The sequence below is a fragment of the Populus nigra genome, chromosome 6 (genome assembly GCF_951802175.1).
Source record: "Populus nigra chromosome 6, ddPopNigr1.1, whole genome shotgun sequence".
Lineage (NCBI taxonomy): Eukaryota > Viridiplantae > Streptophyta > Magnoliopsida > Malpighiales > Salicaceae > Populus > Populus nigra.
In genome coordinates this window covers 15,464,234-15,536,322 of record NC_084857.1, presented here as the reverse complement: position 1 = coordinate 15,536,322, position 72,089 = coordinate 15,464,234, and the positions used below count along the sequence as shown (strand labels likewise).

The window sequence follows — 72,089 nt, the reverse complement described above, 5'->3', positions numbered from 1 at the left end:
AAGTGAGAAATCAATAAATTCATAAAATTCTATTCAAGAAAATAAGTAGATTTAACAAATATATATATATATATATATATATATATATATATATATATAAACTATAACCTACCCTGGTTAATTAGTTTCTTCAATTTTCATTTGAAGGGATTTGATAAAATAATAAATAAAATTTTGTAATACAATTATATATGTAAAAAATATCTTAAAATAAAAAAAATAATAAAAAACAAAGATAAGGACTTAGGCCTGGATCAAGCCCAGTCGGGGATGGGCTCGGAATCAAACATCCCGTCCTCTGATAAAAGACGTCCTTGAACTCTAATAGCTAATCAAGTGTCAGCGCAGAGCTCTAACTTCATAATTGAAAAGCCCAAAATCCTTCTTGCCCAAGCTGATCCCAATGTTGTGTTGAATATATGGGACAGTCTGCCTCGTAAAAATCACCATTGTTTGGTTAAGGAGTTTTTTACGGTTTAAAAGTCTAGTTGCAGTTGTTTTAAAATGTTTTTTTATGTAGTAACATATTAAAATTATTTTTAATATAATGATCTAAAAATGCTAAAAAAAGTATTAATTTGAAGCAAATAAAAATAATTAATTTTTTTTTTAAAATACTTTTAAAATACAAAACCAAACCAAATATAACCTCCGGTTAAATCAGCCCTTTGCTTGTGCTTGTGGACGCCTTAAGTCTTACATTGACTGAATAAGCTTGCTGTGTTGAATATACGAGATAGCATGCCTTGGCAAGATTACTAAGGTTTTGGTAAGAGATGTCTTGTCTCTTCTTCTTCTTCTTCTTCTTCTTCTTGTGAGAATACTGCATTCCAAACTTCATTTCTAGTTCAAGGTTCAGAATATTTGCTAGGCATTTTCAATTATTTTCGGGGCAAATAAATCCACTCCTAGATTGACCTCGACAGCAAACTATCCATCGTAAGGAAATGCTCTCTCAAATTTACTACAACTAAAGCGGAGGGCTTGATCGAGTGTCCAATCTTGTATTTCACATTAGTAGGGGTAAAGATAGGAGTTGGCAACAGAGCTTAAAAAGACCAAGCATGCAAGAACCGAACATACTTCGATCATTTTTATATCTATCATGACATGGTAGTGCAAGATCAACAACTGTTCACGAATAAATAGGGAGTAAGAGCAACTGGAGCAGTATTAGCTTGCAGATATCCTCTTTCCTAAATGAACTTTCACAAGCATTTTTGATTTAATATGTCCTCTAACAGTGATTTGCTTTTTCTGGAGTTGTTTTTTATTCTCCTGTCATAGCTGAGTAGCAAACACCATTCACAAGTCATTCTTCAACGACGTTTACAAGTTCATGTTCAATCAGCGATAGGTTGTTATCTTCCTTCACAGTGAAATCAGCAGGTTCAGTGACTTCAACACGGCCCCACCTGTCCACAGCAAGCCTCATTGATCCTTTAAACATGTCGATTTTCGCATTGCGAAGGATCACAGTAGTACCCTTACCCTCTTGCATCAAGTCCACTAAACAAAAATAAGAAGAGTTAAATATAACCAGCAAGACTGGGAAAATCCAAAAACTAGATAGTCACATAATCTGAATTTTTATCAGTTCCTTGTTTTGACAGATGAAGAAACCAAGATAACACATGCCGCCTCAACCAAATTGTCAAAAGACAAAACTCAAGAAAATTTCGCTCTCATTTAATTGGAATGGCAGTGAAAATGGTTAAAACATCCACAATGGTCTGGTGAGGATTTATCACTTTTGATTGAACATCTAACCCAAACATCTTTCCCAAAGTAATCCACGCTCTCACTTATCAGATCATGTGTACAAGGTTCAGAGTTTCACACAAAGAAAAGTAAAAAAAAAAATGACTGTAAGCTTTCCCAGAACAATATTGAATGTCACTAAAAAAAGAAAGAGCCCATTTGAACAAAATTCATGATATGACACACTACTAGATAATCAATCCAGTCTCATCCCCGACCAAACATTCAACAATTTTCATTTGGCGTACTTGAGGACCATCAGCTCGACCCTTCTGTAATACCATCTTTGCACTAACAATCTTGACAGTGAGAGTATGGCCACCAGTGCCTGGGCGGAGCTGCTCAACCTTGGTGAATACAGGCTTCCTCAATCCTGTTTTGATTCTGCCATTTTCACCTGCAGAAACAAATACCACATCCAAAATTTTAACCAACAGAATTACAGATTGGTACAATTCCATTATAAATAAATCATCATCATCATCATCTTCAATCGAAACACAAATTCCATCGCCAAGAACAGATCGATACGTAGGCATTTGACATAATTTCATAATAATGAAACTGGGAAACATTTTACTCCCTACGTGATCTCAGGTTTGAGCCATGTTGTTGCTCATATGATAACCACTAGAGGCTTACATGGTCGTTAACTTTAGGGCCCGTAGGATTAGTCGAGGTACGCGCAAGCTGGCCCAGACACCCACGTTAAACTAAAAAAAAATAAAAATTGGGAAACATGCATTATTTTAGGGAAGCTAGCGTTAGGGATTTCACCTGCGAATTGGAGAGCGAGAGATGAGATCAGATCTAATCTGAGTGAGTGAGTGAACAGCGCAGCTGTCAGAGTCGGCTGAACAAAGAGCGTGAAGGTGATTTCATACAATTCACTATTTACTATAACAGGTGATTTCATACAATTCACTATTTACTATAACAGTAAAAGTGATGTTTATGTCCTTTCAAAAAAAAAAAAACAAAATTAATGTATTTAAACTGGGATTAGTCTTTTTTTTTTCAATCAGTCATTATAGATTTATTTGAGGTATTTTTATTTCTACAATATTTTAATAAATAATAAATAAGTTTTAAGTTTTTTTAATATATAGTTAAACTACAAATATACCCTTGAAGTCAAGAAATTAAACTCATGGAATCAGTGGTATAAGGGTCTTTAATCTCATTTTTTTTTTATTAATTGTTGGTTTGGTCAAGGCTAACAACATCATTTAGCATTTAATTAATATTTTTAAAATAAAAAAAATTATTGATGCGTAGGAGCTATTGTGTACGTTGGATGATGCGCGTAGCAGCTCCTAGTAGTGAAAATATATTTATGTCGACTTATTTTATTCTTTGCTATCTTTTTTTTTTGGGTGATGCATGTAAGCTTACAATGACTAGTTTATTGTTGATGGCTTTTTTTTCTCTCTCCTACACCGAGAAATGCACTCTAGTCATCATTATTCTTGGTGTTTCAAATTCAGTCTTTTAAGTTTTGTTTGTTTATTTTTGTTCTTTTTTCTTTTATTAAAGTTTTATTTATTTTCAATTTAATCATTTAATTCTGATTTGTATATATAATGTTTTTCGATTTGGTTCTTCTATTTTGATTTTTTTTGTCAAATTTTTTATGGCTTTTAATTTTATCCTTCAAATCAAGTTTATGATTTTTTTCTTTCAATAATAATAATTTTAATTTGATCCTTCTGCTTTTGATTTTTTATTTTGTTTCCTTAGCCTTTTTGTGATGATGATAATGATGATAGTAATAATAAGAGCATCTCCGACGAGAGAGCTAAATGAAGAGCCAAATGTAAAAAAAATTATACTTTTAGCTTTTGCTTCTGCATTTCTTCATTCCAACACCTCAAGTAAACGAATAGCTATTTTAGTTATTTGTCATATGAAGAGCCATTTCTACATTTCTCTGTAGAAATGGCAAAAGCAAATGACTATTGGCCAATAGCTATTTTTATAGCCGTTGGTCAATGGTTTATTTTTTTCCTTTAAAAGCAGGAGGAAAGAACTTGTAAATTTTAAAATTTTGTATTGTGCCTCACCCTTCTCTTAAATTTAGAAAAACAGAAATCAATTATTCTCCGGTTAATTAATAACATCGGTTGTGTCAATTAGTTGAAATTAAAAGGTATGCTTGCTTAAAAGCTTTTTCTATTTTCTCTTTTATATCTCTTGATTTTTTAGACTTTTTGTTGTTAATTTGATATTTGTGATGATTTTTATGTCTTTGTTATTTTATGTTTTTTATATGGGTTAAGGAAGATAATTTTTATTTATGTTGTTATCTTTGATAAAATTGAGAGGAATTAATAATGGTAGTTGATATTGATAAAAATATAGAGTGACATATTTAAAATTTATTTTTGATTGTTTGTTTTAATTTGAGGTCTATTAAATTTTGTTTTGTTGAAAATACAATTAAACCAGTATATCAATCCTCTTTTAGTTCCAAAAATGGTCAAATTGTTATGTTAGAACAAGTAGGAGGCAATGCTTATTATTAATTCACATGTATGGAAACTACAAAATTGCTAGATATTGAATGTGAGCTTCTTTTACACTCTCTTATAACGTTTTAACTTGAGTTTTTTTTTTTTATGTAAATGGATTCAAATTTTCCAAGCTCTTTTACCAACTTTCTTATGAGTGAGTCAAAAGATATTTTCTCTCAACCAAGTGATTCAAATCAATTAATTGATGACTTAACATACTCGAATTTAAATGTCCATTCGGCAAAAAAATCACAAAGAAGTAAAAATTTCTCATCAGAGAAAGATTGTTTACTTGTCTCTACATGACTAAATACAAGCAAGGATCCAATTACATGAGTTGAACAACAAACAAAACAGTTCTGGACTCATGTACATGCTTACTTTGTAGAGAATGGAGGAAACTTGAATAATCGTTCCCAAATAAGCATCTCAAGTAGATGGTAAGAAATAAATAGTCGGTAAATTTATTGGATTTGTTACTCAAATTGAAAATCATCAGTAAAGTGGAATGACCGTAGAATCAAGGGTAATTTTAATATTTATTTTCATATTAAATTGTTTAACACATATTTTAACATTATTTAATTTCTCTAATTTTTTACCAGATTAATGATGCTCAACAAACGTATGCTTCTTGCGTTGGCAAACAATTTCAACTAATTATTGGGTTATCTTAAGAAAAGAAACTAAATGACAATTTGAGCGTGCAAGTCACATCAAAGGTCAAACAAGAAACAAAAACGTCATGTCAATGCAAATCCGGCTTCATCAGCTCCATCTACCCCTGATTCTATTAGTTTAGGAGAAGACAGTGAATTGTTGATTTATCAAGATAAACCAATTGGTCAGAAGGCTGCAAAGGAACGACTTAAACATAAACAAGGAAAAGATAAAGTTGGGGAGGTAACTGTAACAAATCTCTTACAACAAAGTGATACTCTAATTGAAATTGAGGATTAGAAGAAACAAGACATAAAAATTATGTTAGAGCAACAAGCTATGATAATTCAACAAAGTCAAGAGAAACAAGAATTGGACAAGATTGAGAAAGAAGAACAAATTATGAAAATTGATATTTCTAATTTGGATCCAATTTCTGCAGCGTATTTTCAAAATAGAAAGTTAGAAATTATGCAAAAGAGGGGTTTTAATTTTTAATTAACTAGATTGATTTATTGTTTAATGTAATGTATTTTTAATTAAATATGTAGAAATTTCTTGGTTATTTTAAATATATTGTTATAAAAGTGGTATCAATTCATAATACTTTTTTGAAGTTTTTCTAACATTTAACAACAATAAATAGGATTAATTAACTTAAAAGATAACAACCATAATGAAAAAAAAACATAAAAAACTTGAAACTTATGATGACATAAGAAGTTCAAATCTAATGATTCTACTCGTTGCCATATTGTTCCCACAAATGTTCAACCAAATCTTCTTATAGTTGAGAGCTAGTTGCTCTAACCCTGATTCGATTATGAGTTTGAAGAAAATCATGTAGTTCTGGTATTTCACCATGTGACACTGATATAAAGGAATTGACTTCATGTTCATGGTTAAATCCAAGGTTCATTGCTCTTTCATCCTCAATAATCATATTATGCATTATTATGCAAGCTTTCATAATATTTACATGCGTTTCTTCATCCCAGTATCGAACAGGTCCACATACAATTGCAAAACGAGAATGGAGCACCCCAAATGCCCGCCCTACATCCTTTCTTGCAGACTCTTGCTTACTTGCAAAATATTTTCTCTTTGCTCCTAATAGCCTTGGGATTGTCTTAACAAAGGTTGAGCAATTAGGATAAATCATATCTGCTAAATAGTATCCTATTGTATATTTATGCCCGTTAATTGTATAATTGACAGGAGCAGTTCGACCTTCAGCAAGTGTGATTAGTACTTAAAAGTGCATTTTTATTAAGGTTTTATATCATCATTTTGCACTTGAAGTATCAATAACTCCTTAACTAAAGCATGTATTATAATAACATATCTAATTATATAAGATACCTTTAATTTATGGTAAATATTCATCTTAAATGCAGGCCTATCACATAAATGAAAGAATTGATTGATGAGTTGAAGTACTGAAATTGAAAGGACAAAGAGATGGCCAAACTTAGAAAAGAGATGCTGGTGCAGTCCAAACTAGAACACTGTTCGGTAATTGGATCATATCTGGAGCTGTAGATCTTAGATTTAGGTCCATTTTATATGGATGGAAAGATAAGACATAGGCCTACAACTTTCATGTGGAGCCCAAGATTTAAAAAGGCCGTTTTCAAGTCCAAATTGTAGCAACAACGAAGAAGTCCGAATCTGTCCTGCAGCCCAGATACTGTTCAGTGTTCAGCCCATATCTCGAGTTCTAGAAGTTCAAATGATCTCAAATTTTTACCCTGGAAAGATGAGACAATTTCATAGAACTTTCATGATTTAAGTTTGTTCAAATTATGACGTCATCAATGACGTTTTTAGCAGACAAGAAGATAAGAATTGTCACCAAGTCAAGATGTGACCACCCACTCATCAATTAGTCAACAAATCAATAGTTCCGAATTTTGGCCTATAAAAGGAGGCATTTGCCATGTATTTAGGCATCTTGGTGTTCAGATCAAGATCATGCTCTTGCTTTCTCTCTTTGTATTGCTTATGCTTTGCTTTCATTAATATCAAGTTTATGCCTTTCATTTCCTTTCCTTTACTTAGTTAACTTTTATCTTACTTATGTTCTTATCTTGTTTATTTATGTTTCTTTTTTTCATTATGTCTAGCTAAGTTAATGATGTCAAGGTGAAAAGGTTACACTAATGGTGTAAGGATGAGTATAATATAAACTCAACATGGACTTTAATGTTGGATACTAACATGCTTTATATTTGTTATCTTATTCACTTTTAATACTTTGCTTGTTAAATGATTAATCTAGATTTATGTTGTATAACACTTGGTACAACAAATACTTGGCACTTTCATAGCCCATACTGTATGGTATAACCGACACCTGAGCTATGAAAGGAACTTGATTTGTTGTTAACATAAGTTATAATCATGAATGCCTGACAACATTTACAAGTATTAACATTATTCGAATAAGATAACTAATGTAATCATGTTAACAATTTATAATCTGATTGGAACCTCCTTTATGTGTGGTTTCCAATTGAATAATAAGAGTTTATACTATACTTGTTTGAAGTATCATTAGTGGATCCTCTAACCTTGACATTTGTTGTTATCATTGTTTAATCTTTACGTTAATCTTCCATCTCAAAGTTCTCATCAACTTCTTCTTCTTCATCTTTATTATTATCATTATTAATAGTATTATTGGTATTATTATTACTATTACTATTACTATTACTAGTATTACTACTACTATTATTATTGTTGTTGTTGTTACTATTGTTGTTATATTATTGTTGCTTATAATTTATACAAGTAACCTCCCTGTGGTTCGACCCCGGTCTTGCCAGGTTATTTATTACTTCGACACTCCTGCATTTGGGAAAAGACATCAATCTTTTGGTCGTGTCAAGTTTTTGACGCCGTTGCCGGGGAGGTAAATTCTTGTACAAATTATAGTATTTATTTTATTTTCTCCTTTTACTTTTCTTGTATTTAACTTTGTTTCTTTGGTGTTGTTTCTTTTTCTTTTGTTTTCTTCTTCCTTTTATTCTCTTCTTACACGTGCATGAGAGTGTGGTTACGTACATTAAGTGGTAGACTTTGTAGGGTATCCTCATCATTTTCAGAAAATATGGCCGAAGAAGACAATTAATCGCTTCATAATGAGAATAATGAGAATATTCAGGTTAGAACACTTAGAGACCACATGAATCCCACAAGAACAAGTGCACCCTCATGCGTAGTTTTTCCTCATGATGCATCTCATTTTAATTTTAAGACAGGTATTATTCAACTTTTACCATCTTTTCATGGCTTAGATTTAGAAAATCCATACTTGCATTTAAGGGAATTTGAGGAGGTTTGCAACACGTATAATGACTCAAATTGTAGCATGAACACTATTAGATTGAAGCTTTTTCCTTTTTCATTAAAAGATAAAGCTAAAACATGGCTACAAAATTTGAGACCTGGATCCATTCGTGCTTGGGATGAAATGCAACAACAATTTTTAAAGAAGTTTTTTTCCATCTCACAGAACAAACTCTTTCAAAAGACAAATCATTACTTTCTCTCAAAAACCAGGAGAAACATTTTATCAATGTTGGGATAGGTATCGAGACTTACTTAATACTTGCCCCCATCATGGTTTTGAAACATGGAGATTAGTTTCATATTTTTATGAAGGGTTAACTCCTAGAGATAGGCAAATGGTTGAATGATGTGCAATGGAACTTTTGAGGATAAAGACCCTAATGAAGCAATGGAATACCTAGACTTGCTAGCTGAAAATACACAAAATTGGGACACTACAGGAACTTATGAGGCACCAAGTAAAACCCAACCTCATATATCTAGTGGGGGTATGTACAACCTTAGGGAAGATCATGACCTCCAAGCCAAGTTTGCATCTTTAGCTAGGAAAGTTGAGGCACTAGAATTAAAAAAGAGTGGTCAACTAAAATTTGTTCAAGATAATGCGTGTCAAATTTATGAAACCAACGAACATTCAACCAATGACTGTCCAACCTTGCCTTCTTTTAAAGAATGTCTCCATGAACAAGCCCATGCATTAAACAGTTTTCAAAGGCCCAACCATAACCTGTATTCGCAAACATATAACCCTGGTTGGAGAAATCATCCAAATTTCAGTTGGAAGAGTGAGAACAATAATGCTCAAACTTCACAGCCACCGTTTCAAGCACATCATAATTTCCAAAATTCTCATGGATATGCACCTCCTTATGCTCCACCTCCTAGAAGAAATCTTGAGGAAATATTGCATGCATTTATGGAAAAGCAAGAGGAAATTAACACTCAACTTGCTCAAAGCATGACAGATTTTAAAGATACTCTTGCAAAATTGACATCTGCTCTTAGTTTCCAAGAGAAAGGTAAGTTTCCATCTCAACCACAACAAAATCCCAAGGGACAATACAATGCGAATGCAAGAAGTTTTGGAAGCCAACACATGGATCACGTAAAATCAGTCATCACTCTTCGTAGTGGTAAGGTTATTGAAAAACCCATTCTTGAACCTTGTGAGAATGATGATGAGTCAATCTCTGAGGGTAAGGAAGAGGTTGAATCTGATCATTACAAAGAGAAGACTGATTCTCCGCCAGCACTTCCATTTCCTCATGCCATGACCAAACAAAGGAAAGTCAATCACAACTCTGAAATCTTTGAAACTTTCAAACAGGTAAGGATCAATATACCTTTGTTGGATGCTATTAAACAGGTTCCTTCTTATGCTAAATTTTTGAAAGATCTATGCACTGTGAAGAGAAAATTGAATGTGAAAAAGAAAGCCTTTTTAGCCGAACAGGTAAGTGCCATTCTTCAGAACAATAATGCATTGAAATATAAAGACCCTGGTTGTCCTACAATTTCTTGCTTTATTGGAGAACATAAAATTAAAAGAGCCTTACTTGATCTTGGAGCTAGTGTGAATTTACTTCCATATTCAGTTTTTCAAAGTCTCAATCTAGGTGAGTTAAAACCAACTTCTGTAACTCTTTTACTTGCCGATAGATCTGTAAAAGTGCCTAGAGGAATAGTTGAAGATGTGTTAGTACAAGTCAATAAGTTCATTTATCCTATGGATTTTATTGTCTTGGACACACAACCTGTTGAAGCATGCAATTCATTTCCTGTTATTTTAGGGCGTCCATTTCTTGCAACTTCTAATGCATTGATTAATTGTAGGAATGGACTGATGAAGCTATCATTTGGGAACATGACATTGGAGATGAATATTTTCAACATTTGCAAGCAACCTAGAGATGATAATGATTTACAAGAAGTAGATCTTATTAAAGAATTAGTTTGTGATCAACTTGAATCTACTTTGAGTAATACTGAGTTTGATGAATTTGAAGATTTGCAAATGACTTATTCTCAGGAAGAAATCACGGATGAAAAAGGCATTGAAAATGTTGATGCGAATCTTTTGTCAAGAGTGACAACAGATTCGATATCTGACATCACACCAACCGATGATTACTTTCCTGACAAATCCTTACTTTCTCTTAGTCCAATGCCTTGGTTTGCTAAAAATATCAATTTCCTTGCCTCAGGAGACTTGCCAACTCATTGGAGTACCGAAGACAAAGGTAAGTTTTTGAACGAAGTGAAGAAATTTTATTGGGATGACCCTAACTTATTCAAACATTGTCCTGATCAAATATTTCAAAGATGCATTGCGGACAATGAGGTAAGTAGTGTCATTAAATTTTGTCATTCTGAAGCATATGGGAGTCATTTCTCGTCAAAAAAGACCATAGCGAAAATCTTTCAAAATGGATTTTATTGGCCCACCATGTTCAAGGACACATGCATTCTGCAAAACTTGTGAAAATTGTCAAAAAGTTGATACTGGTCAAAAAGTTTTGCTTTATAATTCTCGACTCCATTTATTTCCTGGAAAGTTAAGATCAAGATGGAGCGGTCCATTTATTGAGAAACATGTGTATCCTTATGGGGCCTTTGATATTGAGAATCCAAAGAATGACAATGTTTATAAGAGAAATGGACATCGTTTGAAAACTTACTTTGATAATTTTCCTAGTGAAAATGAATTTGAATGATCCTGTAGATAAAGGTTGATTATTTTGTTTTTCTCACATTATTTTTGTGTTTCCTTTTGGTGTGACTCTTGTTTTGCTAGTCTCTCATCCCGGTCAAATGGCGGATAACGGTACTCCGTGACTTAAATCGGTTCTTTCAGTTTCCTATAATAACCGATATCTGTATATATTTGTGCAATTCTTTGCTCTTTCTCTCTTCTTTGAATCTCTTCTCCAATTCTCATTTCAAAATGGACATCATTCTTGAAAAATTGAAAAAGTACTTTCCCGCTCTGCCTCAGAATGCGATTACAAAAATTTACCGTGCTAGGTGTGCAAGATTGAACTTGTTAATGAATCATGGAATTCCTGAAGATATTCGCTGGCTGATTGAAGCAAAGGTCCGATTATCAGGTGAGTCCTCCAATTCTTTCATTTTACACATACCTGGAACAGGTAAAAGCACTTTTGCAAAGAAACATCATGCAAAACGACGGAAAGTCTGTCACCGATGTGCTAGATGGACTTGTAATACCATATGTCGTTCTTTAGGAATGGTATCTATAAACCGTGAAGATAAAATACAATTAATTAAGGATGGCCTGAGTAAGGGGTCTTTAGATAATCTTTTGTTGACCCTTGAGACGCATCCTAGTGGAGATGTGCATCGTGCAATTCATGATTTATGACCCCAATTTCATAAAGAACATGATAGACTTAGTCTTGGGAATCTGACTAAAAAAGACCATGTTTGCCAGTTTTTAAGAAAACTGGATGGGAAGCCTATCCCCGACCCATAGAGGGCGTTTAAGCCGTTCTTGGACGTAAAACCAAGGGAAGATGTGAGCCACAATCACAACTACCTGTACATACACATGCTTTTTCAAATAAATAAATAAATAAATAAAGAGAGAGAGAGTGTGTGTGACTCTAGCTGGCCTACATATAGGTGATATGATTGCATTTTCAATTCCGCATCTATAAAATCTTCTCTTCCTTCCCCTCATTTCTACTTAACCCTTACATTAGACAGATATAGAAGCGTGTAGAAATGGCAGGTTCCTCAAGTTATCACATAAAAATATTTGTGTTTTCGGTGGATCCAGTCCTGGGAAGGAAATAGCTCTTTTAGAAGCAGCAAATCATCTTGGTCAGGTACTAGCTGAGAAAAAGATTCATTTACTGTATGGGAGAGGCAGCCTTGGGTTAATGGGGGGGTGTGGCAATAGCTGCATTTTTAGGAGGTAGTCAAGTTTTGGGGGTCGTCCCCGAAGCTTTAACAAAAGGGGACATCATTGGAAGAACAATTGGAGAGGAACTACAGGTCTCCACAATGTTTGATCGAATGAATACAATGTTTAACCATGTTGATGCCTTCATTGCCTTACCAGGTGGTCTGGGAATATTGGAAGAGATCTTTCATATTTCCTCTTGGGCCCAACTTCACTTCACCATAAACCTATCGGTTTGCTCAATGTTAATGGTTTTTATGATAAATCATAATCTCTGCTGTGGAACAGGAATTTCTAACATCTTCAGCATGACAAATCATAATCTCTGCTGCTACTGTTGAACAGTTGATCGACAAACTACAATCTTTCACCCCTGTAATTGATCCTTCCATGAGTCGCATAAATTGGTCAACTACAGAAAGCCGTAAAAAGCTTAGATTGGATTTGAGCCTTCGTTTGTGAATCCTTGTGTCTTTTGGTTTTATTTCAAGCATAATATTTTGTTATGTTATTTCTTATATTTGTTTAAATGTGTTTCAGGTTTGTCAGTGTTCGTTGTTTCAGGTGATGTCTTCTATACTCTATCTTTCTACCTTAGGACATTGAGGACAATGTCTCGTTTTGATTGGGGGGAGAGGGTAGTAGTAATTAAAAAAAAAAACTAACCAACTAACTGTTTTTGTTTTTAAAAACCATTTGGCAAAACTGTTATTACTAGGATGGCAAAGTAAGGGGGAATGACTCTTGAGACGCATCTTAGTAAACATTTTCTAATGGTTATTTGCAATATTCATAACAAGGCCTATTAGAATACTTCTTGAAATATTCAGGTTTACAAACTCTCACATTGTTATCACTTAATTATGCTCATATACTCATTTAACAAGTATTCTTAAACCTTCATTTTCACACACACACTTTAACATATGATTGTGGGTTGCACATTGGATTATTACATTATTTATGTTCTTTTGTTAAAGGTAACAACTAAGGGATAGGGATAGTCTATAATTTGCAAAAAAAAAAAAACAAAAAACAAAAAAACAAAAACAAAAAAAAAACAAAAAAAAAGAAGAAAAAGAAAATGATGATAATAAAAACGTAGATAAGTTTGATTTCGTAGCCTCCCTAACCTAAGCAATTAAGCCCAAAGGGGTGTTTTAACACCTAATACCCTAAAGTCAACTGACTTGGGAGCTATTGGCCCAAAGCTTGTTACATGGGTTAAGGAGAAAAGCTTAAGGGAATCAAACATTGCACTATCTACGTATCAGTATCTACAACCCGAGTTACTAAGCTCGTAGGGGTGTCTCAACACCTAATGCCCTAAGACCAACTGGTCTGGGAGTCATTAGCCGAAAGCTCGTTACATGGGTTAAAGATGCATTAAGTTATATGTATAGATATTAAAAAAAAAAGAGTAAAATAAAATAAAATAATCCCAACCCAAGGAAGTTAACCTTAAACATTAGAACAAAATATTGTTTTCTTCCAATAAAAGCCTCATCATCTATGTTTCATACATTGAGCACATAACAAGGAAGGTTTATTAATATTTTGTTTAAGAGATATTGAGCAGATATATAAATTTAATGAGAGTTTGTTTATCTGGATAGATTAATGGAAGTTGAATGATGAATGCCTTGCTTTGTGGAATTTGCAAATTGTTTTTCTATTTTAACGCTTTAATTACTAGGGACTAGTAATAAGCTGGTTGGGGGGGTGTGATCAGTACTTAAAAATGCATTTTAATCAAGGTTTTATATCATCATTTTGCACTTGAAGTATCAATAACTCCTTAACTAAAGCATGTTTTATAATAACATATCTAATTATATAAGATACCTTTAATTTATGGTAAATGTTGATCTTAAATACAGGCCTATCACATAAATGAAAGAATTGATTGATGAGTTGAAGTACTGAAATTGAAAGGACAAAGAGATGGCCAAACTTAGAAAAGAGATGCTGGTGCAGTCCAAACTGGAACACTGTTCGGTAATTGGATCATATCTGGAGTTGTAGATCTTGGATTTAGGTCCATTTTATATGGATAGAAAGATAAGACATAGGCCTACAACTTTCATGTGGAGCCCAAGATTTAAAAAGGCCGTTTTCAAGTCCAAATTGTAGCAACAACGAAGAAGTCTGAATGTGTCCTGCAGCCCAGATACTGTTCAGTGTTCAGCCCATATCTCGAGTTCTAGAAGTTCAAATGATCTCAAATTTTTACCCTGGAAAGATGAGACAATTTCCTAGAACTTTCATGATTTACGTTTGTTCAAATTATGACGTCATTAATGACGTTTTTGGCTGACAAGAAGATAAGAATTGTCACCAAGTCAAGATGTGGCCACCCACTCATCAATTAGTCAACAAATCAATAGTTCTGAATTTTGGCCTATAAAAGGAGGAATTTTGCCATGTATTTAGGCATCTTGGTGTTCAGATCAAGATCATGCTCTTGCTTTCTCTTTTTGTATTGCTTATGCTTTGCTTTCATTAATATCAAGTTTATGCCTTTCATTTCCTTTCCTTTACTTAGTTAACTTTTATCTTACTTATGTTCTTATCTTGTTTATTTATGTTTCTTTCTTTCATTATGTCTAGCTAAGTTAATTATGTCAAGGTGAAAAGGTTACACTAATGGTGTAAGGATAAGTATAATATAAACTCAACATGGATTTTAATGTTGGATACTAACATGCTTTATATTTGTTATCTTATTCACTTTTAATACTTTGCTTGTTAAATGGTTAATCTAGATTTATGTTGTATAACACTTGGTACAACAAATACTTGGCACTTTCATAGCCCATACTGTATGGTATAACCGACACCTGAGCTATGAAAGGAACTTGATTTGTTGTTAACATAAGTTATAATCATGAATGCCTGACAACATTTACAAGTATTAGCATTATTCCAATAAGATAACTAATGTAATCATGTTAACAATTTATAATCTGATTGGAACCTCCTTTATGTGTGGTTTCTAATTGAATAATAAGAGTTTATACTATACTTGTTTGAAGTACCATTAGTGGATCCTCTAACCTTGACATTTGTTGTCATCATTGTTTAATCTTTACGTTAATCTTCCATCTCAAAGTTCTCATCAACTTCTTCTTCTTCATCTTTATTATTATCATTATTAATAGTATTATTGGTATTATTATTATTATTATTACTATTACTATTACTAGTGTTACTACTACTATTAATATTGTTGTTGTTGTTACTATTGTTATTATATTATTGTTGCTTATAATTTATACAAGTAACCTCCCTGTGGTTCGACCCCGGTCTTGCCAGGTTATTTATTACTTCGACACTCCTGCACTTGGGAAAAGACATCAATCTTTTGGTCGTGTCAAGTTTTTGGCGTCGTTGCCGGGGAGGTAAATTCTTGTACAAATTATAGTATTTATTTTATTTTCTCCTTTTACTTTTCTTGTATTTAACTTTGTTTCTTTGGTGTTGTTTCTTTTTCTTTTGTTTTGTTCTTCCTTTTATTCTGGAGCTGTAGATCTTGGATTTAGGTCCATTTTATATGGATGGAAAGATAAGACGTAGGCCTACAACTTTCATGTGGAGCCCAAGATTTAAAAAGGTCGTTTTCAAGTCCAAATTGTAGCAACAACGAAGAAGTCCGAATCTGTCCTACAGCCCAGATACTGTTCAGTGTTCAGCCCATATCTCAAGTTCTAGAAGTTCAAATGATCTCAAATTTTTACCCTGGAAAGATGAGACAATTTCCTAGAACTTTCATGATTTAAGTTTATTATTATTATTACTAGTACTAGTATTACTACTACTATTATTATTGTTGTTGTTGTTGTTGTTGTTGTTACTATTGTTGTTATATTATTGTTGCTTATAATTTATACAAGTAACCTCCCTGTGGTTCGACCCCGGTCTTGCCGGGTTATTTATTACTTCGACACCCCTGCACTTGGGAAAAGACATCAATCTTTTGGTCGTGTCAAAGTGCAGCGAAGATAGGTGACCGATCAAGAACATTAATATCATTTAATGATCCAAGCATTCTAAAAAATGCATACTATATCCAAAGATCTTGTGAAGCCACGACCTTCAGAATTATAGTTGGTTCACGACAATGACCAGTATACATCCCATGCCATGCAATTGGACATTTCTTCAATTTCCAATGCATACAGTCAATGCTCCCTAACATCCCTGGAAATCCATGTTGCTCTCCAATTGATAATAATCGACAAATATCGGCCTCGTTTGGTGCCCTTAGATACCAATCACCAAAAACTTTTACGATTACTTTGACGAAAGCTCTAAGACTCTCTATCGCAGTAGTTTCTCCAATTTGAAGATATTCATCAATAAAATTTGCAGCAATAACATATGCAAGTATTCTGTGAGCTGCAGTTACCTTTTGAAGGCAAGATAAACCAAGAACACTAAGAGTAGTTATCCTTTGTTTGAAATATGGATTATGAGCTTCCACTGCATTTGTAATCCGAAGAAAACGACAACGACTCATCTTAAATCTTCTTCGAAATTGACTTTCAGTGAATTTAGGATTTTCAGCAAAATAATCATTATATAACCTTAACTCACCTTCCTATTACGATTGACAATATTGTGATCAAGAATAGAGCCACGATACTCTATTTTCCGCCTTTAATTATTCGATTCTTCTTCAGCAACCATAGCGGTAGCAACTTGAAAAGCGAACACAAGAATGTCATCATCAAAATCACAAGTATCATAAAAATTAAAATTAGAATGATTTATGATGAATTTTAATGAAATATAATAAAGATTGGAGAGAAGAAAATGATGAGAAAAAATGTAAAGGTATATGAGAATATTTATAGATGGATTATTTTTTCAAATTTTGAAATCTTAGAATGTTGGCTGTTAATTTTTTCCCATTTGAAATTTGAAATTTTAAAATGTTGATGGTCATTTTTTCAAAGCTTTATTTTTTTTAAAAAAAAATTGAAAATCAAAATTTAAAATCTTGGTGGTTTTTTTCGAAGTTTGAATTTGAATATACTTTTAAAAAATTGATTTTTTAACATTAATATATAAAACTGAAAGTTAAAAATATTCATATAAATAAATTTTAAATTTAATTTTAAATTATATCTTTTAACTTTCATATTACTTCATTAATTTTATATTACTTTTATAAATTACTCATATTAATTATATAATTAATAACATCATAATTATATTATATAAAAAATATCTAAATTAGTTATATAATTATATTAATAACATCATGATTTAACATGAAATACATTAAAATATAATTGGCTTTTCTAAATAGCTTTTTACCATTGGAATGCACATAATTAAAAAAGCTATATTTACACTATTCAAAAAGCTATTTTATCCATTTGGCTCTTTAATCATTTTTCATTGGAGATGCTCTACTAGTAATGGTAATAATGATAGTAATAATACTAATAGTAATGTTGGAAAAAATTATGATGAAAATTGTGATGGTGGTGGTGATAATAATAATACAAATAATAATGGTAATTGTTGTAGTAGTAGTAGTAGTAGTAATACTAATATAACTACTATTATTGTTACTAAATCATAAAGCCTGAAGTCTAGGCACCTCCCTGAAGTCTGGACACCTACCTGAAATCTAAGCATAATATACAAGATCCTGTCTCGATGCTCCCTCGATAGTCTCTCCTGTATCAACAACCCACCATGAATTTCTCATACAATAACTTATCTTTCAAGCACATTTATTCCATTAAATTAACCACCTCAATTAATCTTCTTAATTTAAAGAAATTACATATTTTCTTTAAATTTTAGTTAATCATCTCATGGTCGCAGGTTAATAATCAATCAAGCATGATTTCTACCCACAACAGTCCACAATTAAATTCTACCAAGCAAAATCCACAATTTTCATCCTATTTTGTTGAAACATCCAAAACATAAGGGTGGACATTTTCTTTGAAAATTCTTTCAACTAACATATATATCACCATTTAAACATCTCAACAACAATACCACATTGATAAATTAATATCAATTTTATCAACTAATCGTTCCTCCAAAAATTCCCATTTTGGCCAAATAGATTAATATAGGTAGGGGTATATTTTCTTTCATTTCTTTCACAATTAACCCAATCATTAATGATTGGTTACATGAACACATTACAACCAAGATTCCACAACAACAATTCCTTACTTTATATTCTTTTTCACACTACTGAAATCTTACAAAAAAAAAAAAAATATCCCTTTTTTAATTAACTCAACTAACTCATTACTTAATTCATTCACATGACATTAATCATCATTAAGCCATCCAATTTCAAATTCAAGCCTTAATTCTAAAAAACCTCAACTTACTTCACATTAAATAAAACCTTAATATAGCATAAATGAAATTCTCATATAATTCATCAAATTGAGATTTGATTCATTGTTTATTCATGAACCATAACAACATTCAATCACGATTTCAACAATCTAAACAGCTTATCATGAAAAAATCACATTTTTATCCTTATTAAAAATCTCAAAACATAACAATACATTCAAACACAACAAATTGAATTGTTACTCACTACTTTTTCCAACATTCAAACACTAAACCATCATTAATTCATCTATCAACACTTTCACCAAGCGTAACTCAACATTTACAACATACTAGCAATTTTAAAAATGCATAACAAGTAAAAATTTGCACAATTAATTATTATGAAGGGGTTTACCACTTGTAATCCAAATAAAAATGGTGGATTTAAATGTTCGTAACCAACTGGTAATATGTCTAACCATCATCAGAGCTCATACCCAATTGATAATATGTTTTAAAAGGTTTACCATAGCCTCGATACCAATAAACCCAAGAAACTTGTCAAAATCCAACAAGACCACTTATCCATTGAGGTGCAGTTGGCCCAAGCCCAATACATAACACTTGAAGATGTCATTCACAAACCCATGAAGAGGGAATGAGTAGCCTAATATATACATGCACAGGGGGAATGTAATCTCGTAATGTCCCCGTGTGAAGTTCAAGGTCTTTTGACTGATCCTTTCATCCCCTATGGGAAATTAAGCCACATACTCCTAGATTGTTGACCATTGGTAAAATCTACCTCCTCAATACCTAGGATATTAAGAGCATCATCTTTAGGGTTTTGGGGTGCCCTTTCTATTCCTCGGGTCTCCCTTAAAGCATCAGGGAAAAGCTTCTTTAGTGATAAAAACTATCTTTCACTCTACTAGAGGTGGACCCTGAAGTTCCACCTCTTTTAGTTTTGGGATCTAATCTAGTGGACCCATATTCTCTACCGCTTCCTCTAGTTCGTGGTCGAAACCTAAACTCGTTACCAGAGGAAATAATGCTTTAACTCTTAAGGTTAGGTCTAACTCTATGAGGGTCCATTTAATTTTGTTTAAAAGAAGAGAAAATCTTTGAGTGAAAGTACCAAGAATAACAGTTTTTTCTCAGAAAAGGGTAGAGCTTGCTCTAGAAATCTTCAAATATATTTTTACAAAGATCATAAAAAGAGAAAGTAAAGGAAAAAAAAAGAAAAGATGAACAATTAGTGGTATAAAGAAAATACCTTTTCACTCATTGTTAAATGAATGACCTATCATGTTATCTCAGATCTTTAGAAATATTTTTTATTACTGTATTAATTGCAAGCCGTCATTTTATGTCTCAAGAGGCCTCTTTCCTTTTCCAATAAGGACACGCTATATGGCCATAATGATTCGAATAATTCTACATGGGACAAACAAATGTTATGAGAAAGGTAAAAGTCTTTCATTAAAGATGATATTTCAAAATCTTTGCATATTTAATATGAAAAGACTTGAGGGGACTATTGTTGGATCAACATATACACAACTTATTAGCTTAAAAGCCCACAAATAAAAGAGCCAAATACAGGGTGATGACCTAACATGCACAAGTTTGATATAATAATAAGCCCAGACAACATGAGTCTAATTTTATTTCCAGATCCAACACCCTTGGGGTCAATTACGTACTGAGCCCAAACATTTATGAGCGACAACACCCTCAGGCTCAACTACATGTAGAGCTTAAAACCTTGTGGATTTGGCAAGATGCTAGACCTAACCCTTTTAAGCTTTGACTATATGGTAAGCCAAAACACATGTGGGTTTGAGAAGATGCCAGACCTTAGGATAATCATTCCTCCATACTTTTAGGTGTATAAAAGTCCTTTAAGAGCTAGCTATATCTTAATCGAAATTAATTATGTGTTGTTACTCATTTTTGGACCCTACGTGCTGGAGACAGTGTATACCTCTTTTGAACCAAGTGTAGGAGTTTAACTCATGTTTGCTGGAGGATTGACAAAAGTAGAGAAAGAAATTTTTTTTTTCAAAACCCTGTTTGAGCTGTTTTCTACTCTCTTTATCCTTCCACTTTGCTGCCAAAATCATCAGGTTTTTTTAGACTGACTAGGGGTCTTCATAATGTTAAATTCGTTCTTTCATTATCTTGTTTTTTAAGGTTGGATAAATCCTTTAAATTTTGCATTAAAAAAACTGATTCTGCTGTTATCGTAATTTTTTGTTCCAAATTAGGCTCTGATTTTGACTTGGTTTCGTACGATATGTGACCATCCTAGTTATATTTTGTCACTCATGACATGTTGAAAAATTGACCTGCACCTTTATTGGGTCCTATGGATCACTGATCTTAGGGCAGACTCTTAGTCAGATTTGGATGCTCGACATTGTCAAATCAAGAACCTTTTTGACCAACGAGATTACTGCCAGATTCTGTTCTTTAAAATGATTTTATCTCAATTCGAATCCTTCATCAAAGTTGTAGTCCTAGACGTATTGATAAATTTGGGCTTTTGAATCTCTTGATTTTGATATCAGAAGTTCAAGATATTCCCATTTGAATATCTAGTGTGAAAGCAGGGATTCCTACCGCGAGAAGGATCCCGACCCGATTTTTACACTAAAAACTCTATTTCCGTCACAAATTGTGATGATTTGTTCTTAGGTCATACTCTCAGTTATATCGGGATTCTCGGCATTGTCAGTTTCTAAATCAGATTAGGAGACCCTTTTTTATCAACCAGATTAATGCCAGATTCTGTTCTTTAAAGCGATTTTATCTCCCTTCAACTCCTTCATCAAAGTTGTAGTCCTAGATGCGTAGATAAATTTGGGCTTATGAATCTCTTGATTTTGATATCAGAAGCTTAAAATATTTCCATTTGAATATCTAGTGTGAAAGCAGGGATTCCTGCCACAAGAAGGATTTTTTACCCAAGTTTGCGGGACTGATTCGAAGGATTTTTTTTGGACCAATGACTGAATCGAAAAGTGCTAAAATGAGGGATTGAATTGAAGAAGGATATTGAAAGCTGGAGAGGGGGGCTGGATCATCATAAATGACAGGATTTTTACCACATCAAATAAGGAAAATAAGACTATGCCGCTGCACCCTCCATCTGATTTCTTTTCTTTTTTTTCTCTGCAAATTCCTGCTGTTTTTCGTTTATCATCACGCCTAATTTTTGGAGCTGCAACCACGTTTTTATTGCCTCATTTTAAAAGGAGCAGCTGACTTTATAGAAGGAAAGAAAAGAGTCGCACCATCCTTTAATTAGGAAAGAAATCAATGCTGATCACATAATCAGAATCAAATATTCTAGTTTCCTATTTCTGCTCACCCAATATTACACCCTAGAGTTAATGTAATATTTGTTTCCTAAACAAAGCCATGTATAGGCTATATAGAAGCCTCGGCTGCTGACATAAAGGGGGGAGAAGACAGAAGGAAAAAAAAGGGAGACTGAGGCAAAACAAGGGGAAAGAAAGGAGGCTTTTCTTTGATACTAAAAAGCTTGCACTGGAACGTGAAAGAGAGAAAAAAGAAGAAGAAAAAGAGCATATAAAAAACAGAAAAAGAAAAACAAGAAAAAAACGCAGGAGAGGATAGTGCAGATAACAGAAGAAACAGAGGGAAAAAAGGGAGACGAAGGCAAAACAAGGAGAAAGAAAGGAGGCTTTTCTTTGATACTTAAAGCCTTCACTGGAACGTGAAAGAGAGAAAAAAAAGAGGGAGCAGAAGCACAAAAGAAAATAGAGAGTAAGATCTGCAGGTATAGTTTCCAGCTCCTTTTTTTTTTGTTATATTCAAACTTGGCATCGTTAGGCTGTTCTATCCCAAAAACTATCTTTTCTTTTGCTCTAGATATTTGGTTTCTGTTTAAACAAAAGGTACCATACTTGTTCGCTGTTTTTTTCCCTGATTTTAAGTCGAATTATTGTTGACGTTAAAGTTGTGTGCTCCTTTTCTTGTTCTATTGCTGCGAGGGACTGTGAGTTTTAGAGGTCTTCATTGTCCCTTTCCTCTGTCTGCTTGAGTGTCACCTGGCCACAGAATGTTGCATAGGAAATGTTGTGGCTTATAGGCGTGTTTTTACTCAGAGGAGAAAGTAAAAGAAAAACACAGGGAGGGTACTTTTCAGTTAAAGGACTTTGTGTTTTTTTTGTTTCGACAGGTTCCGGGTCACACTTTTCCTCTCTGTTTATTGTTAAAAAAAAATGAGATAGCAAACATTTTTTTTTTAGTCTTAGCATTAATTTCCTATATGTTCTCTTCTTTTGTGTGAAATGCGCATGACAGTTTTTTTTTAAGATCAGGAAAAGGATGAGTGGTGAGTCACAATTCCTGTTATAGGTTTTAGTTTCAGAACTTTGCTTTTATGTTTTGTGCACACTGACTTGTGTTTTATTTTAGAGAATGAGGGGTCAGATTTGTTCCAGTTTCAAGTTTAAATCGGTGTGCGAAATCTTGTTTATTGGAGATGAATTGTTTTAAGCTTCTTGCGGATTTTGGAATAGGTGAATATATTTTTGTTTGTGATGTTTGTGTAATCGTGTTATTCATGTTTCTGAAGAAAAAAATGTTTTCTTGGGTGTTGCATATGACCAATACCCTAACATGTTTTGAACGCTCTTTTTTATTCAAAAAATATTGGAAGTTTCAAAAATTTGTTTTCGCATAGATTTCTTAAACACAACAAAAATTATTTTCTTGCATTTCTGGATTTTACAACATGTTTGTAAAACTCCAAAGGGTATTGGCCAATATTCCAAAAAAATAAAAAAAAAATCTTATTTTGGGGGGAATTCATCTATTATTCACCGTTAATGTTTGGATAAAGAAATCCCAAAGGGATGAATATCCAAAATATTAAGGGGAATAACTTGTTATTATTCAATGTTAATATTTGGATAAAGAAACTCTAAGTAGTAAATATACAAAATAATTTTATAGGGATAATAAGTCATCACACATCCTTGAAAGAAACCTTGATTAAAATAGAGGATATTTCAATTTTTTTTTACTCCATGGTTTACGAGCCATGAGAATATAAAACACTAAGGCAAAAATAGGCTTTTAAAGCGTCCTAGATTTCTAAATTTTTGTCCCTCCTCCTTGCAATTTACGAGTCACAAACTCTTGAAATACCAAGGGAAAAATGAGCTTTTAAAGCATATGGAATCTCCTTAGATTTCTATCTTAATAAATTTAGTTAGAATCAAACTTAGAAAAACTGATGGAATTAGAAAACACCAACACCATAGCAATTATAAGACAAACCAAACACCAAGCAGCTTACCTTAGGTAGGGCGTACTAGGGGTGCTAATACTTTCCCTTTACGCAACCAGTCCCTTGCCTTAGAATCTCTTAAAGACCAGTTAGGTTTCCTAGTGACCATAATACTAGGTATGAACTCCCTTATTCACAAACAAAACAAATGACCCTGAAATCTACCGATGGTCGCCGCTCTGCCGCGCTCTACCGCGAAGGTGCGACAATATGATAAGGTTATTCCCATCAACATTTAATGTTGTGTACGAAATAAGTATAAAAGCTTTCTATAGCTCTATTATTTGTTTATCATTACTAATGATGTATAAAGGTAATTCTTATCAACATTAATGTTGTGTAAAAAGACATCTTCATCATCATTAATGTTGATGTAAGGGACTTCTTCCTTACTAAGTAATTCAAGAGGAAAAGATAGGTGTGGACTCCCTTATTCACAAACAAAACAAAAGACCCTGAAATCTACCGATGGTCGCTGCTCTGCCGCGAAGGTGCGACAATATGATAAGGTTATTCTCATCAACATTTAATGTCGTGTACGAAATAAGTATAAAAACTTTCTATAGCTCTATTATTTGTTTATCATTACTAATGATGTATAAAGGTAATTCTTATCAACATTAATGTTGTGTAAAAAGACATCTTCATCATCCTTAATGTTGATGTAAGGGACTTCTTCCTTACTAAGTAATTCAAGAGGAAAAGACTATCGACCCCTTAAGTAAGATAATAAGGTTCAAAGTATAAGGACTGTAAATACCCTCCTAACCATCCAGGTAAAATGATTCATAATCTTTATTATCTTATCATATATTCTCAAAGTATTTATTACGCAAAAACTAAGAGCAAGTGCTTTTGTTCTTAGAGTTTAATGCTCTTCTTCTCATTTATTACAATTTCTTACTATAAGGTCATTGACTTAATCATTGGAGGATCCCTAAATCCTACAAAGAATTGTTTTGCAGGAACTAAAACTTCTATCAATAATCCTGTATTCTTCATATCCCTAGAAATGAAATATTGACGTGAATTAGTGATCATCCTTTTAAAATACTCAAACACTATTCTTAAGCATATTGAATCCTGGAAGATCACAACATCAAATCATTTAAAAACTTTTTTAAAAAAAACTCTCCACTGTAACACAATAATCCCACATAAAAGCATAGAACAAACAAAATAAAGCCCTCAAAACTTGGTAAAAACACTAGATGAATTAGAAGTCATGCAGAAAACATCTGATGTGGTACATTAGCTGCTAGATCTAGCAAGGATCTTTTCAAGGAAAAACATGGTAAGAAATGGTGTTGTACAGTTAAAAAAAAAGACATTGATGAAAAGATAAAGAGATGGTTCAGGTTAGCTTTATTTTTTGGAGAAGAATTTTATATATTTTTTACAACGTTAATGCTTTTTTACATCACTCTACATTTTTTTTTGTGTGCGTATTTAAAAGGTTACTGTATTTTTTTTTTTTTTGAAATATCATCTTTACGTCATGGTTTTGATGTCATCACACCCTTCCATCAATTAGTACCATTAAAAATTGACATGTGTCTTGTTATTACAGGATAAAATCTTCATTAACATATATTTTAGTCCCTGAAAACTTTTAAAATTTTTATTTTTGGTCTCCATGTTTTAATTTTCTTACAAAAAAGTCCTTTACCTTAAATTTTTTTTGGTCATCATATTTTATAATAAATACAATTTAGTCATTGAATTTTTTTTTATTAAGCTCTTGAATGTTAAATAGTAAACTGTAAAAAAATTTAAAATAAATATATGATATTATAGGAAACAAGAATTCAACAAAATCACAATAATATCAATTACAATCATAAAAAATAATCACATCCATTAAAAATCAATCCAATTAAAAAAACAATCAATAAGTTAAGGGATTGAGCTATTACTTACTTTGAGGTAGACTTCATTTCTATAATATCATACATCTATTATGAAAAACAAATTTCCTTCTTTTCTTTTTTTTTCTTTTTTTGTCTTAATTTTTTTAGGTTAAAATGAGGGAGATAATTAAAAAAACGAAAGGAAAATTATCATAATAGATATCAATATTATATAAAATAATTTTTTTAAATTGTTAGACTAATTTTGACCAAGTATATAATTTGATATGTTAGGGACTCAATTATATTTACTATAAAATAAAATGATCATATACTTTTAATTAAGGACTTTTTTGTAAGAGAAAAATAAAATATAAGAACTAGAGTAATTTTTAAGGATAAAAATGTATATCAATAAAAATCTTATACCTAGAAAAACGACACGTGTATTTTTCATTTCATATTAATCAATTAAAAACATTAGCAAGTGAAATAATATTGCATATGATTATTAACTTAAAAAAAAAAAAAAAAATTGATAAATGAGTGACAACGAGTCAATATTATTGAAACAATATTTATAGAGAAACAAAGCTAGGGAATGAGCAGATACTAAAGTTGAAACTTCAGCCGGCTACAGTTTCACATTGCCAAATATTTATTGGAAGACATGTACAGCTCAGACAGAAATGGACTGGGAAATTGTGAAATCCAGATCCCACAGCTCGAAAGTTCCCTTGACAAAGTCGTAGTGCGCCCCCTTCAGCGACACGGCGTCGTTCACCACGGCGTCTCTCACAAATGGATATGTCAGCAGGTTCCCCAGCGACACATTAACAGCCTCCTGCACTAGGCCACAGAGAACTATATATTAGAACAATCGTAAATTCAAGGGGACCAATTACTTGTTCTTAAGAATTAATATGGTTTCTCCCAAAAAAACAACAGTGGTATTTAATTTCTTTTTGGAGAATAAATATATTTAAATCTAAGATGAACTTCTAGAAATAAAATACTGTAGATGCTCTGACTTGCCTTCTCGCAGTTGTGGCATTGCTCTTCGAAACTTAAACTGCCGGCTTTTTTCGCCACCGTGGACTTGGCTGCTGAGCAGATCTTCACCCAATTTTCTATGAAGTCACTACATACACAAACCAGAGCAAAAGAGAAAAAAAAATCAGAATAATATGTCCAATATACATGTGTGTGTGTCCAATATTAATATAAATATATAGTTAAGAAAACAGACAAGGTAGACTATTACAATCTCGGAATACTAAATTAATTCCACAGTTTTGTCTATAATTCAGCAGCACCCATATTTTCTTCCTCGAAAATGTCGGAACATAAGAGAGAAAAAAACTACAATATAGTGGGTCTTTTTAAATAAAGCGAAAACCGAGGGTACTTTTTAATAAAGCGAAAATTAAAGGTCCTCTGTAGTAAAGCGAAACTCACAGGTGATGGGCAAAAGAAAAAGAAAAGCACTCGCGGGTGTTAAAAAGAAGTTCAAAGGATCTTTAGGCTGGATTGGACCCACTAGCAAACCAACAGACAAGCTCTGCGCAGGAACATGCCAAATAACCATTTGTTTTGGTCCCTGATAGCTTCTTTGTTAAGAATACACTGATTTTCAATTTTCCAATCATTAAAAACTTAACATTATTGCAATAGTATCATATGGGATCGCCTAATTAACTATCCCAAGATGTTGGAAATGCTTAAATTATGCTCTACATGTTAATTTTCTTTGACTGGGGCTATATTTAAACAATTCAACTTGTATATATGGACCGAAGTACTTGTATATATTAATGCAGATGGAAATTAAATATACATAATGATCAAATGGATACCAGGCAGAGACCCAACATGTAAGGAATCAGACGAGGAACTTATATATTAATGCCGATGGAAATTAAATATACATAATCAACAAGTGGTTACCTAGCAGTGGACCCATCATCTGTGATGGACATGAGCCCCTTTATACCACCACAACAGCTGTGACCAATGACTAGAATGTTCTCCACCTAAGCTCCCGAAAGAAAACACAGTGAGAAAAGGTAAAATAATGTAAACAAGTGTAACTCTCCCCGTCCCAGAGGTTCATGTTTCATGTGCAGGCAACCCATCGGTAATAAGTTCGTCAAAAGGGGTAAGCGTTGTTTATCAAAAAAACCTTTGCAAGTTCTTTTTTTCTTTCAAATCCTCGATCAAAACTCTTTGGACGGTCCGTGTAATGTCGCAAATTCGACCAGTCCCATATTAACCCGCCGACAGTATAACGATAATGTAATATAATAATGGCAGTGATGGAAAGCAAGGAGAGTAGTATCGACCTTCAAATGCAACACTGCGTATTCAATGGCTGCCCCCACACCTGAATATTTTGTCTGCAGAAGAAAACAAGTCAAACAAAAGTGTAAAACGGATAATCCACAAATAATTGACGGAAACAACTGTACTTTTTTTTTTTATCATCATCGAAAGACAACAATTATACTTTCGAAACGTTAGATTCGAATCGCTGATCCACCGCCTTATCGTGGCCAAAATACCACTCAATTATATAGATAGAAGCTTATTTTAGAATTTCCAATTTACTACCCCATCTACCCATGTTCCTCTCTATTTTTATTTTTTAAAAAAATTGAGATCTCTTCTCATTTTAGTACCCATTGGGGGGTCTATAAATAAATAGACCCACCATGAAAAGTCTTCCTTCTATCCAAAATTAAATGACGAAAGGAGTTGTAATCAGGAAAGATGCATTTAACGCTAACCTTATCATAAGGTGGGACCATGTTGGCGATGTTTCGGATCATGAAGGCCTCCCCTGGTTGGAAATTGAGGATATGGGAAGGGCAGACCCGAGAATCAGAGCAAGCAAACACCATAAACTGCATTTAATTTAACAGGAGTAGTTGAGTTAACTCAGCCCATGTCTCGCAATGATTAATCAGTTGAGAAAAATAATAAAATAAATTAAAACAAAAGAGCCATCATCATGCGAACAGTGCAAGGTTTTAATCCTACCCTACTCATTGATCTGGAATTTGAATAAGGTATTTTTGTAGGAGGATAATAAACGAAAACAAAGTAGAAATCATGATGCTAACAGTGCAAGGTTTTAATCCTAGTCATTGATCAGGAATTTGATGAAGTTATTTTGTTGAAGGATGATAACGGTTGTTTTTTAAAATGTATTTTTTAAAAAATATATTAAAATAATATTTTTTTATTTTTAAAAAATTATTTTTAATATTAGCACATCAAAATATTTAAAAATATTTAATTTTAAAAAAAAAATTAAAATTTTAAAAAACCACTTTTAAAGTAAAGAAACAAACAGAACAACAAATATATTAAAAACATCAGCGGACAGGCCTTTTTAATATCACATCACAAACAGGACTAGGTAAAATTCATTTTTTTTAATTTAAAATTATTTTTTAAATATTTTAATATTATTTTGATATGTTATATTAAAAAAATATACGAGTACACTTCTAACAACCCTATTATCACCATAATCCCTGCACAAGTCAAATTTGGCCTCCTGGGTTTCGAAGGCCTCGCCCTCCATTTATCTCTGGTTAGGTATGGCCAGTGGGATTCCCAAATTGCACGCAATATTATTAACATTTTCCATTGATAGGACCATAGAAATTTATTTATTTCAAGAAATAAGCACTAACCTTCGGGCTTTGGCCTTTAGCAAGGGCACCGTACAGGTCTGGATTCTTCCTGGAAAAGAAAAGAAAAGGAAACATATTCATGTGATGATTATTAGCCCAGCTGTGCCCTTACTGATTGCAAATTGCAATCACCTTTAGAAAGGTGATCAGTAATGTGTACGAAAACATTAATTTTTCAGGCCTGATTTCAGCCACGAGTGCTTCAACAACGGCTGCTTATAAGCTTATCACCTGATAAGAGCACCGTAAATTTTGTTCTTGAAAGAAGATAAGGGGAGGGCAGTAATCATCAATGATACAAGCACATGGAGAGGGCAGAAAGGTACTTTAGCAGCAGAATGGAAATGGAGTGGTAATAAACAAAAAAAAAAAAAAGAGTAATATTCGGAAAGGAAAAAGCTTAGAAGACGTACTCATATTTCTCTGTCCTGAATTGGACAAACCCGGTTTTTATACGCTCGACCGGGTCGAATCCTTTCGAACTGGCCGCCTCTAACTCGGCCGTTATCTGCTTGATCTTTGCGGCGGCGACGCTCCCGAGGTCAGCTTTCTCACTGTTGCGGAGGTCAGATCAAAAAGAAGAGAACAGTCAGTTAAGCCCAATCGTGGCCTCTCCTTTCTGGGCCCCACGCACATAGGATTTTTAATATAGTACTACTCTAATTAAGATTAAAATACGCGTCTAAGAAAGTCAAATATGGAGGATTATTAAGTGAGGAATGAAAATGACTGAAGATTTCATGAAAATAATTAGCGGTACTCTTCTGTGAGTAAATCTCAAGTTGCTTGTTTGGGGATTAATGGAGGAAATTCATGATCAGTAGGGTACCTGAGAAGCTTGCTCAGTCCTGCAATGGCATCCTCGTATGATTCGTTTGCCATGTCTTCTTCCTTCTGTTAATTCCAGTCAAACGAAACAGATGTTAGAGAAAGAGACCAGAAGATTTACTATGAGCACACACAACTCGATCAGATCCATAATGAAACACTGATCAGCTTGTGATTGTAAATATTCTAACAGGGTGAATTAATTATACCTAGTATGACATAGCTACCAGTAACAGATCAATCCATATATATACGGTAATATTTCTGGGGACTCATGACATGCAGAAAGAAAGAGATCAAAAGCATCTATGATCAAAACACCATCACAGTCAAAACAACACATGGAGATTGAAGAGATGTTGCTAATCGTATGCCAAGCTGAACCAGCTTGTCAAAGAATGAATAGAGTGGAAAATTGAAACAGAAAAAAGAAGAAAAGAAGGAGAAGGAAGAAAATCTGCAACAGTTTCTAATTTCACAAAATTATGAATCGGGATCGGTGCATATACTCAAAGAAGCATCTGCTACAGACCTTTTCTTTCTCCCTCTCTCTCTCTCTCAAGGATTCTTCCGCTGCTTTGTGTGTGAGAATGAGCCACCTAATCACTGCAGGTACTGTTATCGTTCTACCTTCGCTAGTTGCTCCCCACACACATATATACACACACACGGAGACTTCTCTTTTAAATTTTTCTCCACGAATATATATATATATATATATATAAACAAAACAAAACAAAGATAAATATTAAAAATAAATTCTTAATTTGTATTTTCTATTTTAAAATATTAAAATTCATTTCAAACCTCTATCAAGAATATATTTATTTTTGTTTTTTTTAATTAAATATGTTTTTAATTTTTATGTTTATTCCTTATATGATGTGAAATTAACCAGGTATAATTTTAATTTTTTTAATTAATAAAAATATTCTAGTATATTGTTTTACAATCACATTATATTTTTATTAATAATAAATATATTCATGAAAAATAAAAAAAGTTAAATTAACCAATGGAATAATGGAAAGATGAGAGAATGGAAAGGTGCTACAAATGGAAGATGCAGAGTTACAAGGATGACGTCATCACACCACACACAACATGGAACGCGTTATCTTAAGGGAACAAATCCAACCAGTTCTGTCTTCTCATATTCTTCCAACAATTTTTTGTTCTCTCTCATGGAATGTGAAGAGATAAGGAGGCGAGGGATCTCTGCGGCCGATAATTATCATGATGAGAAGTGAATTGATCAGACGGTTATTGACCTCGTGGATTAAGGAGGCCGGCCGGAAATAGGTAGCCCAACGGTTTTGAATGACCGGCGGATGTTACGGGAGGCAAGTCAACTAAATCTATGTATGGTTGTTGACACGTGGTTCCAGCCACAAATGTGCATGCTGTCCCGCGTTGATTACTTTTAGAAGAGAAGGTAATTAACTCTTTTCGGGGACGGTTAAAGCAATCTCGATAAATCTATCTCAAAAAAATATTATAATTATTATTTTTATTAAAATAATATTATTATTTTTTTATATTGACCAGGTTGAATTTGATTAAGTCAGCTGGTTCACGTATAAATAATTATGCTAATAACAGTGTTTTAAAAAAAGAAGAAATCAGAAAATTTAAAAATAAAAGAGAAAAAACAAAGAGGAAAATGAATTCATTTTGAGTAATATATTGTCTTGCAAAATTCAAAATTTAGTTTATAATGGATGTCTGTGTTAAATATAATGTGTGCATTGATGTTTAGATTTTAGTTTATTTTTTTAATAAACAAAAATTATGCAATCAGATTAATTTCCATTAATTGGTTTCTTTAAGAGAATGGAAAGTAAATAAATAAATAAAGTGAGAGGTTAAAGTGTGATTGCGGTTGTTTTTCAAAATGTTTCTAACTTAGAAATATATTAAAATAATATTTTTTTATTTTTTAAAATTATTTTTAAAATTAGAGCATTAAAATGATTTAAAAACACAAAAAAATATTAATTTGAAATAAAAAAAATATAAAAAGTTCAAATTTTTTTCAAAATATTTTTGAAATTAAAAAACAATCAGAGCTTAAGTATATAAGCAAGGAACAGTAAAAATAGAAAAAGAATTAATACTAGCAAACTAGTCAAGCATTTTTTCTTGAAAAAAAGAAGTTATTTTCATCAATCATGTATATATATATATATATATAATGAAGGCATTAATTCTTTTTATCTAATATATTTTAAAACGACAATGAACATTGAAGTCATGAAAGAAAACATTCAAAGGTGCCCTCAAGCAACCGATAGATTTCATTTCTCGACGACCGGTCAACCAAGTCCTGCCTTGGAAATCCATCTTCTTTCATCATGTTTTGTGAGAGGTCTTCAGTTCAATCACCCTAATTGACCAGGATTTTTGTTTGACCAAAAATTCCTTCCCAGCGTGGGCAACTACGTATCCCACTATTAAAAAAGAATTATGCTTATTGTCTTCTTCTTCTTCTTCTTTTTCGACAGTGACAAGTCTATTATATAATGATTCATCTCATAGGTTAAAAAAAATCTAGTTTCTTCCTTTTTCATTTAATATTCCAATTAGTACATAGTTTTTGGTTTCAATTTTATTATTTTGTTGTTTATTTGTTGCAAAGTCCAGCTGATTTTAAATTGTACAAGGGTGTATAATTAAACCACTATAATTTTTTTACATTTTAACTTTAAATTAGAATCAAATAAAAATATTATTCAATTGATATTATTAATTTATTGAGTATTAGTTTATTGAGGTTATAATTAATGTATAGTTTTCTCCCATTTCTAAACTAAATAATTCTTGTCAAGTGAGACGACTTGGGAATTAATTATCATAAAAGTCAACAAGAAAAAAAAAGGAAAAATACTTTGCCCAATTAAAAAAAAAGAAGTCAAAATGCAGAAATTTAATATTTTACCGACACCTGGCTTCGACAACAGAGGATGCACTTTCCAAATTTTCCAACCATGGTTTTTCTTCAGGTCCTCCTCTATTCCACCTGTGAAATTGAACAAAGGGAAAATAAAATAAAATAAAATAATGATCAGCCCTGTAGAAGTGGTAATATGTGGACTCAGCAGGATGATAATAAACAAAAAGTACAGAAAAGAATGAAATTGGATGCACGGCTGTTTCAAACTGGCAACTAGGCCACCGCCTTTGGTGACCCCATCGCCACTGACCTCACTCGCCATGTTTGATGAGTTTTTAAAGAAAAAATGGCCGATTAAATATATAAAAGTGAGTTTCAAATACAAATCAAGGCGAGGTTTACTGCGGTCCTTATCCATGGACGTGCGTGGATGGCATGAAGCTAGTTAGCTCCTTGTTTGATGGAATGGACAGCATGACTCTTACAAGGCTCCATTGGCCAAAACCCAGAAATACTAAATGCAGAAAACTTGCAGATGATTGTCGAAACCTTCAGTATAATATATATAATTTCAGAATTCGTAGTGCAACTCATGAAACCTAGATAAACAGAGGGAAATCAATGACCTGTAGTGGGAAAAGTGGCTGCAAAATGGGACTCCCTAATTTCCACTAAGACTTGCAGAAAGAATTAGAGGCAGAAGGATTCTTTGATGGAGCTTGAAGGTTAGCTTTCTTGCAAGTGAACGGGACCAGATAAGAGACAGAGATGGATGAGGAAGAACTGGATCAGTCATAGTCGGGACAGACTTTTTAAAAAACTGAGAGGCTGTAGACGAAAAAAAATGCTCCCCATAGGATAAAGAAAGTGAAGGGTGAGGTAACAAGGGCATGATCTATCCTATAGATGACGATTCCTTCATCTTTCGTTCTCAGGTCCCCAAAGCCACTATCCAACCAATACTATTCGTACAAATAAATAAATAGATGGATAACAGCAGTCAAATGCAGATGGTTAATAGTTTATTGTCTGTGCTTTTATTGCAGGTTAGACCCGAATTCTTCTTAACAATATATATATATTGTCATAAACTTTTTGATTGTGTTATTAAATTTAGCATAATAGCTCAAGTTTAAAAAATCCGGGCCCAACTCTATTATTAGCTTTGATTTAAATTAAATTATATAAAAATTATCTTAATATGATCTTATTGATTAGGTAGGTCTAAAAAAAAAAAGTTATATCAACTTTGAGCAGCCCGCCAAATTAACTCGCAACCTGAATTATATATAAACTGCACTAAATCAAATTAATTGTTTTATATTATATGATAAGAAAATACAAAACTAACTTGCTATCAATTCAATACTAAATGATAAGATAATATAAAAAAACCCACATTAAATAATAATAATAAAAATAAAAGATAAAAAAAGGGTCAAAAAAGTACAAAGAGCCAATAAAAAATGTTACAACAAATCCTAGGTGCATGAGTTAAAAAAAAACCTATATTAAATGATGAAATTAAAAAAAAAACAGATAAAAAAGGGTTGAAAAACTCGAAGGATATACAAAAGGACCAAGATGAGCATGCTTGAGTGGCTAGCATGGTTGGGCTAGTTTTTATTTATTTATTATTTTTTATAAGAAGTGGAGGACTATGGTTCGTTGCATCTTTTTTTTTTAAAAAAAAACTCATAATTGTTTGTCACCACAAAGTTAATAATATGCATCCTTGAGTCTTAAACTAGTGATACATATGAGGTTAATCATTATGACATAAAGTCAAAAAAAACTCATATTAAATAATAAAATTAAAAAAAATAGATAAAAAAAAAGCAAAAAAACCTAAAAAACATATAAAAGGACTAAGATGAGCACGCTTAAGTGGCTAGCATGGTTGAACTAGTTTTTATTTATTTTTTATTTTTTATAAGAAGTGGAGGACGTGTGGTTTGTCGCTTTTTTTAAAAAAAAAAGTTGTTTGTCATCTCAAAGTTAATAATATGAGTCCTTGAGTCTTAAATCCGTAATTATAAATAATGTTAATCATCAAGCTACAACATGAAATCATTAATCAAATAATTAAAAAATTATAACAACTTAGTTAATTGTTCATATGAATAGTTAAACAGACCATTAATTTTTTTAGTTGCTAGTACTAGGCTATTTTTATCGTTATTGTTGTGTCTTGGACCAAAAAGGTTTTTGAAACTTAAAAAAATAATATCTAAACTGTCAATTATTTTTGGAATTATTATTAAAATCGGTACAACAATTCGAACTTGAAAAATCTGAACTTGACTTTTTTTAGCATAAGTGTAAATTAAATTGTGTGGGAGTTGGTCCGACGTAATCTTATCAACTGAATAAGTCCAAAGAAAAAAAATCAAATAAAAAAACAAAGTCAAGGTCACCCTAGTTAACTAGTTAAATCCGTGACCCGAGTTATATACTCAACTTAGTTAAATTAATTATTTTTATTTTATTATATAATAAAAATATAAAAACAGACGCATGATAAACCCAATAATGAATGATAAAACTCAATAACACCACAATATTAAAAAATAAAATTAAAAAAAAATCCAATATGTCCAAGTAAGAAATTTAAAAGGAGGATTTCATCTAATACCTTAATGTAAGAGCATGATTTTCCTTGCCCTAATTTGATTTATTCATAGTCTAAGAGTAATATGTCTAAGTAACATGCACTAACTACTTCAGCTATGACACAAAGCTGTTAACTAAATAATTAAAAAATTATATCAACCTGATTTATTTTCATATGAATAGTTAAGCGCCGATCTCATAATTTTTAGTTGTATTTATAATAATTTTCACTACATCAATTTTTATTTTCTCCATTTCCTTTTCAACTAACCAATATAACTATCTTTTATATACATTTTAAATTTATAACCACAAAACAAACAAGTATTGCGAAACAATTATATATATATATGATAATAATGTTTTTAGAGAAGTTTAAGTTTTAATGATTCAATTTATTTGATTATTTTGCAATAAGAGAATGATACTTTCGTTATGTAACCCAATATTCAACAAGTATGCTGATATTAAAGTACAAAAAAAAAAAAAGTTCTAGAACTATGTATAAAAACATAAATTGTGTCAAAATATTTAATTGGACTAAAATATCCTTTACATATTTTTTTTTTAATTTATTACTTCAACTTCTTTCAAATATCACAAATTTCTTAAACTATTTACCAAATTTATAATGAGTTATATATTGAAATGATTTAAATGAAGAGCAATGCTTAGTTTTATTGCATTAAATAAAAAAAATCTTCTCATTTTAAATTTATGTGAATATAAAATCAGATATGAGTAATTGTTGTGTGTTGATGATTCAAGGTATTATTTCATGATTTATTTATGGCTAATATACTACTAGAATATTTGTTTTTTTTTTTTGTATGTGATTAGAATATTTCATGATATAACGTGTTATAAAGGAAGGAAATGTCAAGCTTAATACCCATCTGATAGAGAATTAATAATAATAATAATAAAATCTTGTACGATAATTTAGTATTGCTAATTAAATATAATTTGTAGCAATATTTAATTACTTTATGATAAATATAATTATTTTTTCTAATTCAAATTTCTTACAACCATAACAAGTCATATAAGGTGGTGAATTTCAAACAAAATATATTTTGCAATTTTTTCTTATTGTTAAAGTAAATGAAATAAAATAAAGAACAATATAGGAAGAGTTGTGAAAAACAGATAATTTACATAATGTTTTTTTATGAAAGAATAAATAAATTAATGAAATGAAATGAAACACATTCATCAACATGGAAGATGTTATAGGGTTAAATTTTTCATTCTAAAATTCATCCTTATACAACAATTTAGTCCAAACTAGATTAAATCTTGCTTTATCCTTTCACTTATATTTATCTATAACTATGTGTTTCGTTCATCCAAGTAAGTTCTCACAATTGACGTGTCATAAACAAAAAACTAATATAAGTAGATAAATTGAAAAGCACACAACATATACATGAAAATCTGTCGACCTTTATTAATCTCGTAAACAAAGGATTCACACAATACAAGTGTGTGTGCTCTACACAAAGATTTCATGTTATATAGTCAAGGCCTTCCAAGCTTATTTATAGACAGGTACAAAAGGTTACAAAGCATAAAACTATTATCCTTACTTTTTATGAAGTAGTGAGGAACTTTCTCTTATATGTTTCCAGGAACTTAGTTGGTGGTTTTGACCCATGATCTTAGTGTCTTGAGAAGCAATTTCAGTCATGCCCCAATGATTTGGACACCTATCCTTCATAAAGCCATGATCATTACCACCGTAACAACCCAGTACATTGTTGTAACTATAACCCATAATTTGTTTGTTTAAATGTCAGCCCTTTATTGACATTATAGTTGTGTTTGTCTATCACATGAGTACAAATTTATTGCAAAGCTAAAATTTGATGCTTGTGGGAAGCAAAATGATTCTTGTGATATAAAAGACCATTTAAAAATATCTCTTACAATACGAGTCTCCTAAAAGGATCTATAAGAATAAAAGATCCATCTTCTCCCTTAGACATTGAATCGACATCAAAAGATTGCGAGGAGTTAAAACTTCCTACATACTTAAGTTTTTGTTCTTGTCGATTTCTACTTCATTATAATGAGAATTTCATTCGTGTTGGCATATTTAAAGCTGCTTTAAAGATGACAACATGTGTCACTTATAATCCAAAATCCTTATATTCTGGCATGTATATATATATATATATATATATATATATATATATATATATATATATATATATATATATATATATATATATATATATAGGTCTATCTGAGACTTTTAATTTGTCTAATGGCAATACATAACTTAGGACTGCATGTACTTCATTTCCTAAGCATTTCCTCTATGCTTGGGCCAGAATACACTTTTCTCGTGGAGTATATGCTATTATTAACAATGATTCTTCTTCTCTTATGATTAGTATATTTAAAGGTACCTTGAATGTTATAACCCAATTTCTTACCTTTTATTTTTTACTTTTTTTAAAAAAAACTCCAAAAACAATAGCAAAAAACCAATAAAAAACAATAAAAATATTTTTTTGATATATTTGTGTTGTTTTTGGCATTTTCAGTGTCTTTTCAAAAGAATTAAGAATTTAAAATTTTACTTTCAACATGTTCGGTTTTTAACACGTTCATTTTAAAATCATTGATCAATTTTATTGAGTCAATGTTGATGTTGTTTTTTTCTTCCAAAAATATCAAAAAATAAGAAAAATAAGAAAAGTTAAAAACAAAAAAAATATATTTGAACAAGGTGAGAAAAAAGTGCAAAAAAGGAAAATAAGGGACCAAAGTTTTTTAGTTGCTTGGGGACTAAACAATTAGGAGGAAAAGAACAAATTTGTTTCGCTTATAAATAAGTGGTTGTACCGCACAAAAAGAAAAAGGAATTTTAAAGAGAATTAGTTAGAGAAAAAATCACACACATACCAAATCACTCTCCCACGTACCAGCTCATACACCCAAACAACACAAAAAAAACCCTAGACCCATTATTCATAAACCAGCCATTGGCCACACAACAAAAAAAGACACCCATCTTTAACCTCCCATCTCCCAGTCAACCTTCTCTGGCCACACACCACCATCTTCTTCAATCGAGACCAACCCACCACCTTCAATGGCAGCCCTCCTAAGAAGCCTCTAACCGAAACTATAATAAGCAACTCGTTTCCCACGCAACTATCATTTCCTCTTTAGCTTGACCGTGGACCAATAACCCCTTCCAAACAGCAGCCAACAATTCCTATCATTTTCCACCTATAAGCCACCATAAACTCAACCACCATGAGAAGTCGCCCATACACCAAAACCAAAGCTTGCAATGACCATTTCCTTTCTACCCGATACTGTTTTCTCTCTCACAAGACCATCTTCATAGCATCAATCTTCTTCTCTCTACCCGAGAATAACCTTACTCACTCTTCTCTCTTTTTTCCATCAATTGTAGGGTTCTTTATAGCCAGCCTTCCAATCATTAGCCCTGTTTTCCTCTCTCGACCTCAACACCACAAGTGGTGGTGAGTTTCTCCAAGCCAACTAAACTAGCAAAGACCCAGTAATGCATGTTCCACCCTCATAGCCATCAACTATTAACTTCATCGCTGATTAAAACTAACTATTGACGACGCCCTACCTTATATAGCACCTTACAAACCTACTGAAACTAGACTAGCCAACAATGAAAAAAGAAGAAGAAAAGAAAAACCACTCAGGCCGTGGAAAAGGAAAGCAGATCTAAAGAAAAGAAAAACTGACTATTATTGGTATAGTTTTGTTTTTAAAGTAGTGGCAACTCACCATTAACACAAGAAGAAAGTGAAGAAGAAGACTTTGCATATCCACCAGTTTTCCTTTCTTACTAACGACGATGTGTGGTTCTACGTGCCGATAGTGATGGTGACGCGTGAAACCCATATGCCACCATTGTTTCTCCATTTTTAGAACCATGTAGCAGTCTTTTCAAGCTATCCTCTGCCTCTAGAAGGTTTATTTTGGGATTCAGATGATTTTTTTTTTGTTATGATTTATGTTTAATTTCAATGTTGTGTAAATATTTGTAATTATATGGATGTGTGGGTTTTATTAGCAAAAGAGATGGATGTGTGTGTTTGCATTTTCTTATATGTTTTGAATGTTTAAAACTAAAAAGGAAAAAAAGAATTAAATGTTTTAAAAATATGGCTAAGTCTCTTAAAAATAAAAAATAATCATATTTGCATAAATAACAAAAAACAAATTACATGGTATGATTTAACATCTTTAAAAATGCATCATTATATGGAGTTGAAGAAGATGGTGCATATGGTTATAAAGGTGGAGAAGCAGTTTAAACGAAAAGGAACCATTCGACAAAGCAAACTATTAGGCCATTCGAAACCCAATTAGAAGTCTAACATTAGAGGTGGTCCATCATAGTATAATGAGGAGGGAAATGTTGAATACCCTAAAGAGAAGAAAGACACCTCAATCGATGTTAAAGGTAACAATGTTACTCCTACTTCTCATGACTATGACATTAAATGCTTTTATTGTCTGAGTTTTGGTCATGTTGCTCCAAAGTGTCAAAAAAAGAGAGTCATAATTATGAAAGCTAATAATGAGGTTTAGACTGATGGGGATAATAAAGGGGAAAAAATGCCACCATTGAAGGATGTTGATGATGTTTATGTGGAGTATTCGATTGAGGGAGAGACACTTATAGTGAGAAAAGTACTGAATATGCATGTCAAGATGGATGATTCAGAAGATTAAAAAGACATATTTCACACGAGATGCCATGTTTATAATAAGGCATGTAGCTTAAATATAAATGATGGTAGTTACACTAATGTAGCTAATGCTAAATTTGTGAGAAAGTTGAACTTGCACACTACCAAATGTTGTTACTCATTTTCGGACCCCACGTGCTAGAGACGGTGTATACTTTTTTTAAACAGAGTATAGGAGTTTAGCTCATATTCGCCAGAAGATTGACAAAAGCACAGAAAGAAATATTTTGTGTTTTTGAAACCTTGTTTGAGCTGTTTTCTGCTCTTTTTTATCCTTCCCCTTTACTACCAAAATCATCAGGTTTCTTAGGTTGATCAGGAGTCTTCATAATGCTAAATTCGTTCTTTTTTATCTGGTCTTCAAGGTTGAATAAATCCCTCAGAATTTGCACTAAAAAAATAGTTCTACTGCTGTCGTAATTTTTTTGGTTCCAACTTAGGCTCTGATTCTGACTCAGTTTCGTATGATATCTGACAATCCTAGGTATATCCTATCACTCATTACATGTTGAAAAATTTACGTACACCTTTATTAGGTCCTAGGGATCATTTTTCTTAGAGCAGATTCTCAATCAGATTTGGATGCTTAGCATTGTCAGATCAAGAACCTTTTGACCAACTAGATTATTGCCAGTTTCTGTTCTATAAAACGATTTTATCTCACCTCGACTCCTTCATCAAAGTTGTAGTCCTAGACACGTAGATAAATTTAGGCTTTTGAATCGCTTGATTTCGATATCAGAAGCTCAAGATATTCCCGTTTGAATATCTAGTGTGAAAGCAGGGATTCCTGACCGCGAGAAGGATATTGACCCGAGTCTGCACTAAAAAAATTCTATTTTTGGCTTAGTTTTTGTGATTTTTGTTCGTAGTTCATACTCTCAGTCATATCAGGATTCTCGGCATTCGTCAGTTTTTGAGTCAGACTCGGAAATCCCTTTTGACCAACTAGATTACTGCCAGTTTCTGTTCTATAAAACGATTTTATCTCACCTCGACTCCTTCATCAAAGTTGTAGTCCTAGACACGTAGATAAATTTAGGCTTTTGAATCGCTTGATTTCGATATCAGAAGCTCAAGATATTCCCATTTGAATATCTAGTGTGAAAGCAGGGATTCCTGACCGCGAGAAGGATTTTTGCCCAAGTTCGCGGGACTGATTCGAAGGATTTTTTTTGGACCAAGGACTGAATTGAAATGAGCTAAATTGAGGGATTGAATTGAAGAAGGACATTGAAAGCTGGAGAGGGGGGTTGGATCATCATAAATGACAGGATTTTTACCACACCGAATAAGGAAAATAGGACCTTGCAGCTGCACCCTCCAGCTGATTTCTTTCTTTTTTTCGCTGCAAATTCCTGCTGTTTTTCCTTTATCATCATGCCTGAATTTTGGAGCTGCAACCACGTTTTTTCTTGCCTCATTTGAAAGGGAGCAGCTGGCCCTATGGAAGGAAACAAAATAGCCACACCCTCCTCTAAAACTGGAAAGAAATCAGACGTAAAACACCAGCACAAAATCAGAATATTGCAGCTTCCTTTTGTGTTTTTTTTACTGCAAATCAGTAGGGATTTACGTCCTAGAATTAATGCATTAAATCTTTCCTAAATAGAGATATTCTAGACTATATATAAACCCCTCTAATGACCTAGCAAGGGGGGGAAAAAAGGCGGCAGAAAAAAAAAAAGCAGAAAGAGAGTAGAAAACACAGTAAAGAGAGACCAAAGAAAAAAAAACGCAAGAGAGGGAGATTTGCAGTAAACCATTTCAGCAAGACCTGCAGGTACTTGTTTTTGATGTTTTAAAAACTACTTTGTTTTTCTGGCTTTTCACTTTCGTTTTCTGTTTCCTTTTTGCCATACAATGAATGCCTGTCTTCTGTTTTCTTTTCATGGTTGGAGTTTAGATGATTTTTTGTGTTAGAGTTGCGGGTTCCGTGTTTCGTTTTTTTCTTTCTGGTGCATGAGGAACCGGGAGAGGGGAGGGCTGTCATCAGCCCACTTTTTAGTCCAGATGTTTTCCTTTTTTGCTTTATAATCTGGGATGGGGCGTCTTTGATAAGTTTAGGCCGGGGAAGGAAATTGAAATTGCGGGGAAACCTCTTCTGCAATTACAGTAGGGTGTTGGGTAGATTCAAAGGGGGGAGGCGTTATCTTTTTTTTTGCTGTTGAATGACAACATTTGTGTTACTGTTCAAGTGAATTATAATTCACTTGAACAGTGACAGAACTTAATTTTTGGGTTTAAAGAATGAACCGAATTTTATTTGAGAAAAGTTAATTTTGAGGGACCATCTTTGTTTGGTTATATTTTATTCATTTTTTTGCAGAATTTTGAGAATATACGTATATGCGTACGGTTTGTTGTCTTTAATTGTGATTAACTGTGATGTTTATGTTTCGAATTTTGTTTTTAATTGCGTTGCTTGTGTTTTCGATAAAAAAAATATAAAAAATTGTTTTTGTGTGTTGCATACGGCCAATACCCTAACATGTTTTGAACGTTTTTTTTATATACAAAAAATATTGGAAGTTTTAAAAAATATGTTTTCGCATGGATTTCTTAAACACAACACAAAATTATTTTCTTGCATTTCTGGATTTTACAACATGTTTGTAAAACTCCAAAGGGTATTGGCCAATATTCCAAAAAAAATATAAAAATCTATTTTTGGGGAGAATTCATCTATTATTCACCGCTAATGTTTGGATAAAGAAATCCTTAAAAGACGAATATCCAAAATATTATTGGGAGTAATAAATCCGCACACATCCTTGAAAGAAGCCTTGATTATAATCGAGGACATTTCAAAAAAATTTACTCCATGGTTTAGGAGCCGTGAGAGTATAAAATACTAAAAATATAGGTTTTTTTTTAGCGCCCTAGATGCCTAATTATTATTATTTTTTTTGTCCCTCCTCGCGATTTACGAGTTGCAAACTCTTGAAATACCAAGGGAAAAATGAGCTTTCGAAGCACATGGAATCTCCTTGGATTTCTATCCTAATAAATTTAGTTTGAATCAAAACCTAGGAAAACTGATGGGATTAGAAAACACCAGCACCATTTTTAGTCCAGATGTTTTCCTTTTTTGCTTTATAATCTGGGATGGGGCGTCTTTGATAAGTTTAGGCCGGGGAAGGAAATTGAAATTGCGGGGAAACCTCTTCTGCAATTACAGTAGGGTGTTGGGTAGATTCAAAGGGGGGAGGCGTTATCTTTTTTTTTGCTGTTGAATGACAACATTTGTGTTACTGTTCAAGTGAATTATAATTCACTTGAACAGTGACAGAACTTAATTTTTGGGTTTAAAGAATGAACCGAATTTTATTTGAGAAAAGTTAATTTTGAGGGACCATCTTTGTTTGGTTATATTTTATTCATTTTTTTGCAGAATTTTGAGAATATACGTATATGCGTACGGTTTGTTGTCTTTAATTGTGATTAACTGTGATGTTTATGTTTCGAATTTTGTTTTTAATTGCGTTGCTTGTGTTTTCGATAAAAAAAATATAAAAAATTGTTTTTGTGTGTTGCATACGGCCAATACCCTAACATGTTTTGAACGTTTTTTTTATATACAAAAAATATTGGAAGTTTTAAAAAATATGTTTTCGCATGGATTTCTTAAACACAACACAAAATTATTTTCTTGCATTTCTGGATTTTACAACATGTTTGTAAAACTCCAAAGGGTATTGGCCAATATTCCAAAAAAAATATAAAAATCTATTTTTGGGGAGAATTCATCTATTATTCACCGCTAATGTTTGGATAAAGAAATCCTTAAAAGACGAATATCCAAAATATTATTGGGAGTAATAAATCCGCACACATCCTTGAAAGAAGCCTTGATTATAATCGAGGACATTTCAAAAAAATTTACTCCATGGTTTAGGAGCCGTGAGAGTATAAAATACTAAAAATATAGGTTTTTTTTTAGCGCCCTAGATGCCTAATTATTATTATTTTTTTTGTCCCTCCTCGCGATTTACGAGTTGCAAACTCTTGAAATACCAAGGGAAAAATGAGCTTTCGAAGCACATGGAATCTCCTTGGATTTCTATCCTAATAAATTTAGTTTGAATCAAAACCTAGGAAAACTGATGGGATTAGAAAACACCAGCACCATAGAAATTATAGAGCGAACCAAACACCAAGCAGCTTACCTTAGGTAGGGTGTACTAGGGGTGCTAATACCTTCTCTTTACGCAACCAGTCCCTTGCCTTAGAATCTCTGAAAGACCAGTTAGGGTTCCTAGTGACCATAAAACTAGGTGGCGACTCCCTTTACAAAAAAAAAAAAACAAAAGACCCCGAAACCGACTGATGGTCGCCGCGACGCCGCGCTCCGCTCGCGAGGGTGCGACACCAAACATCTTATACCTTATAAATTATAGTGGTTAAATGATGGTGGTGAAGTGAAAGTGAATAATACGTAGGTTTTGGTTTCTTTTTCTATTGATAAATATTGTGATGAAGTGTTATGTGATGTTGTGCCAATGAAAACTAGTCATATGTTCATTGGTAGACCATAACAATATGATATGAGAGTTTGCATAATGGAATGATAAATAGATATTCCTTTGAGATAAATGAAAGACTTATAACTCTTATATCTTTGACACTTAAGTAAATATATGAGGAACAACTTAGATTGAAGAAGGAGAAGATGATTGAAAATGAGAGCTTGTATATCAGAGGGACCTTCTTTGTTAACAAGGTTCTTCTTAGTTTTGATAATGATGTTATTCTTTAGCTTGGTACTGATTTGTTGATATTAAAAAATGTTTTTCATGATACATATTCGAGGTCGAATCTTTAAAAAAAAGGAGAGGATGATACGAACCAAGTTATATCTGAAGTTGACCTTAAAATATCTACTAATCAGTTTTGTAAAATTGATAATATCTCTCAAACTGTACATCATAATGAGATGAAATTTTATAGAAAGATACTAGACATATCAAATTATATTTTGATAATTTTTCAGATCAAATGGAGTTCGAGAACATATTATTTTTTAGGGTCAAAATTACTAGACAAATCTTATCAAATCAGTCAAACTAGATCTTTGTGTATTATTTATGATATATCTGAAGATACATATATATGAAATTTTACTGCTATTCAAGTTGGGTTGGAAACTAGACATCTTTATATTTCTAAAAATATATGGTAGGCCTGGTAATTTATCCAGACAAGAGAGAACAACATGTTTGAAGTTAGGACTCAAACTTTGCCAAGAATATACGAAAATTGAAGATTTGGGCTACATTGAGGAATTTTGGCATGCAAACTTTGTTTTTATTATTCAATTTTATTTGTTTATTTAATTTTGAATAATTATTTTTAATTTGGGTTTGTCCTAGCACATTAGACATTGTATAGGGATTTATTTCATTATTGAACCAATATTAATTGATTACTAGTTTAAGCCCATTAGCTTGTAACCCAAAAGATGTCCATTAGGATTAGTTAGAGGATACTATATTATGTTTCTTTATCTGTAAATTTCAGCAGCAAGTTGGAGAATAAATATGAGTTTTTGTTTGTTTGTTTGAGACAAAACAACCTTTCTTTACAGGGACAAAGATCTTACATAGACTTATCGAAAATTAATTGGCTTCATAGTGTTATTAACATACTTAGGGTTCTTAGATACAAGGTTATCTTTAGGTCTAAGTCTTTGTACAATATCTTTGGTTTTTAGGTACAAGGTTACCTCTAGGTTTTATCAAACCTAATTTTTGATTTTCTGGGTTGTTATCTAATTCGTTTGGAGTTGCTTGACCATGTGATCAAAAGATCTACATCGAACTTTATATAGTTAATACAAGATTTTATGGTTGCTTTTTTTATTTTAAGTTTATAATGTTGATATTTTAAGTTTATTGATCTTACATGGTATTATTCTATTTGAATTGATTGTTTTTTAATTTCATGATCGGTTATGACCATAGTTAATGGTGAATAAGTATTTACCAGGATATAAAATTTTAAAAAAACATCCATGCTATTATAGTGATGTTCCACTAGTTTTAATATGTGACAACATATTGTTTATGTGGGGGTGTTACATTTCATGCCTTGCTATTTGGATCTCTTATAATGAGTTGTTCAAAAGTGAAAGGCATGTTCCCTTAAAGACTATATAGCAACTCTCATTGCATTCCCTGAACACATATGTCTATGAAAAATGCTTTACTTATCTTTTCTTAACAACTAAGAACTAAGTTCCTTCATCTCTCAATATAATTCAACACTGGTTTTCTTTCCTTTACTTAGTATAATGAGTCAAGAACTCTCACTATAATTGGTTTCAACTATCCATCTTTCTAGTAGGAATCTTAGTGTACAAGTTAAATATGACTCTTTTTAGGGACCGAATGAACTGCTTCATTATCATGTCTCTATAGGTTCTTGTATTATTACAAGTCTTAATAAAATGAGCAATATATTACTTCGGGTTACCTTTACCTTTAAATTGTTGAAACTTTGGAGGTTGATAGTATGATGGCATCCTTATTTCATCAATACACTTAGAGTATGGCTTGGCTAGGGAGTTCCTCTATATTGAGCATATGTATCAACAATCATATACTGCAGTTGTTGGAGAGTAAGTAAGCCCACTGATGACCTAACAGTGTCTCTAAGGGTATTTTATACTACTATTCGATCATGTTACTCTTGTTTCTCTTTATGATCTTAGCTTTTTAAATAATCTTGATGAGCATTATTTCTATATGGATCTCTGATCATTTGGGTGCTATCAACAGATGGATTTTGCTTTTCTAGTTGGTCCATAAAAATGGCAATCTGAGCATCCCTTGTCTTGATAGATATTTTTTCAGCTCTTCCATTTCAAGAGACATCTAATGGACATGATCCTTAAAAAGTGATGCCTTAGTGACTATGACTAACATTTAAAAGTCAGAGTTAGATTATGATGAGTAATCTCCCTATTTTTATTTGGAAGAAGTCATAGAATAAGATATATAATTCAATTGGATGCTTGAACTTGATGGTGGAATCTCAATTATTTTTTCTAGATCTTGAAAATGATAGTTTCCAAACTCATATTTTGAGGAAATTACTTTTTTTTTTCTCATCTAAAGAATTTTTCAGTGGAGAGACCAATCTGTACTTTTCAAATTGAGTCTCTAGGTGAGTGGCTAGTAAGGTATCCATTTCAACACCTTAAGAATTAATTGGAGAATTGTTTATATGCTCTATATTTTCCGGTTTGGATAACATATATGTTAACTCGAGAGATAAGAGGAAAAGAGGGTCCTATTAGGTGTGTCAGAAATTTAAACACATAAAATTTCAAGTTTTAAAAAATACACTAGACATGGTGTTAAAATTACAATAATGAGTTCGATTATAAGAAAAAATAAAAACTCTCTTGAGATGCTTTTTAGGTACACAAATCATCTAATTAACTGTCAAATCTGAATCTTGCTTTGGATGAGATATTCACACGAGCTCGATAACTTTAACCATGTGAGATTTTAACTTGATTTGATAAATATGAAGATTATTCATACGAATCCAAAAGCTTTAACAATATGAGGTCCTTAACTTAACTTGATTTAATTTGATGAAGATTATTCATAAAGCTTAAAAGCTTTAGCCGTGTGATGTATTTAACTTGATTTGATTTGATAAAGAAAAAGACTTGGATTCTTTGCTTCCTTATTTTGATTTGATGAAATCAAAGACTTTGATTCTTTACTTTCTTAATGAACTTGAAATTTTTTAAGAAAACTTTCGAGTATTTGTTCATAGTTTTTAGTCTTTGTATGTTGTCTTTGTCTTTAATTTGATGGTTTAGTTGTCTATTCATAAATATTAATACAATTTACCTTTAATATCCTTTATCTAAATTATATTTTAGAAAAACTAATATGAAAATTACTTAAAATACCCTTAGTTAGAGTGATGTTAAAGTAAGAACCATCAAATGTATTTTGGATTGAATTTTTAATTTATTTTAGGTCTAAACCCTATAAATTAAATTTGTTTTTATCATAAATATCTTTAAATAATGGACCAGACTTGTTGAAATTTTAATATCTAGATGCTAAATTATTGCCATCAAATATGTAACATCAACAAATTCATTACCTTATTAATTGACAATTGTTTTTAAGTTGCAACACTTATATAATTATTAAATGGCGAATTAGTTAATCAATTGAGAATAACAAATCTCCTATTTTTTTTTATTAAAGATTAAAAAAAAACATAATCAATCAACAAAGATTTAAAAATTAAATTTTAATTAAAATTAAATGTCAACAAAAAATAAATGTTTTTTAAAAACAGCCAGCATAATCAATAAAAATTAGCAAAAATATTTTTTTAATTATTATTGTTATAATTTTGATTCTACATCCAGTCTTGGAACACGTGGCCAAGCAAGAGTCTTCACATTCTTAGATATGGTTTAAAATCTTATCCAAAAAAAAAAAAAAAGTTTCAGTGATCGTATTAGCCTTTTTATTATTTGATTACTTTAGATCAATTATTTTATCAAAAATAACAACTTTTTATTTTTTTAATTTTAATTATTGATTCAATAAAAATCTAGTAGGAAAAATTTCTGTGGAGTTAATATAAAATGCAATCCAAATCAAATTCCGAATCTCAAATTTATTAGATCAATCTACTAAGCGGGGTCGGTTTAAGAACAATGCACTAAACTCGCCCAAGGAAAAGATTATTTGGATGCTTTCCTTCTTCCCTGTGCTTGTTTCTCTCTTTCTTCAGGTCAGAAACGCAGAAAAATATTCTGTTCGATCGATATAAAAGGTATATATAACCAGAGCAAACTGAGACACAACTAACGTTTGAGGTATGGATCTTCTTCTAAACCTCGTTTCTTGTCTTGTTGTTCCCATTTGTTTCTTAATTCTCTGATATATAATAATTTCTCAGCAGACTCATGGAACTCTAAATAATCATGCTTGGTTATGTTTTGCTATGAATACAATTCTCTAGTCTTAAAGAATTGAATTGAATTGCATTTTGAGTTCAAAACACTGTTTTCTTGGTATGATTTGCAAAATGATCAAAATATTTTTCATTTTGGAATTGTACCATATCATGGATGAGGATGAATCTGACATGCATCTTTGTATTCGTTGGATTTTAGCCGCTCTTTGTAAGTACACACTTCAATCTCTCTGCCAAAACATGACTCAGACAGACAGCAAATGTGAGCATATCACCGTTCACACTGTTACTCAGACTTCTCCATGTCCTATACTCTCATGTGTAGAGAAAGCACCTAAATATGCTCATGTTTCACTTATACCAGTTGCTGATTCAGATCAAAGCTCATGCAACCAACCATCAGCATCCGGGGTCTTGCAAGATGTACACATAGTAAGATTGTTGGAACTCTCTTTCCATGTACAAATGGTCTTTTCATTATTGCTATATTCTTCTTGTATATTACATAATCTTCAAAGCTGTTGCAGTATTTGCTGTTTCCTAGAACTAGATTATGCTGGAGTTCTTTATATTGGACAGCTTGATGATTTGGTTATTTTATTAGTCGCCACTGTTGATGGAGGATTTTCTTGAACTTGCTAGAGAAAACACAGAGAAGGATCTTGAAACATGTGGGGTTCTTGGTGCTTTCCTTGTAAGAATCATGTTTTTGTTCATACTCTCTGCAACTGAAATGCTTTCTTTTTTTAAAAAAAAAAACTTATCGCATTTAGTCTTTAGGCATTTTAACAAATGTTAATGATTGCTTTTGGTTTGCACATCACATATTTGGTCTTATTCTAATTGGGTTCTAAATGAACTCCTTTAATTTATAAATTTTTCTGTTGTTCCTCTCCTTGCTATTTTCAAAGAATTGCTACGTCTTTCCAATTGCATAATCTCACGTAAAATCTGCACTCAATATCTATTTCATTTATGGTGTAACAGCCCCAACTCCCCCCAACCACTTTTGCTGGGGTATAATCCACCACTTTTATCATGTATGCATGCTGTTATAGAGATCTTGACTAGCTGGTTATATTCTTCCAATTTTTCCACTAATTAAACTCCTTTCTGTGCTGGTTGTCATTGTGCTACAGCTGGTGCTCATGTTCATAATTCCACTCTTCCATTTTCTTGCTGTTTTTGATAGTCTGTTTTCATAATCTTTTGGATTACTGGTCACTAGTAATCATGCTTTGCATTGTTTCCAATCATTGATGCTATACTGGTCTGAGATGTGGAGATTAATTTGAGGTGATGATTTCATATTGAATCTCGTTTCTATGCTATCCTCATGTAATCAGGAGCATGGAACCTATTACGTCACCACTCTAATAATACCAAAACAAGAATCAACTTCCTCTTCTGTGAGCTCCTGGAGCCTTTTTACTCTTTTTAATTGGGTTCAAGATGTCATTTGATGTGATGTTTATATGGCCTAATTTCTTAACCAATAACATTGACGACAGTGCGAGGCTTTAAAAGAGGAAGAGTTTTTTGCCATACAGAATGAACGTTCTCTTTTTCCTGTTGGGTGGATTCATGTATGTTTATTTTCCTGTATTTTTTTTTTCACCTTGTAATCTCAAATATTTCTTCATGAACATGGTATTATAAGTTATATAAATTTTAAATTTTTCTTAAAACTAAAAGTATGATGTTCTGTTTTCAGACACATCCTTCTCAAAGCTGTTTCATGTCATCAATTGACCTACATACTCACTTTTCATATCAGGTAATTGATTGACCTGCAGATCTGTTAGTATAGATTGAGTAGTTTTCATTCTTGTTCCTGTGATTGAGCTGCACAGATTCAACTAATCCTTGTCAAGCTATCATTTTTAAGATTGGCAAGGTCAATATTCTGTTTTGTCAAAATTAAAGGCCTTAATTTTCTTACACTAGCACCTTTAGATTTGACCCTAAGTAATGGAATATGCCCAATTGATGAATATATGCTTGGAATCTCTAGCTTTGGTTCTTGGCTGACAAGCACAGGACCTGTACTTCCCCCCTCTCCCCTATTTGGGGGAATCAGAACTAATGAGCTGAACATCCATTGGGCCTGGTTCCTAATTGTTACTATTAGTTCTCATCTAGTTTTTCTCTGTTTTCCTTGCATGCCGATGAGGTTAAATTTAAAATTTGACTAATTTAGTTGTTTCTGTATGCTTTCAGGCAATGTTACCTGAGGCATTTGCCATTGTCATGGCTCCAACTGATCAGTCAAGGTGTGTAATTCATTCACTGCACTATATGATTAGCCTCTGTCACTATTCAGGGCCATTTTTATTGTCCAATTCTTTTTAAATGGCTTTTTTTAAGCCTCCACAGATATTCTCTATTAACACCCTCTATTTTCCTCATAGAATTTATGAACAATCAGTCCATGTTACTTTAGACATTAGTATCTGTTACACAAGGTTAATTTGTCTTTGCTGACTTTATTTCACCAAAGATCCCTGGCACAAGTGTCATCAACTCATTCCCTTCTCACCAACCTTCCACCTTGACAAACGCTTATTTTCTGTTTTGCATTTATTCTCTAATTGCTACATAAACTATGAATCTTGTATTTCTAAATTTACTTTCAGATCTTCAGGTTGAGCACTTTGAAGGTAAAACAACAGGAAACAAGGAATTGATTATCTGTTTGCTAATTCATGTAACAGTCCATTTCAAATCACGAATCAGCACAATTCAATTTCACCTAGTGATTCAGTTAATTTTCAAACAAACTATGTTCATATTTAGAAAGTTTAAAGAGAAAAAACTACCGAGGCATCAAAGTATGAACAAGGCCCATAAGATCAGCCGTGTCATTTGCAGAAATAAAAAATACTTCCCTGTAACAGAAGAAATATTGGCATGATAAAATATTACAATCCTTTAATGTTTAACAACGTTTACTCCAGCAAAACCTAGATGCTTAAAAAGTAAACAAAACAAAAGCAGATGGTTCTATATATCCATGTGGAGCGGATCACATTTAGTTCCATGCACCACTTAATTTTGGAATGCAGGAGCTATGGAATATTCAGGTTATCTGACCCAGGTGGGATGAGTGTTCTGAAAGAGTGTGAAGAGTCAGGGTTTCATCCTCATGGAGAACCAGCAGATGGGAGCCCCATTTACGAGCACTGTGCCAATGTATACACAAATACTAATCTGAGGTTTGAAATCTTTGACTTACGCTGATCTATCTTATTGGTCTACAACTGCATGTTCATGACGGCACAGATCCAGGGTTCAAGTTAACACTAATATGACCCTAGCCACTACTTGCAGCAAATATGGGTTGAGGTATTGAGACATGATACCGGGGAATGCAGATATTCATATATATATATGAATTGAATCAGCGCTTTCCTTTTTAAGTATATGTAGATGTTAATGTTTGTGGTTTCTGGCTGTCATAATAATGAGTTCATGACTGTTCATGAAATCAAGAGATGAATGCTTCCTCTTTAATATGTGTATCTTGATCAGATTATGCCCAGTGTTTTCCTGATTTTATTGACCTGCAGAATATGAATATATATTTTTTACTGGATGACAAGATTCATGCCACCTTCAATGGGGGTGTCTTATTCCAAACTGTTATAAACCTATAAAGCGTTCAATCACAAATTACATTTTGGTATTTTGTTTGCTGAATTGTTTTTATACCTTCGGCTCTTAGGTTCAGACACTGGCAGAACCATGTACTAGATTTAAAGAGAGAGTAAGAGCATTGAGATGGTTAAACTCAGGAGTGTTAATTCATATTAACATGTCATATTCAGGATGTATTAAGTTACTGATGTCTTCGAGCATGAGTTGTATAGTTAGTGTTAAATCTTCAAAGATTAATTTATCATTAAATTTTAATCAGCATATTAAGCAAGGTAGCACAACACAATTCACGTTGAGTCGGTGACCACTTTTAATAAACAGTTCATGTCAAGTTGATATAATTATGGAACTCAAATTTCTCATAAAAGAATAATTGTTTTGATAGTGGCTCAAGAAACTTTTGCTAATAATGTTGGCTTCCGCATCTAGCAGTAATGTTTTCGAAACCCCCATTACATTGGACAGTCTACTTGTTTGTGGTTATGGCTATTAACAGAGATGAACACTTGCTCAACAGAAGGATTCATGTAATCATGTAAGAGAGATGCCAATAATGGAGCACAATCTCTCTTAACAAACTAGCTATGTCTTGAGTAGTGAGCAGGTGCTGATTAAGTATTAACATAACTCCTAAAAAATCCAAAGTCTAATTAACTTCAACTTTACAAACCTCTAGATTTAGAAACTAGTCTAAAAAGGATGAATGTTCCTGCTGAGATCGCTAACGTTAGTGAAAAAACCAAAGATATCCTGCCGGTATGGCAAATATGATTTTTGTTTATCCCCGTCCTTGATCGCTCTGTTCCTCAGGTAATGCAGTTCGTGTGCTGACGACGACGACGAAGACACCCTTTTACTGCTCTGCTCTTTTCTCTTCACAACCACCACATCCTGCTTCTTCGTCTTCTTCTCAGTACCTATCTTTTCGGAAGTAGCAGCTGTTGTTGTTGTTGTTGAAAGATGTTTAGAAGTAGAATCTTCATGATTTAAGAAGACGAAGGCATCCTTTCCATCACTGTTACTTCGAAGAACAAATTCTCGAAACCTCCTTAGCTTCGAGAACCCCGTGGAGTTGCTCTTCCTGCATGTCTGTTGATCCGGCAAGGCTTTGCTACCCCCTGTCCACACGCAGCTCGGTCCCTCAGCTTCGTTGCGTTCTTCCACGAACATGAACGGACCTCCTCCTCCTGCTGCTGCTGCTGCTGCTGCTGCTTTATCATCATCAATGAACAGGGGACCACCATCTCGGTTGAATAAAGGGAAAATGGGCCTGATCTGCCCGTTTTGGAATATATCATCAGCTGATATCAGCGATCCCGATGGGTTTGTGCATAAGAAACTAAACTCTTCTTCTTCTTCTTCTTCTTCTTGATCTCGTACTACTGGTGGTGGATGTGGATTCTTGTCGTAAGAAAACAGCTCATTTTCTGCAGACTCGGTTGCTGCAGTAATGGAGCGTTCATTAACCTTCGGACTCACCTGCATTGCTCAACCACTCGGAAAAATTCAATTATCTCTCTAGGAATTCAATTTCTTGTTCGAAAGAGAAAGAGGTTGTCCCCTACTTTAATCTTTCAATAAATAAATAGAGGTAGGTAGAGGGAGCCAGTTTTATTTATTGACCAAAGACTAAAATGAAAAGGCGCGTAAGAAGCCGAGTGCCGATTTGTTCTGTGGGTATCCCGAAATATCGTTAGTACTTTCGATCCAACGACTATTCTTGGAGCTTACCTGTGTCCCCCGCAAGTAAGCGTGTTTGCTGACTTCTTACAATTGTTTTTAAGAACCTTTCACCACTTTCCAATCGAGTCCAAATTACTAGAAGTACCTAGTTATTGACCAACGTTTCGTCACTTTTTTTAATAAAAAAATTAATGTACTGGCTTTTTGTCAATTGTGAAAAGTTGATGTGTGTTTAATAAAATAAATCTAGAATTATAATATGAAGAAAAATAATGTACTGGCTTTTTTGTCAATTGCGAAAAGTTGATGTGTATTTAATAAAATAAATCTATAATTATAATATGAAAAAAAAGTAATGTACTGGCTTTTGGTTAATTGCGAAAAGTTGATGTGTGTTTAATAAAATAAATCTAGAATTATAATATGAAAAAAAGTAATGTACTGGGTTTTTGTTAATTGCGAAAAGTTGATGTGTGTTTAATAAAATAAATTTAGAATTATAATAAAAAAAACAATGTACTGGATTTTTGTCAATTGCAAAAAATTGACATGTGTTTGATAAAATAAATCTAGAAGTATAATATGAAAAAATAAATATCAAAAGAAGTTTTTAACATTAATTAAAAACTATATTACGAAATTAAGAGATAAATATAGATGAAGATATATGATCTTATGTCACGAGAAGCTCTTTAAAATTTTTTATTTAATTATATGAAATAATTTTTTTGGTAAGAAAGCAATAATTTAAATTATATTGAAACATTTTTTTAATTATAATTTTTTATTTTCTTATTAATATATTTTTTCTAACAAAATAAATATAGCTTTTTGAGCTATGTTATTAACTAAATAAAAATTGAAAGCAATTAAATAAATATAAAATAATTGAATCATTTGAAATAAGGATAAAAAGGCACTCATTCATATTATTAATGCAATTTCTCTATTTTTTAAATATTTATTTATCAACATAATTGTTTTATAAATAAAAACTCATAGAACTATAAAAAAACAAGTTTCAATAAAAATATAAAAAATCTATGCTTTGATAATTTTAACACTCTTTAATGTTTTTGTTAAATTGAGTGGCTGATGTGTTGTTTGTATAGGCAGAAAAGGTGTCATTTACTATTCCACATTTCAGCTACCGAAAAGTCAAGGCTTGACTCTTAGGGTCCAAAAAAACTCATTTTCAATATTTTTTTCACCTGAAGACATCCAAGAAAGACCATGTAGACTTTAATAAACTTATTTTTTTAAAACATTAAATCACCTATTAATCCATCAAACAACAAAAATTAACCCGAATCAAAAAGAATTTTTGAAGCCTGGTCTATTTATTCTGGCAAGATGAAAGATTAAAAACATCTAAATACTACTTTTCTCGTCATACAGAACCCAATTATATTAATCCATCAAACAATAAAAACCAAAATTGTCTTTTTTATAGCTAAAAAGTGGCCAACTGACAACTTAATATCTCCTTTCCTATTTTTCAGTAACTTTTCTTATCATCTCTCAAACTTATGGGCTAAAAATAAACAAAATAAAGTTTTGAACCAAAACTAAAAATTATAAAAAACAAAGGACCAAAATTTAAAAAAAAAACACACCTCATGAACAATTAATAAAAAAGAAAATAATATGCTTTTTATGTCAAATTTGATCCCTGAAATTTTAATTACTTTTAAACAATAAAATTAAATTTTATCATACCAAATTGAGCAACAACATAATGTCATTATATCCTTTTCAAGACCACGAGAACTTCATAGCAAGCTAATAAAAATAAATTATCATCCTCAAATCCTACTAAATGCAATGTATAAGGATGAAATTAAAAAAAATTAGAGGTGAAAATAGAAAATGTTTCACAAAATAATAATAAAAAAAAGAAAACATTGTTTCAATCCATAGTATTTTCTTCCATAATCTATATGAAATCAATATCTTATTTATTTTTTAAAATATAATTATAGTTTTTTTTTCCATTAATAACAATCTCTTTGTTTCTTTCTTATTAACAGATTATTGAATTATCTCCAATTTAGGGATTTTGCTACACTAAATGATATTATTACCATAGTTGTTAAATCTAATTTGATCTAATGAGTTGGTTTTGAAATTTGATGACTCAAAACCTGATTTCGGGTCGGGGTTTAACTTGAACCTGAAAAGATAATGACACTGTGTGTCATCACCTAAAATTTACCCCTTATAAAAACAAAGAATTTGCATTAACAAATTTATAGGTAAAATTTGGTAGATTTTTGAAGAAAAAAGCAACTATAAAAAGATAATAATAATAAAAAAAAGTGAAAAACACAATTAGGGATAAAATTAGACAAATAATGAATTTTTCATAAAGCAATGACTGGACAGAACAATTACAAAAGCTAAGGATAATCTTGAGGGACAATTAGAGGTTTAATTGAAAAGAAAATTGAATAAAAAAGGTTGAAATTGGTAGAATTGTATGAATTAAAAGACTAGGGACCAAAATAAAAAATGTGAAAAAGTTTGATGGTCGTGTTAATTCAATCAATGGCTTTATTGAAGAAGAATTTGAAATTTAGAGTTAATTTAACAAAGAAAAAAGAATTAAAAGACCAAAGACCAAAATAAAAAGGCATTAAAAGTAAAAGGGTGCTATTTGTTCGAACATGGATGTAATTGAAAAAAAATTTAAGACTAAAAGTCAATTTGGCTAAAATTACGAATTAAAGGACCAAGAACTACACTGTAAGATGCGTAAAAATATAGGGAGCAAATCAAGTTGGAACATGAGTGAAATTGAAAAGGTTTGATTGTGAGCTGAATTGAACATGTGTATAAACCAAGGACTAAAAAAAAAAAGGCATTAAAGTTCCAAGTCTAAATTAGACTATTTAAAATGGTGTCGTTTATTTTCAATTCAAAACCTTAAATTAATCCAAGACAATAATGACATCGCTCAATTTAAAAAAAAATAGTGAGTTTAATAAGAAATGATGTTTCAATAAGGAAGAAGAAGAAAGAAACGATGTTATTTTAGACGGTACTATTCAGTGTCTTCTTCCCCTACCCAACCAGTTCACGAGAGTTAATCTTACCTAGTACCACTCTTTATGCCTTCTTTATGCCCTTTATCCCTCAGCAATCAAGACAAATAACATACCTAACCCTCCCATTGAAACACTCTTTGTAATCCCAAACTAGAATCTTGCAATTTTCAACCCTAAATTAGTTACAACAACAATAAAAAAACAATCATTGCCCTTTCCATTCAAAAACTATAGTCATATGAGCTCGCCGCTTTACCAGCCTAGGATTTAGGCAAGAAGAAACAAAAATTTTAAAGAATGATTGTGATGGCTTCTTAAAGATTAAGGGTGTTGATCTTGCTAACAAAAAGACCCAAAGATTTCTATTTTTAGCTATAAAAAGGATCCCCAAAACCCTTTCTGGACTAGGAATAATAGGGTAGAAGAGTGGAAAGAATAGAAAAAAAGAAAAGGAAATAAATGAAGAGAGAGAGAAAAAGAGAGAAATAGAGAAAATAAGAAGGAAAGAAAAAAAAGAAACAATAAAGGAGAAAATGGTGGCGGAATAATAGGAAAAAAAGAAGAAGAAAGAAGAAACTTTTAAATATGAGACCTACATCTTCTTCTACAAGGATAGCCTAGCCATACAATCCCTTCTAGCCTTCAATGAGACAACCATGAACTCTAAAAAAAAAAAAATATATACCTAGAAGGGCTCAGTAATAGTTTGCACATCACAATAACATTTCCAGGTGTCCAAACCATTCCTGGTTTTGACATAAGCAAAAACTAAAAGTAATGGAGAACTACTTTGGGTTAATGATTTTCTAAGCATACTCTGATCAAGTCGAAGGAGTTTTATGTAAACCCCAAGGTTAAAATTCTATGAAAAGATTTCCTTATGAGAAGATATTGTCTAAGTTAAGTCTTTCAATCATCATCCTCCGTTAATATTTATATAATTACCTTTGCATATGTTTCCTCTTTTGTGCTAGTTTTTTCTAGGACTTTAAACCACACATCATGAGATACTTTAAACCCTTAGTTTGTTTGCTAATCATCTCCAACTTATGAGGGGTTATAGACAGGTACCCCTTTCCATGTTTATTATTATCCCTAGCTATTTGTTTAGTGGTCAAGGTACTTTCCTCAATGTCCTCAACAACCCTAAGTAATTCAAGATTCTCTAGTGGACGGGCATCAACCTCTTAGTCCTTAGCTTGATCCTAATTGATCCCGACCCCCTATAAAACCTTTAATTTCTAGTGTTCCTGGTCTAAATGTAAAGTTATTAATGCAAGCTATATGTTTCCCTTTCATCGGATCCTATCTCTACAAAGAATGCTAAGTATGTGTAGATTACCTTAAGATGAGTCCTTTTAAACTTCATTTCACGCTAAGTTACCACGCTCCATGCCAAGACCAAACACTTTACGTGATTACTTTCCACTAATAATACACTCATGTCAGAACACCTTAAGAAAATGTTGTAGAGAGAAGTTTTAGAGAGTGAAACTTCAAATGTGAAATAAAATGTCTTAGAGAGAAGTTTTAGAGATATCCCCTTTTTTTTTTCCTTACATGGAGAAAAAATAGGTATATTTTTTAAGTTTCCACAGTAAAAATACCATAAAGACTTGAAAGGTTAATGATGAAACATGATTTATCATTATTTTTAGAAAAATACTTTTTAATTGGCCCAAATCTATTTTAACCATAGTTATTAAACCCGGTTCGGGAATTGACCCGGTCAAAGGACCGGGTCCCGAGTTTTATGGGTCAACCCATAAAACCCAGGTTATTTTATGAAACCTGATGTTAATCTACCCTATTGTTTTGTGCAGAGAGAGAAATGACTTTTAATCTTATCACCATCACCTCACAAACACAAAGTTCATCTACCCTCTCTGTTCCTTCACTTTCCCATGCTTTAAGACTTAAAAACATCACACAAATCCTCTCTTTTACATCTTTCCCCTGTAAATTCCCGTGGTTCATCTAACCTCTTTCTTTTACATCTTTCCCCTCACAAAGTTAAAGACTTGTTGACAGTAATAAAGCCTGTGGTGTTGGTACTGCTACAGTGCTACATGTGGCCTCTTTCTCTCAGTGTTAATAAAGCCTACTAGATGCTAAACATGGATTCCAGAAAGTGGAGCCGACTTAGTATCCAAATGCGTTCAAATCCAGTTCCAATCTGGATAAAAGAAAGAAGAGGATGAGAATCACGGCGGAGAGCTACTATAACTGGGAAGAAGAAAACTTTTAGTACATGATTCCCTGCTCTTAGTCATCGCTCTGTGAAGGAGTGGGTGAATAAACATCCGGCAAAGGCTCGTCGGTTTTTTTTGGAAGACAATAATGCTTGTCTTTAAATAGACAAAAAAAAAAGAGGTAGATCCACCACAAAGAGACGTATTTGACCTTGTTTTGAAGCAAAGCAAGGAAAAACCTCAAGATTTCCAAACCCAGATCGACTTGCAAATTGCAATAATCTCAAGTAGATCCAATTTCAAAACGTTTGGTCTTGTCCGGGTGTGCCCAGGTCGCCGGGGTCATGGGTCGACCCGCCAGGTAGACCAGGTTTTGCCGGGTCGTTGCACCGGCCGGTTTTTTAACAAATTCGAACCGGTCCAACTACCGGGTCGACTGGGTCCCGGGTAAACCCGCCGAGCCGATCCGGGTTTAATAACTGTGATTTTAACTACAACCCAAGCCCTGAAGGGACTTTGAAAACATGATTTGAACCTAAATCGTGGTCATGGGCCTAGGCACCTAGCACACACCAACATTTATGGGCTTGGATGTAACATTTGAGCGCAGTCGCTAGGCGTATGCCCAACACCCTATAAGCTCAGGTAACACACTCGAGCCCAAGTGCTAGCCTACGCCTAGCGCCCCTATAGGCTTTAGCATGACATTCGATCCTAGGCGCTGAGTGCATGCTCAGCACACCATGGCCTTAGACTTCACACCTGAACCCAAGCACGTTGTCAAACATTCTTGGGCGCAACGCGTGTTCTAACTCTTGTTAGACCTAACTTTATGACATGAACCCAACACTTTTCTCCTTAAAATTTTTTTTTTAAATGAAATACTTATCCTTTTTGCCTAGACCCTACTCAATATGCACCCTTCTTTAGGTGTATAAGAGTTTTTCTATGACTTGTCAAATATTCATCTCATTAATACAATGTAAATGATATTTGTCCATCATTAATGTTTGTGTCATAAATATTTATTTATCATTAATACTACAAGGATAAAATGATTTTCCAACCCTCTCCCTCAAGCAAAAGGACAAGGTTCACAAGGCATAAATACTACATGAATCATCCAGGTAAAATATATATATATATATATATATATATATATATATATATATATATATCATCTTCTTACAAAGCAGTAATTTCATACCAAAAGAAGAACAAATAATTTTATTCTTAGCATTTAATGTTTTTTAGCATATTCATTACACTTTTTTCTCTACAATTATATTAACTTAAGCATCTGATGGTTTTCAAATCCATCCAAATAAGACTTTTTTTTGGTAGGTATCAGGAGCCTTTCATAAAGAGATATCTTATTTTACTATAGAGAGTGGATTTAATTGAATAAACAATTAATTAATCTATAGTCCAACCACTAAAGAACCCTATTCCTAAACATCCTAGATTTTAGAATATCATCAAGTGACATCCTCATATTACACGTCAAATTAATAAAATTATATTTTTTCAAACAATTTTAATAACTGTTATTCATAAATTAATTGTTTTGAACATGTACCTTCTCTAAAATAAAAATTTAAGAAATTAATTGCAGGGATAAGTCTCTTTAATCATTGGATGTAGCCTTTAGAGTTACCAAGAATATGAAAAACATATCCTATCATAATAATATCATTTTTATTAATTTAAATTAATCCGTAAAACTTGTTACTTATTTTGATCCAGACTGCCTTAAAATATCAAACCTTATTTCACAATTTCGGTGAGGAAAGAAAAAAGAAAAAAAAAAGGGTTTCATGGGATATAACTGAAAAGTTAGCAAGATTTTCACAGAGATGAACAGAGAAATGAATGGAAGCAGAGAGAAATTATGCAGTGTAGAGGAAGAAGAAAAGGCTTCTGTATTCTTTTCTTATTCACAGTTTACTAACACCATTACATTTATTTTATATCAACTATGATTAGAAGCTTGTTTACGTAATCTAACCAACAATAACAGACTTTCTTAACTGTCTAACATTATTAACAACTTGCTAACCATTTTATCTCTATTCTTTATTCTCTAGACATGTGGCAGAAGTAGAGCCTTTGATATCTTGACATTCCCTCTCAATCATATGCTTGGAGGAACCAAGTATAAGATTGGAACAATGATGCCGAAATAAAGGACTGGAAAGACCTTTAGTTAGGATATCAGCAAACTAATCAGATGATCATCAGTTTCAACATCTTCAAGATCAGAATCTGCATCATATCGACTTGGACACTTTCTTGAGCCATCAACAAATCCTAAAATGCCATGACTCTCAAGGAGAATTTACATCTGAAAGTGCCATATGAGATAATTTGTATCATCAAGCTTGACTGTCACAACAGTAGAAACCATAGAAAGCAAACAGGTAATAGGAGATTGAACAATCTGAAGTTGAGAAGTAGTCACTAGTTTTAGAGTGCAAGAGATAGAAAAGAAGAGAATAAAAAATTGAGAAGAAAGAATCTTACAGGAAGTTGAAGATTTGAAGAAGAATTTTTCAGTTTGATAATATATCAAACATATATTAGATAGATCGATTATTATGAAAGAATTATTTGGATAAGGAGATAATAATGCCAGAAACAGAGGTTAGCAAGATATTAGAAGCAAAAGATCACAAGATATTAAGAATTCTAAACTTTGATACCATGAAAAGTTAGCAAGATTTTCACAGAGATGAACAGAGAAATGAATAGAAGCAGAGAGAAATTTTGTAGTACAGAGGAAGAAGAAAAGACTTCTGTATTCTTTTTTTATTCACAGTTTACTAACACCATTACATTTCTTTTATATCAACTATGATTAGAAGTTTGTTTATGTAATCTAACCAATAGTAACAAATTTTCTTTAACTGTCTAACAATATTAATAATTTTCTAATCATTTTATTCTCTATTTTTTATTCTTTAAACATGTGGCAGAAGTAGGGCCATTTGATATCTTGATAATAACCATTTTCAGACCCATAATCGCTTCATCATTTGGGCCAACCCTATTTAATTATGCGCGGTAACCCGAGACTCAAGGAAAGAGATTTATGTACAAAAATATATATATACTATATTAAAAAACAAATAAAGAAAGAGTGGTGGTTAGAAAATATAAATAACGGAAATCGTGCCTCCAAGTGCCTGAAAGAGGGGAGAGAGAGAGAGCGCAGTCATATGAAAGACAAGATAAGAGCAATAAAAACCATCTGTCTTGAAAAGGCCTTTTACGCTTTTCATGGGATCGATCAACGCATTCTGCAAATCAATCTTGATTACTCTCTCTCTCTCTCACACACATTTCCAGGTTCTTCTTCTTGTTTTGTTCCTCTTTGATTCGTAAACATCTTCGCTTGGTCTTCTTGGGTTTAGGATAGATTGATAGATAGATTCCTTGTTTGACTGTGCTTAACTTGGGATGATCAGCGAGCACATTTTCAAGATTTCTTATGTGTAGCCTATAAGGGCATCTTCAGATTTTCATTAGCAAATTGAGAAAATAATAGTCTAATTGGGTTAATGAGATTGCCTTTCTTCGCATGCATGCATGCATGCACGGGAGGAAATTAATGACAAGAAAGATCTTGTTTGATTACCATGGAAAATCTTGTAGAATATTCTGTGAAAGCATTTGAGAGAAACCTAAAATTCCATTAGGAAAGAGGGGAGAGAAAAGAAAGTTATATATATATATATAGAGAGAGAGAGAGGAAAATTCATTATAAGTAGGAAGATTAGGAAAATGTCGAACTCGGTGGGGGAGTCGCCGCCGGGTTCTTCATCGAATGAGTTGCTTCCTTTGCCAGTTAGCACAAATTCTACCTCCAGTTCAGGCTCTTTACCTCCAGTTCCTGTTGGCGAAGAATCATTAGTCGTCAATGATGACTCGTCAGCTTCGCTATCACCTTCTACTAATGGTGATTCCCCACCAACACCTATACCATCCTCGCCTCCACAGGCCACTTCGAACTCTCCTCCTTCACCATTACCATCCTCACCACCACCGTTGAGTTCCAACTCTTCTCCACCTCTTAGCCCACCATTAGTCTCAAATTCCACTCCGTCAAATTCATCACCACCATTGATAACATCTCCACCACCAAACTCACCACCTCCATCACCTCCTCCTCCTCCTACCCCTGCAAAGAACGAGTCTCCTCCATCTGTTCAATCCCCTCCTCCTCCTCCTGCGATACCTCCCCCTAGTACTGGTGAATTTGTTTCTCCACCTCCCTCTGGAGGTTCAAAACAATCTCCTCCTCCGCCAGTAGAATCCAAACCCTCTTTGTCTCCCCCCAATTCAAATCTATCACCCAAGCCATCGGAATCAAATAGCATTCCGTCAAATGGACCCAATCCAACAGAATCTAGATTTCATAGTCCTCCCGAATCAGGAGTTTCGTCCTCGGGCCGCTCGTCATCAATCGCTAATGCAAAAAATCACAATGTGGTCAGCAATCCACCAAGAAATCAAAGTAATGGAACTGGAAGCAAGACAGTCGTGACTGCGGCTGCTGCTGCAGTCGCAGGTGTGGTTTTTATGGCGCTAATTGTGGTAATCTTTTTATTTGTGAAAAGGAGTAGAAAAAGACGGATTCAGCCTTCCAGCTATTACATTCCGCCCAAAAACTTTACCGTGCAAACAGGTAAACGTGCCTATATACTTTGAGGCTGCGGCCCCATTGCTTAATATATTATGATTTAATCCGTTAATTCTTTCTTGTTTTTCGTATTGAAGATAAATATTATTACGGACAGCAACAACCCTCTGTGGGTTTCGCTGGACCTGGAAGTCTCTCTTATCATTCGCCAACTGCAGAGTCTGATAGCTACGGGAGTGAAAGAGGGAATATGTAACCATGGAGGGGGACCTGACTCAGGTGTCATTGGCAGTTCCAAGACCTCTTTCAGCTACCATGAGCTGATGGAAATAACAAATGGATTTGCTCGTCAAAATATTATCGGTGAGGGTGGCTTTGGATGTGTTTTCAAGGGGTGCACGCCGGATGGGAAAGCAGTTGCTGTCAAACAGCTAAAGGCGGGTAGTGGACAGGGTGAACGGGAATTCAAGGCTGAAGTTGAAATTATCAGTCGTGTCCATCATCGACATTTGGTCTCTTTGGTGGGCTATTGCATCTCTGACAATCAACGCTTGCTCATATACGAATTTGTTCCAAATAAGACTCTTGAGCATCATTTGCATGGTAAGGTGATTTTTCTTTTCCATTTTATAATTTTTTGCGCTGCCTGCCAAAACTTATGTTATTATGTTATGGACTTGATTATGTCCTGCCGATTTGTGCCAGCAGCAAAAGATATGCCAGTGTTGGATTGGCCTAAAAGACTCAAAATTGCCATAGGATCTGCTAAGGGTTTGGCATATTTGCATGAAGATTGTATGTCTTCCTATCCTTTTTCTCCTTAAATAGGTTATGTGGTGTACTATTCCTCCCCCATTTTTCTTTTAAAAAGAAGGCTGATTAATTTTCTTCTGATCATCCTGTGATCTAATTCTAGGTCATCCAAAAATTATTCACAGAGACATTAAGTCGTCGAACATTCTGTTGGATGATGCTTTTGAAACACAGGCAAGTCTATGACTTTCTGTTTGGATTCCTCCCTCAACATGTGGTTTCTTTAACGTGAAGTTAGTCCTGCATTGTTATTTGAGAACTATTTTTATGTACAGGTTGCAGACTTTGGGCTTGCCAGACTAAATGACACAGCTCAGACCCACGTATCAACTCGAGTAATGGGGACATTTGGGTATATATGTTATGGTTTTCGGTAATATGTAATCTCTGTTCAGATTGGATGCCTCTGTTCACCTGTTCTCCCGTTTCCTAGCCGTCCTTTTCTGTATCCTCTCCGGTGTAGATGACTAAATGCTCAATATATACCCTCGATAAACAAAATCTATGCTGGAATGTGGATCAGAGTAGTAAAGTGGAATTTCCAATTATAGATGTTCCAAGGAAATAAAGAAAACCTATGTGATTTTTGTCATCCAATCCATCACCTTCTTCTGAAACAAATTAAGAAGTTAAGAGCATTTTGGTCACCCTTTTGTCTGAATTGTATGTGGTAAGCTAGTGAACAAGCTTTCTGTCAACTTGGATTGCAATATACTGGACTATAGTAATGGTTTAATCATCACCTTTTACTAATATTCATTATGGTTTTCAGGTACTTGGCACCTGAGTATGCATCAAGTGGAAAACTAACAGATAGGTCTGATGTATTTTCATTTGGAGTTGTGCTTCTAGAACTGATAACCGGGCGCAAACCAGTCGATGCAAGTCAGCCTTTGGGGGATGAAAGCTTAGTTGAATGGGTATGAATAGGCATTGACGGAAACGACTTCTTTCAGTATCTTGCTCGTAGCTGTGTACATGTATTATATATCCAATCATCATCCGGCTATAATATGAAACGGTTCTTAAATCTAGAAAAAAATTCAACATAAGAACTTTCTTTCCTAATCTGAACGGTTTGCCAGTAAACAAGCTGACTTTATCTTGTTCAAGCCCAGTTACTTTTCTAATGAGCTAGATGAATTGCACATCCAAATTTCCTTCCCTGCAATCTATTTATCCTTTGAACAATGTGTTGTTATTATGATTGTGGCAGGCTCGTCCACTCCTGATTCATGCCCTTGAAACCGGCGAATATGGTGAGTTGGTTGATACACGGCTCGAAAAGCATTACGTGGAGAGTGAATTATTTAGAATGGTTGAGACAGCTGCTGCTTGTGTTCGCCATTCAGCTCCAAAGCGGCCACGCATGGTGCAGGTGATATTAAAAATGCTTCTTGTCAATTTCTCTTTGTTATAGATAACCTTGTAAGGGATTCTTTTAAGATAAGAGAACCAAAATGAGCAAAATGCCAGCGTGACTAGTAAATATAGCAGATTGTATTTTTTTTATTGTAGCTTTTAGTTGGAATGCTAAATTTCTTGGTACGCTCTTTTAGGTGGTGAGAGCATTAGATAGTGAAGGTGAACTCCCAGATCTCAGTAATGGTATGAGATTTGGTCAGAGCGCTGTATATGATTCAGTTCAGTACAGTCAAGACATTAGGAAATTCAGGGGAATGGCTATTGGCAGTAATGGAAGCTCAGAATTTGACACTTCCAGTGGAGATTACTCTGTATATCCCGTGAACCCCCAGCATCAAGTTAGTTCACGAGTAGCGAGTCAGAAACACAAGCCATGAACCGACATGGAAGCCATGGTAGATGCCAGTTTAGATGAAGGTGACATGGCAACCTGTAGATCTCCTTGAAATTATCAATATGTAGCACCAAAGAAGGTGATATCTGAAGGAATTTGCACTTCACTTCACCAGGCATAATTAGCGTTAATTTTTTTTCCCTTCTCCTGTGAAATTTGACTGCAATTTTAGCTCCCTCAAAGGTGCAGTGAAGTTTCAAGGAGGCTTGTAAAGTGTATCTTACTCAAAGCTTTATGTATTTACTAGCCGCGGTGTCACTCAAACCAGCACCCTTGTCTGACTGATAATAGAGCAAGACAGAAAAAGTTTTGTTGCGTTGCACATACATTTGCAAGAAACTTTTGCTTATGATGCAAATTTGAACATATTCTCAACTTTACCTCTGAAGGTTACCCTTTTGGCTTGTACATTTTTTTGTTAGTCTGTCAACATGAAAATGCTGAAATTGAGGATGTTTAAAGAATAGAAGGATCGGTTTCTTGGTTTCAGGAAGCCTAAATTTTCTAGAATGGCTTGCCTAATCTTGCTTCTGTACAAGGTCCTGCACTGTACAAGAGAAGTCCGAATGGAGGGGGAAATGATAATGTGTCCGACAGATACAAACCTCATATTCATAAATATGACAAACTTAGCTGAATGGAGAAGTCACCAACTTTCTCACTTTAAACTCTTCAAACTCTAGAAAAAGTACTCCCTGATTCTTCTAATTTTGACTACTTCCTGTCTGAATTGGGTATCCTGTTAGCTCGACCAATGACTCTCTCAATCTCTTTGGTTGAACATCCTTATCCGCCTATTTGATACAAGGTAGTTAAAACTAGAGTGATGAAAACATACAAAGCAGAAAAGGAGATATAGTGCTTCTAGCAGAGAACTGCTGAAGTTTTTGATTTGCAGATTTCTATCCCTGTCAACCTCTCTATTTCTCTGGAAAACAAGCTTGTGTAACTGAACTTATGTCGAATTCGTATCCAAAATTTTGATTCCATCTGAATATCAGGATTCGATCTTGAGAATGTTCAGAAACTTGCCATTAAATGTAGTAATATTGGCATCATGGATTTGAAGCCCCAAAGAATGGATAGTTTCCATCAACCTCCCAAATCCTCCACGCTTCTTTTCACAAAGGAACTTCAGCAGGAAATGTCTTTTGCCAATCTGGTCCACTTCTAATTGAACCTGGGAAAATAGTCAATTTAGAAATTGATGGTCTCATGAAGCCTGTGTTGAACTTCAATGGCTCAAATTGTTTTGTCCAAATATATCAGTAAAGAAAAGAGTTTAAGTTTTGCAATAAAAACCGTACTAGGTTCTGGAAGCTCTCTATACCTCTGCCCTTTCCTTTTTTACAAAACCAGAGGGATCCTGGTTTACCTTAGTGGAATAAGTGGTGGAGCAAAAAAATTTTAAATAAAAAGATAAATTACTAATAAATATTTGATATTATATATATATATATATATGTTATATATAGAAATTAATTTAAAATACATGTACCAACTCAAGTCAAGTAAAATTAATTTAAGAATACTTTTAAAATGAAAAAAACTTATTTTATAATTATTTTCTTCGAGATTTTATATTTTAAAACTGCTTCATAATAATTTTATTTTTAATTTCATTAAAAATATATTTGTCAATATATACTACAACCTTTTATTTTTTTATTTCTAAATCTTCCAAGGACTAGGAAAGTTGTTGACAACAATTCTATGCTGACATATGGTACATAACATTTAAAATCATAGCTTAAAAGAATTGTCATAAATTGATGTTATTCTTACTGACTTGTTGTTTTGTAAAAGTAGATTAAATATAAATATTAAATATTTTTTTTAATTTATCTATTATATCCTTAATTTTTTTAGTTGTCTTGTACTTTATTTTTAATCATTAGTAAATTCATCATTATTATTTTTCATATGAAATTCATAACAAAACTTATCAATTCATCAAAACTCATTTCAATTTATATCCATTAGCATATATTATTACCCATACACATTAATTCAACAAACCCATAAATTATTATAAACCCTAACATGTTTAATAACTAATTTTTGGAGATGTAGACCCAGTATTTTTGGAACTTCCATATCTGGTTGACCTATCAGGAAGAGATGAAGTGAAATTAAAATTTTTTTAAAAAAAAATTAATTTTTTTAGTATGTTTTGGATCGTTTTGATGCGCTGATCTCAAAAATAATTTTTAAAAATAAAAAAAAATTATTTTAATATATTTCAGCATAAAAAATACTTTAAAAAGCAATCGCAACTACATATCTATCTATACAAGTAAAGTCTCTACCAACACAAGTATAAAAACTGGACAAGCCAATTCTTCTCTCAATCCCATCAGCTGCCTCATTCTATATATATCAGACCATGCATAGAATTCTCTTTATTAAAAACGGATAAGAGAAAGGAATTGGGGGGTGGGGGGCAATTGCCCCCTCTTGCCCCTACGTGGCTCCGCCACTGAGTGGAAGACATGCAGCCTTTTTGACATGTCTCCAGTTTTGAAGTCTTTAGCTCCATGTTGCTCGCTCTGCATTCCTCTTTTTCAGCATTCTTGATCTCATCCCGGAAGTTTTTCACATCCTTTATCAATTCGCCGATATAATCTATTGCATCTCCAAGAATAGCAGCTTTATCCATCTATAATATTCATAAAATGCAGAATTACTCAAAAAAAAAAAGATACAACAACGACAGTGAATAGCTTTTTGTAGCAGCCGAAATATATAGAACTATGCTAACCTTGGATATCTTGGGGACCAGGGCACTCAGAGAAAATAGACCAGTTTTAATCCGGGTCCTCCTGTTCCTTTCTGTGACAAGATTCTTTGATTTGTAGCCATCGCTTTCCGACCCAGGATAAATTTCAGAACTCTCTCTTTGCAATGTGGAAAACCTGCTCATTGCTTCAGAAAGTTTTTCTCGAGGCAGAGGATTTTCTAATTGACAATTTCATATGTCCATGTTGCGGAAATTGACTTGCATATGAAACAAATGATGAAGCTTCGTTCGAAGGATTGGAACTGCTAGATGATCCTTCAAAGCTAAGGTTGTTATTGGGCTGCGTTAATGGATGAAGGAACTGTATCTGAGTAATCAAAATTAACAAGTGACAGGAAAGCAGCAAATTCTCTTCGAGAAACAGATCAAGACAGTACTTGTTCAAGCTCGAATTGGAATAACAATGTCCAATCATAGCTTCTTGTTTGAGAGGACATAACATGGAGCTCTAATAGATTCTACTATCTTCTCATCTTTTTCTATCTGAAAATATTGAACTGGGATTTTCACACATAAATCACATTAGCAGAGTTAATTTATTTATAGTAAAAACCGAAGAAAACCTACAAGCTTGGCTGCAAAAAGCTCAATAAGTCCACCAATTAGCGGGATCAAGGCTTGTGTTCCAGCTACTTCCTGGAGGAATGTTCTTCAAGCCAACTACTCAAATGTTTCTTAATAATAATAATAATAAAAAAAAGCTTCACCTAGTCCATGTCAAATCCTTTCAAGTATGGGTTTCATAACGCAAGAAATCAGTTTAACCATCTGGGTTCGTTTGATATAACTAGCTCTACACGAATCCTGCTTCTAGCAACCACATAATACCATGTTTGGCTAAAGAGTCCTTTTTTAGTGCTTGTGCCAAAAAGACTGAATTGAATAATTTGAAAACATGTGTGTTATATTGCTAATTTTATACAAATATTACTTTTAAATTTTCCTTGGAAAGAGGAAAAATTATTTTGAAAAATGTGTATTTTGTTACTTGAAACGAATATGTTTGTTATCGATCTATATGTATAGAGAGACTTTTAACTATAAAAAGAAAAAAAAATCGAAATCAAGTATCCCATTGCAAGCAAATTTTGAGATGCAAGGACTGAATTGAATAATTTTGAAAACTACGAGGACTGAAATGCATATATTATGGAAAATTTTGAAAATCTCAGGTGGTTGCAGCCCTCCCTCATCACAGGAGTTTGGTTTCATACAAGTGCGTGCGTGTATTAACGTTGCATTTGCATGCATCATTGCATGTGTGGTTATGCAAGTATATATACTCTCGTAATTATACATGAGATAGTTTTTCCAATTAAATAAATTTTAATTTTAATTTTAATTACTCTGAATTATTTGATTATTGTGTACAAGGTAGGAGGGTTGCCTCCCATTAGGTAACCCAGGGTTCAATTAACTTTTAGATGACCTAAAAAAAACTCATGCGTGACAAATAACTAATTAGACAACATCTAAATATAATCCAACTTTACTTTACAATTATAATTACAAAATAAACTAAAATGATTGGGGTTTTCAACATTAGAATTGTACTAGTGTTCCTTCCATTTTATTGGAGATTGTAATAGTAATTTTTTTAATTCTAGTTATCAATTTTTATTTTTTTATTTTTTTGTGTTATGTTTTTTTATTTCCTCACATATGATGGTTTTCATTGTGAAGGTTTTGATAAGATGATTGCATGGAAATTTAATGAGGTGTGGTTTTAATTTGTAGTATTAAGATGAATTAAAAGAATAAAAATTAAATTAGAAAAAAAAAGACCTAGACTCTTTGATGGAAGGCTAGGCATGTGAGCCTAGTTGACCAAGCCCAACACCAGTTGACTTCTCCTTTTTTTTTTCATTAATTCATTGAATATTGATTAATACCCTCTCTCTTTGTTACTTTTAATGTAAACAATAATTAGACCTGGCCAACAAATTTAATAGATTGACTCGAGTCGATAAAAAATA

At 32.9% G+C, this 72,089-nt stretch overlaps 5 protein-coding genes across 12 annotated transcripts; 2 read left to right on the top strand and 3 right to left on the bottom strand.

The window, feature by feature from the left end:
• Positions 1-1,065: 1,065 nt before the first annotated feature.
• Positions 1,066-16,732, bottom strand: LOC133697307 (uncharacterized). Its single transcript, XM_062119784.1, has 3 exons — positions 16,307-16,732; positions 2,539-2,614; positions 1,066-2,158 (listed from the first exon to the last, which is right to left on the bottom strand). The coding sequence occupies exons 1-3, from the start codon at positions 16,730-16,732 to the stop codon at positions 1,950-1,952; spliced, it is 711 nt and encodes a 236-aa protein (XP_061975768.1). The 3' UTR covers positions 1,066-1,949.
• A 9,521-nt stretch (positions 16,733-26,253) lies between these two features.
• LOC133697526 (carbonic anhydrase 2-like) lies at positions 26,254-33,988 on the bottom strand. Of its 4 annotated transcripts, none has more exons than XM_062120149.1 (10): positions 33,759-33,988; positions 33,178-33,258; positions 30,241-30,305; positions 29,825-29,965; positions 29,412-29,460; positions 28,497-28,613; positions 28,053-28,106; positions 27,658-27,743; positions 26,746-26,851; positions 26,254-26,554 (listed from the first exon to the last, which is right to left on the bottom strand). In XM_062120149.1, the coding sequence occupies exons 2-10, from the start codon at positions 33,226-33,228 to the stop codon at positions 26,390-26,392; spliced, it is 834 nt and encodes a 277-aa protein (XP_061976133.1). In that variant the 5' UTR covers positions 33,229-33,258; positions 33,759-33,988; the 3' UTR covers positions 26,254-26,389. The 4 variants fall into 4 exon arrangements, with proteins under 4 accessions (XP_061976133.1, XP_061976134.1, XP_061976136.1 ...); XM_062120150.1 differs by having other exon boundaries at positions 33,184-33,258; XM_062120152.1 differs by lacking the exon at positions 33,759-33,988 and having other exon boundaries at positions 33,182-33,258.
• A 15,031-nt stretch (positions 33,989-49,019) lies between these two features.
• On the top strand, positions 49,020-53,055 carry LOC133697127 (AMSH-like ubiquitin thioesterase 2). 5 transcript variants are annotated; one of them, XM_062119506.1, is made up of 9 exons: positions 49,024-49,359; positions 49,660-49,722; positions 49,837-49,892; positions 50,065-50,154; positions 50,807-50,869; positions 50,972-51,046; positions 51,175-51,237; positions 51,681-51,733; positions 52,526-53,055. In XM_062119506.1, the coding sequence occupies exons 2-9, from the start codon at positions 49,701-49,703 to the stop codon at positions 52,698-52,700; spliced, it is 597 nt and encodes a 198-aa protein (XP_061975490.1). In that variant the 5' UTR covers positions 49,024-49,359; positions 49,660-49,700; the 3' UTR covers positions 52,701-53,055. The 5 variants fall into 5 exon arrangements, with proteins under 5 accessions (XP_061975492.1, XP_061975490.1, XP_061975489.1 ...); XM_062119505.1 differs by having other exon boundaries at positions 49,825-49,892; XM_062119503.1 differs by having other exon boundaries at positions 49,660-49,892.
• A 460-nt stretch (positions 53,056-53,515) lies between these two features.
• Positions 53,516-54,707, bottom strand: LOC133697126 (uncharacterized). The gene has a single exon (XM_062119502.1). It carries the CDS (start codon positions 54,600-54,602, stop codon positions 53,808-53,810), a length of 795 nt encoding a protein of 264 aa, XP_061975486.1. The 5' UTR covers positions 54,603-54,707; the 3' UTR covers positions 53,516-53,807.
• Positions 54,708-63,687: 8,980 nt separating this feature from the next.
• On the top strand, positions 63,688-67,721 carry LOC133695699 (proline-rich receptor-like protein kinase PERK13). Its single transcript, XM_062117622.1, is given in 10 exon segments — positions 63,688-64,726; positions 64,819-64,934; positions 64,936-65,284; positions 65,390-65,476; positions 65,598-65,686; positions 65,752-65,846; positions 66,267-66,414; positions 66,711-66,872; positions 67,054-67,231; positions 67,234-67,721. Coding segments are annotated over 10 exon segments (2,229 nt in total). The 5' UTR covers positions 63,688-63,822; the 3' UTR covers positions 67,335-67,721.
• Positions 67,722-72,089: the final 4,368 nt, after the last annotated feature.

Bases quoted from the DNA above. Each gene is read 5' to 3' on its own strand.
- LOC133697127 (XM_062119503.1), top strand. From the start codon at position 49,701: ATGACTCAGACAGACAGCAAATGTGAGCATATCACCGTTCACACTGTT. The intron at 50,155-50,806 runs GTAAGAATCATG...TCATGTAATCAG, and splicing joins GGGTTCTTGGTGCTTTCCTT to GAGCATGGAACCTATTACGT. The intron at 51,047-51,174 runs GTATGTTTATTT...TTCTGTTTTCAG, and splicing joins TTCCTGTTGGGTGGATTCAT to ACACATCCTTCTCAAAGCTG.
- LOC133697307 (XM_062119784.1), bottom strand. From the start codon at position 16,732: ATGAGTCGTTGTCGTTTTCTTCGGATTACAAATGCAGTGGAAGCTCAT. The intron at 2,615-16,306 runs GTCGTGGCTTCA...CTCTTTGTTCAG, and splicing joins AACCAACTATAATTCTGAAG to CCGACTCTGACAGCTGCGCT. The intron at 2,159-2,538 runs GTGAAATCCCTA...TTGTTTCTGCAG, and splicing joins TCTCGCTCTCCAATTCGCAG to GTGAAAATGGCAGAATCAAA.
- LOC133697126 (XM_062119502.1), bottom strand. From the start codon at position 54,602: ATGCAGGTGAGTCCGAAGGTTAATGAACGCTCCATTACTGCAGCAACC.
- LOC133697526 (XM_062120149.1), bottom strand. From the start codon at position 33,228: ATGGTTGGAAAATTTGGAAAGTGCATCCTCTGTTGTCGAAGCCAGGTG. The intron at 30,306-33,177 runs GTAAAATATTAA...TGGAATTAACAG, and splicing joins GTTGTCGAAGCCAGGTGTCG to AAGGAAGAAGACATGGCAAA. The intron at 26,555-26,745 runs GCAAGTCAGAGC...GGCCTAGTGCAG, and splicing joins AATGCCACAACTGCGAGAAG to GAGGCTGTTAATGTGTCGCT.